Below are 72,089 nucleotides of genomic sequence, written 5' to 3'. Positions count from 1 at the left end.
TCCGGCGAATAGGGGTGGGAGGGGTTAGGGAAGTACTCTGTTGTTCTTAACAAGGTCTGCACTAACGGGAAACTAGTTACTCAGAGCCCAGCACTCTGGGATATTATCAGTGCCTAACTGACGTGAGGGAAGGAACACACTGAACCTCATTCTAGCCATCCTATTCCACCTGATTGGAAAGAAAAAGATGACAAACACTTGTTAACTTTGTAGTTTAAACACATGGGCTCACTAAAAAACTAGACCTAATCATGGGGCTATAAAATGCTTTCTCTGCTCTCATACCTCATACCACATTACTGAAGATCTATATGCAGAAGTGTGTTTAACCCAGTACATCATCTTGCTATATTAAAATGCAAAATAAAACAAAACACAAAAGACCCCACATTATTTAAAGGACAGGACAATTATCAAAAGCAGACATGGCAGGGATATTAATTACCATATTAAGAATATAAAACAACTAAGATTAATATGCTAAGGGCTCTAATGGCTAAAAAAGACAGTATGCAAAAACAGATAAACAATTCAAGTAGAGATATGAAACTCCTAAAAATAATCAAAAAGAAAGATAAGAAATTAAAAACAAATTGTAACAGAAATAAAGAATGCCTTTGATTGGCTTTTAGTAGACTGAACATGGCTGAGGGGAAAAAATCTATAAGATATAGGATATATCAATAGAATTTTCAAAACCAAAATGAAAAGGGAACAAAGATGAACAAACAGAGCAGAATATCCAAGGACTGGGGACAACTGAAAAGTATATAGTGGAAGTACTAGAAGGAGAAGAAAAAAAGAAAAGAAAAAATGAAATATTTCCAACAATAACTGAAAATTAATTATTAGATATTAATTAATATCCAAGAATATCCTTGGATATTTTGCTCTGTTTGTTCATCTTTGTTCCCTTTTCATTTTGGTTTTGAAAATTCTATTGATATATCCTATATCTTATAGATTTTTTCCCCTCAGCCATGTTCAGTCTACTAAAAGCCAATCAAAGGCATTCTTGATTTCTGTTACAATTTGTTTTTAATCTCTAATCTTTCTTTTTGGTTCTTTTTAGGAGTTTCATATCTCTGCTTGATTTAATGTCAGACATCAAACCACAGATCTAGGAAGTCCAGAAAGATCTAACAGTATGACACCCTCCAAAAGTACTTTTGGCATATCAGTTTCAAACTACAAAGAAATCAAAATCAGAAAAAACTTCTGAAAGAACACAGAGGAGAGAGCAAAACACCTTATTAATAGAGGCACAAAGATAAAAATTACATCCAACTTTCAGAAGCTATTCCATCAATAAGAGAGTAGAATAAAAATTTTAAGTTGTTCAAAGAAAAAATCCCACCAATCCCCCACCAGCCTCAATACCCTGGTGAAATATTGAATTGTCATTCAATAATTTAGGAGAAATAAAGACTTTCTCAGCAAAACAAAACAAAACAAAATTTAATTGAGAAAATTTTTCCAGTAGACTTGTATTGCAAAAATGTTAAAAAGAAGTTTTGTAGGGAGCCTGGCCTGTGGTGGAGCAGTGTATAAAGCTTCGACCTGGAATGCTGAGGTCACCAGTTCGAAACCCTGGGCTTTCTGAGTCAAGGTACATATGGAAGCTGATGCTTCCTGCTCCTCTCCACTTCTCTTTCTCTCTTTCTGTTCTCTAAAATAAATAAGTAAAATCTTTTAAAAAATCTTAAAAAAAAGTTTTGTAAAACTAAAAATATCATCCATCAAAACTTGAATTACAAAGAGCTTTAAAAAAGGAGTGAAGGTAAAATAAAAACATTTTTCTTATTTGTAATTGATCTAACAGACATCAGTTAGTTCAAAATAATAATAGCAACACTGTATTCAATTAAGTACACTTATGTATATATATAATATAGTTATATATAGTTATATGATATATAGGTAAAATCAATAGCAGTAATGATAGTAGGGAGAGAAGGAATGAGATTAATCTAACTATATCAATAATCACTTTGAATGTCAATGGTCTAAGTGCACAAATTAAAAGGCAGAGATCATCCCAGTGGAATAAAATAGAACCCATCTACAGAAATGCCTCAGAAATATTACAGGTTTGTTTGCAGATCACCAGAATAAAGCAAATATAGCAATAAAGCAAGTCACACAAAATTTTTGGTTTCCTAGTACATATAAAAGTTATGTTTACACTATACTGTAACTTATTAAGAATACAACAGCATTATGTCTATAAACAATGTAAATACCTTAATTAAAAATAAAATATTGCTATTAGCCAAACTATATATACATAACATATAGAAACAGATAACAGGACAGCACATGCAGAGAGAAAGGGAGAATGGGGGTAGGAGGAGGAGGGCAAAGAGGGTGAAATGGGAATGGAAAGAAACTGTGCATGGGGCAGGGGGCACGATGCGGGGGGATTAAGGATGTTATATTGAGTGGGACACTTGAAACCATGTCAACACACTAAATTAATTTTAAAAATATAATAAAAAAATTAAAATATATATTATTGTTAAAAAATTCTATCAGCTGAGCCCTCAAGAAGTCATAATATTTTTGCTAGTGAAGGGTTTCACCTTCAATTTGTAGAAAGCACAGTATCTGTGAAAGTGCAATAAAATAAAATGCAATTAAATTAGCTATTCCTGTATATATTGCTTAAAAGAAACTTAATATATATATGCATATATATAATGACAAATAAATGTAAAATCATAAACTTCATATAAAAATTTAACATAAAAAACAATATGAGGTGTCAATATATGAACACAAACAGGTGAACAAGAAGTGTAAAACATGCATAAGAATGATAGATACCTAGTTTAGAATGGTGGTTACTCTAGAAAGCAGATGATTGAATCAATGAAAGGGACTTTACTGGAACCTGAAAACTCATGGATTCTTTAAAAATAGCAAAAGCAAATATAGCAAAAACTGAAGATCTGACTGAGTGGTGGTACACATGTATTTACTATATTTTCTACTTTTCTGTATGCTAAGTATATATACTATATATATTTCATAATAAAAAGATAAAGTGGATTGCCTTAATAAAAATTAAATGGTGGAGAAAAATATACTTATACTGATCAAAAATAAACAGAGCTAGTTAAAATTATTTTCAGACAGAGAAGACTTTAAAACAAGGCAAGTTATCATGGATAGAGATAAAGAAAAGCATCACATATTATCAATGAGTCAATTCTCTAAGAAGATGTAGCAATCCTTAATGTGTATACACCTAACAACAGAAAATCAAACTATATGAAGCAAAAATATGTGGAATTATAAAGAAAATAGATGACTCCACTATTTTGGTTGGAGGCTTGAAACTTTCCACCCCCAACAGAAATGAATAGATTCAGCAGTGATAAAATTAGTAATGACATACTGGAACTCAGTGACATGATAATCAACTGGATAACATCAATAGACTATTTTACCTAGCCACAGTATAATACACATGTTTCTCAAACTCCCATAGAACCATCACCAAAATAGACCACATTCTGGGACACAGAAGTATAGGTCTTACAAAATTTAAAACAAAAATAATAAAAATTACACAATCTTCTTTAAGGCCACAATGGACTTGAATTGAAAATCAATAACCAGAAAATATTCAAGTATATGGAGATTAAACACTACACTTCTAAATAATATGTGGGACAAAGAAGTAATCTTAATTTTTTAAAATATTTTGAACAAAATAAAAATGAAACAAAACTTATCCAAATTTGTGGGACACAGGGAATAAAGGAAAATTTATAGCATTGAATAAATGCATATGTTAGAAAGGAAGAATTATCTAAAATTAACAGTCTACGTTTCTACCTTAGGAAAAAACAATAAAATAAATAAGTAAAATAATAAAAAAGGTACAAATGGAAGCTAACATAAATAAGAGAATATAAATATGAGAAATTAAAAGCTGGAAATCAATGGAGAAAATCAATAAAACTAAAGGTGCTACTTTGAAAAGATCAATAAAATCCATAAGCCTCTAGCTTGGCTAACTAAGTAAAGAAGAGAGAGGATACCAATAACTAATATCAGGAATGAAAGAATAGATATTACCACAGATTTCATGGAAATTAAGAAGCATAATAAAGGCACATTGTGAACAACTCTATGTCCACAAATGTGATAATCTAGATGAAATAGGTCAATCTTTTGAAAGATATAAACTGCCAAAACTCATGAAAGAAAAATAAATAATCTGAATAGGTCTTTATCTACTAAAGAAATTGAAACAATAAGTAATAACTTTCTAAAATAAAAAGCACCAGGCCCATAAAGGTTCACTGGTAAATTCTACCACACATTTAAGGAAGGAATTATACCAATTTTCTATAATCTCTTTTAGAGAATAAAAGCAGAGGGAATACATTCAAACTCATTCTATAATACCAGTATTACCCCAATACCAAAACCAGACAAATTAGTTACAAGAAAATAAAACCCTAAACCAGTATCTTTTATAAGCATAGATTTTAAAATTCTCAGTAAAATACTAGAAAATTTAATTCAACTATTTATAAAGACATTTATGCATTATGACAAATGGGATTTATTCCACATATGCAAGGCTAGTTTGTGCAGCATTCAAATATCAATGAACATAATCCATCACATATACAGTTTAAAAAGAAATAAAGCACATGATCTTATCAATAAATGCTGAAATCCAACAACTCTTCATGATAAAACTTGAAATAGAAGGAAACTCCTCAACTTGCTAAAGAATATCTACAAAAAAAACCTACAGCTAATATCATACTAAATGTGATGAGAAACGAAGGTCAGGTACAAGGCAAGGATGTCTCCTCTCACTACTTCTTTTTAAAATTATTCTGTAAGTTCTACCTATTGTAATAAAACAAGAAAATAAAATAAATGGTTTACAGATTTAAAAGGAAGAAATAAAACAGTCTTTGTTCACAGATGAATAATTTTCTATATAAAAAACATGGAAAAATTGACAAAAAACTCATAGAAGCAAAAAATGATTAAAACAAGGCTGAAAGAATATGTTAATATGCAAAAAACAATTGTTTTCTTATATATAAGTAATGAGGAAGAGGAATTTGAAATTTCAAAGAATTATTATGTTGACCTAGTGACATCTTTTTGGTTATTTGATGTTCCAAAATCAACATCAGCCCTGGCCAGTTGGCTCAGTGGTAGAGAGTCAGCTCAGCATGTGGAAGTCATGGGTTCAATTCCCGGACAGGGAACATAGGAAAGCACCCATCTGCTTCTACCCTCCCCCCTCTCCTTTCTCTCTATCTTTCTCTTCCCCTACCACAGCCAAGGCTCCATTGGAGCAAAGTTGGCCTGGGCACTGAGGATGGCTCCATGGCCTCCTCCTCAGGTGCTAGAATGGCTCCGGTTGCAATGGAGCAATGCCCGAGATAGGCAGAGCATCGCCCCCTAGTGGGCATGCAAGGTAGATCCCAGTAGGGCGCATGTGGGAGTCTGTCTCTCTGCCTCTCTCCTTCTCACTTCAGAAAAATACAAAATAAATAAATAAACATCTTTTGTCATATCAACAAGCTGAAAATGAAAAATCGAGTGATTATAAATATTGATGCACAGTGTTTTTAAGAAGTACAACATATACATTTGTAAAAAAAATTCTAAATCAGCAAAGAATAAGAAGAAATTACTTCAGCTGAATTTGTTTAATACAACCTACAGTTAAGTTTACACAATGTTTCCTGAAGACTGAGAATGCAAGGATATTCACTCTCACTATTTTGATTCAGTATACTGCTAGAAGTTCTATTCAATGCATTACATAAATAAAAAATATATAAAAGTACATATATTAAAAATCAAGAAATAAAACTGTCACTACCTTCAAATGACAACTAGATTGTCTACACAGAATTCCGAGAAAACCACACACAAAAAAATTCAAAACTCCTAAACCTAATGAGTGAGTTCAAAAACATCAAGATATTTATATGTAGTCTACTACTAAAACCAGCTGTATATTCAAATATTAATAATTATCATATAAAAATCAAAATTAAAAACATTACACCATTTAAAATTACTCTAGAGAAATTGAAGTCATTACTTATAAACTTACCAAATCAAACACAGGAATTCTGTGCTGGAGACTATTAAATGATGATTAAAGTAATCAAATAAAACCAAAATAAATAAAGAAACATCCTGTGTTCTCAGATTGGAAGATTCAAAATGGTAAATAAGTCAATTATTCCTAAATCAATCTATATGTTTAATGCAATTCTTACCTAAATTGAAGCAAAGTTTTCTTTATAATATAAACCAGTTTATTCTACAATGGAAAGGCACAGGTCCTAGAATATCTAAAGCAATTTTGCCAAAGAAGAATAAAGTTATAGAAACCACTTTATCCACTGTTAAATCATACAGTATACCTACAGAAATAAAGGCTATGTGGTATTGGAAGAAGGACAGACCCATCAATGAAACAAAATAAAGAATACAGAGATAAAACAACAAGGATGTGTTAACTGACTTTTCACAAAAGTAAAAGGGAAATTCAACTGAGGTAAGATAACCTTTGAACAGATAATACTGGATCAATTGTACTTCCATAGGCAAAATAATAAATTTAACTAAACCTCACACTTTATAAAATTAATTCAAAATAAACGCTGTACAGTATTTAAAGTAAAAAATGTGAAACTATCAAACTACTAGAAAAACACATAGGAGAAAATAAGACAAGGCAAAGAGTTCTTAGACTTAATACTAAAAGTGTATCAATAAAATGAAAAATTAATACATTAGACTTCATCAAATATAAAATGTTTTCTCTTAAATGTGCATGTAAAAAAAAATGAAAAGACAGGCTTCAGAGTTGGAGAAAAATATTAGCAAACCATCTATGGTACGGTGAGTAATCTCACCCACAAAGATCTCTGTGTCCTAATCCCAAAACCTGTGAAAATTACCTTATATGGCAAATGTGATTTTGAAAAATAATGGCGAAATTATCTTGCATTACGGGAGGGGAGATTATGGAGGGCAATATAATCAATGGTTCTTATAAGAGGGACACAGGAGGGCCAGACAGAGGGAAGAGAATGTTATAATGGGTGTAGAGATTATAGTACTGCAGTCATAATGTAAGAAATATAGATGTGTGTCCTCTAGAAGCCGGAAGAGGCAAGGAATAGATTTTTTCCCTGTAGACTTCAAAAAGAATCATCCCTGCTGACACTTTGGATTTAGCTTTGTTTGTCTCATTTTGAATTTCTGAACTTCCAAATTGTAAAATAATGAATTTATATTGTGTTAAATCATTGTCTGAGATAATTTAGTACAGCAGCAACAAGAAACTAATAAACCACACCACTAACAAAAAATATCTAGATTATATAAATAAACCTCAAAATTTGCTAGTAAAATTAAGCCAATTAGAAAATGGGCAAAAAACATGATAAGACATTTTACTGATGTGTATATACAAATGTAAAATAAGCATATGAAAATGTGGTCAATATCAAAGGCCATCAGAGAAATGTAAATGAATAACATGATGAAAAAACAAGAGAAAAAAATAACCTAATGAGATATCACTATACATTTATCAGAATGACTTACTTGTTTAAAAATTTACACCACCAAATGCTGGCAGGTATGCACAGAAAATGGATCACTCATATACTGCTGATGGGAATGTAAAGTCTCCACTCTAGAAAAAAATGTTTTCATTTTCTTATAAAAATGAACATGCAGTTACTAAATTCTACCTTGGGTACAGAGAATTAAAACTTGCATACACCCAAAACCTGTGCATAGGCATTTATGACAGCTTTATTTGTGATAGCCAAAAGCTGTTTTCAATGCCTACAAAATGGAATACTACTTAGCAACAAAAAGAAATGAACTATTGGTACATGCCACAATTTGGATGCATCTCCAAGGAATTAGTTTAGTGGGGAAAAAAAAATCTTAAAGTGTTATATACTATATGGCTCAGTAATATAATATTTTTGAAATGACTAACTTTTAGAAATGGAGGGCAGATTAGTGGTTGTCAGAGATTAGGAAAGGGTGGGAAAAGTAGACGTTGTTATAAAACCAAAATTCAAAGGATCCTTATGATGATGGAACTGTTCAGTATCTTGACTGCTTTGGTTGATACTCAAATCTAGATGTGACAAATTGCATAGAACTAAACACACACAGACACACAAGAACAAATTGACGGGAAAGATCCAAATAAGATCACTGGATTGTACCAATGACAATACCCTGGTTGATATACTATATTTTTCCAAAATATTAACACTGGAAGAACTGGTTAAGATACAAATACATAAAATATCTCTGTATTAGTTTTGACAACAACATGTGAATCTACTGTTATTTAAATAAAAGTTTTCATTTAAAATGCAACTGTAAAAGTGAACATCTTTGATTTATTTCTTTCTCTTTTGGGATCTATTGTAGAATCTGTAATGAGAGTTCTTACGATATGCTACCATGTGAGGCTCTGACTCCTGGCAACCCTATAATGGGTGAGCTGTCTCATTGTAGGATTTTTAAGGTAAGAAAGATACAGAAACATAAAGATTGAGAGAAATGCAGCAATGGTATACGATTGCCTTCTGCTGCTTAGAGTGTGAGTTCAATCCACCTGTGCTCAGGTCCACATGCCATAAATCACCAAACACCTATGAAATGTAATCAGATTTCTAATTCTAAGGTTTTTAGAAATATAATTTTTTGTGGTTGTAATTCTAACTTTTAACTTTTCTTTTCTTTTTTTTTTTTCTGTATTTTTCTGAAGCCGGAAACGGGGAGAGACAGTCAGACAGACTCCCGCATGCGCCCGACCAGGATCCACTGGGCACGCCCACCACGGGGCGATGCTCTGCCCTTCCGGGGCGTCGCTCTGTTGTGACCAGAGCCACTCCAGAGCCTGGGGCAGAGGCCGAGGAGCCATCCCCAGTGCCCGGGCCATCCTTGCTCCAGTGGAGCTTCGGCTGCGGGAGGGGAAGAGAGAGACAGAGAGGAAGGAGACGGGGAGGGGTGGAGAAGCAGATGGGCGCTTCTCCTGTGTGCCCTGGCCGGGAATCGAACTGGGACTTCCGCACGCCAGGCCGACACTCTACCACTGAGCCAACCGGCCAGGGCCTAACTTTTAACTTTTTTATGTTTATATTTTTTACCCTATTGTGAAAAAAAAGTTTGTTTCCAAGACTTGGTTGGTAATTATCAGTAACTTGTTTTAATAGAATGGAAAATAAATGTCATGGTAGAAAACGAATTAGTGTGAATTTTTTAGGGGACAATGCCTTAAATGGAGAATCTCATTTTTCTTTTAAAACATTTTTCCCCATATAGATCAGTTATCTTGAGGACAAATCATCCTTAACATTATTTTTTATACCCCATCATGCTTGGCACAATGCCTTCCTTGAACATAGTAAGTTGTTAAATATATCAATATAATATATTTACTGACTCTGTTGCTAACTAACCTATCATATGAACTGTACAGCCATAAAAATACACTGAGAAAATAAGAACACATATAAGCATTCTTTATAGAGCATTGTATAAGTAGCTGTATCAAATTATGTTATAAATACAAACTTTATTTAGTGTATAAATAATATAATCAAATAGAGTAAATATATTTTGGAAGTATTAACATAAGTTAGACTATAGAAAAATGTTAATAACTCACACCACCTATACACAGCTTGAAATTTAAATGTTAAATAAAATAAGCAATCATATCAAAATTACAATGAAAGATGATGTTTTTTAGAGAGCTCCACCCTTTCTTTTTCAATATAGACTATTATATTCAGATTTATTCCTAAGATTCTCATTAATATTTTTTAGTACATCTTCAAGAAACATTGCACTGTAGGCACACCTCACAGAAAAGCCTCTCTTGATCTATTAACCTATATATTTGGTGACTAAAATAGAAATAACCTAGATAATTCAGAGTATAACATTCTTGTCTTCTGACTTGAATTGTTGAATAAATAAAACACTATGCAAATTAATCTAAACAAATATATATATATATATATATATATATATATATATATATATATATATACACACAAGCTTCTATGATTAAAAATAAAAGAATGTATGTTGATTCACCAGGTATTCCCCTGTCCAAGAAAAGAAAGGAAGGACTGACAACATAGGCAGGCCACTCTAGACTGGTAGATGGCAGGTTTAATAAGTGAGGGAATTTACACGGGACGCTTGTTTTAGGAGACTACAAGCTGAGTAGATCTCTGTATTCACCCACCAGAATCTTACAAGTTTATAGAGCAGTCTTAATAGGGTTTGGGCACTTACACCATTCAGATGGTCTCAACAATACATTGGTCTCTCAAGACAATGTCCATGAAAATGGCTCCCACTGTTGGAATAGTGGACAAACTGTACATTCCAAGGACAGGTGAGTGAATAAGGAGCCTCCGTTTGCCCAGGTTCAGCTCACAAGTAAACCAGTGGTCACAGTCTCCCTCTGGACTCCTCTAATGATGTATTTGATGTGAAGTCCTAGAAACAGCAGATGAGTAACATATGCTGGAAAGTCATTCTAGTTTCTCTTTTAATTTTGTACTGGTGATGATTTACCTTGCTCCCAAATTCATAATTGTGAACATGTTCTTTTTTCATTACACACATGAGTGCACACACAAGCAGAAGATGTTTATTTTTATAGTTGGACATTATATATTGCTCATAGTGTAAAAACAAGTCACCTGACAAAGAAGCAGAAGAGATATAAAAATAAATATGACTAAATGGAAAAGAACCACTGATGCCAAACTGGAGGAACATACCTTTGTAGGCAGACATAGAGATCTCAGGATTTTCTGCATCTAAAAATAGACTTAATCACTTTCATACTGTTTGCTTCCAGAAAGCAAGATAGAGAAAAAAATACACACACACCCACACACCATAAAAGACTATAGACTTAGGAAATTTATTTTCAAATTCGTATAATGATTGTTAGTGAAATTAATTTCACAAAGTAAATTTAGAATCATGAAAATCATTTTCATGATTGGAATTAACTTATTTTTTTAAGTTTTAAAGGCTATTTTATATTGACCCTGAAAATATGTCATCTATATAACAAAACATGCAACGGAATATTATTATCTCTACTTGGTTTTATAATTGAAAGCCAAAAAAATTATAGTTTCAATGAATGCTTTCCTTTGGAAATAACAAATGCTTAGTAATTTTAGTAATATGTTATAAAGAAAAAGTAAAATATTGATCAAGTAGTATTACAAGGAAAGTCATAGTGAATTACTATTGTGAAAATATATCAACAATTATTGCACAATAATTCTTTGTGACACAGTAACTGAATGTGGCTTCTGGTGTCTGTATGGATCATATCTCAACTCACCACTTATTAGCTGTGTGACCCTGTACAAGTGCATGACCATTCTGTGTCTCAATTTCTTTCTTATAAGACAGGAATAATGTAACGCCTTTTCACTGATTGGGTTGTTATGAGGATTATTTAAAATAATCTGTATTTAAAATTTTAGAACAGTTTCTGACACATAGTAGACTCAATAAGTGATAGCTGTGATTGATCATTTTTTGACAACAGAATAGGGCAACATAAAGAAGAGAAAGGTAAAACTTTTCAGAGAATGAACAAAATAGTGGCAAGGCAGGCATATAAATAGCTCTGCCAAAATTAAAAAGTGCTGGGAAATTATTTCAAAGGAGTTAATTACAATGGGATTATCAAGGCAGATTTTAGAGAACATAATTTGAGCTGAAGCTTGAAATTTGAATAGGATTTTAATGGTTTAAGGAAATAGGAGAAAAGAGGATGAAAAAAATCTTTTCAAGACAAAACAGGCCTAAGAACATAGAAACATCTCAGTGAATGGTGTTCTTGAGGAAAAAATAAGTAACGTGGTGAATGAAATTTAAGAATTGTGAACAGATTAATTGGAAATTGAAATGGAAATGTGAGATTAAGATGACCTTATTTTGAAAAATCTACAGTGGAATTTTGTTGGTTGTGCTAAAAATGTATACCAAGTGATCACCAAAGATTTGTGGTCCCATTTCTACATGAAAGGGTTAATTTTGAAAGGCAGTTACCAAGACAGAGACTCACCATTTTTGCCTGATTTGCATCTAAATGGGGTCATATGACTAATTCTTACAATGCAATTTGAATGAAAGTGATATGTGTCACTTAGTGTGGTTATCAACAAAAATTCTTTTTCAGCCCTGGCTGGTTGGCTCAGTGGTAGAGAGTCAGCCTGGCATGCAGGAGTCCCAGGTTCGATTCCTGGCCAGGCCCCCCGGGGGAAGTGCCCATCTGCTTTTCCACCCCTCCCCTTCTCCTTCCTCTCTCTCTCTCTCTTCCCTTCCCGCAGCCAAGGCTCCATTGGAGCAAAGTTGGCCCAGGCGCTGAGGATGGCTCCGTGGCCTTTGCCTCAGGTGCTAGAATAGCTCTGGTTGCAACAGAGTGACGCCCCAGATGGCCAGAGCATTGCCCCCTGGTGGGCGTGCTGGGTGGATCCTGGTCGGGCGCATGCAGGAGTCTGTCTGACTGCCTCCCCGTTTCTGGCTTCGGAAAAATACACACAAAAAAATCTTTTTCCATCATGTATTTCCTAGTTCTTAGCCTGGAAAGAAGAGCTCTGAAGTCCTAGAAGGTGAGAGGCCAAAATATGAAGATGGAATGAGCCTGTGCTCCTGTTGGCCACTGTAACCTGTGTGTGTGTGTTTAATAACAGTGTTACCTTACCTAATAACAAAAGTAATTTCAACTTTATTTTTATGAAGACAATCATTTGGATGTAGGACTCATAGGACTGGGTAACTAGACCTAGGGAATGAATGAGAAGAAAGGGAGAATCACTGGAGATTTTGTGTCTCTGTGAACAGTAAATACAAGTCACAAGATAGCAAATTTGAGCTTAATTTATGATGCTAGTTAATTATAAGTGTGATCAAAAAGGGATAGTTAGCCTCAAGAGACAGTGTGATCTCCAACACTCAAATACACATAAAGGTGGCAAATGATCACTCACTAAGGATGTTATAAAAAGGTTCTTTGACAAATACATTCTTATAAAAATATAACTTCTTAAATATCTTACAATTAAAATATTTTATACTTAAGCAATGCTGATGGATGGTTATTCAAAATACTTTAATAATCATAAGAAAAATTTAAGGCAAATTTCAAGAACAGAATTTATAGTCTATAAATACATTTAGTGTATTATTTTCAAAATACTTATTTTTAGTTCAGAATTAAGCAGGAATTACAAGAATATTTAAAATAGCATTTATAGCTCTGAAATAATCTAATCAATAGAACTTTTTTATAATGATGGGCAATTATTAATCTTAAAAGTGGCTATGCTTATTTTCTGTTGATTTAAAAAAAATAATGACCAAAAGTATGTTGTGTGATTTCTTTCCAATGTACAGGTAGTATTTTAGAATATGACCTGGTACTTACCCCTTCTGTTTCTAACCCATCCTCATTCTTTACAGGGTCTTTGATTTAACCAACTGTGATATTTCATCTAAAGCATAGCAGTATTGTCTCCACAGTAAGTTCGTAGTGTCAGGAACTACACCAGTCTGTGTGTTATTGTTTCTGTGAGTGCATGTTCTGTGTCCACTGCTGATTTGCATAACATCTGCTGTCACTTTGTGCTTTCTCCGTAGTTTTTCCACATTCTTGACAGCTGCTTCAATAGCACTTTGCCATTGGATTGGCTGTGATGAGGAGAAGATGTGACATGTTCAGATTCTGATGACACAGCAAACTGCAAATTACCCATTGGCAAAATGAAGTCTACTGCTGGCAAATAGTCTCTGGAATTCCATAATAGGCAATCTGGGCATTACTATACTCCAGCACAGCAGATGCTGTTGTGTATAACAGTTACATTTTCCAGTAGTCAGAGTGGTAATCAGCCATAGCAAGGTATTCATGACTGCCCACTGTAAACAGACACATCCTTCCCATGCTCCCAGCAACTCTGGTGATTTCATGAACATAACAGTGTGATTTGGGTTATTGACTTAGATATTGTCATTATCTTAATATAAATTCTAAATATATAATCCTCTAAAACTTTATTAATTGGTTATCATGGAGGTTCTCTAATTTTGGTTGTACTTTTAATGACACAAATCATTTTTGAGCTAATAAAAGTCTTCATGTTAATGAAATCGCCTGTATTTTGTACTATGTAATTTCTCAACTGAGATGTAATGTAACTGCAGTTTACTTCAGAAGCTAGAGATCCCTTAGAGCAATCAGGATGTGAAACCTGTCCTTCTTACACCCTAGTATGAAGGCTTTAATGGCTTAATAGAAATAAATCAAAAGATTTTTAAAACCAGGCCCTGACCAGGTAGCTCAGTTGGTTAGAGTGCTGTCCTGACATGAGGAGGTTGTGAGTTCAATCCCGGGTCAGGCATCGAATGATGGCATGAATAGCTGGAACAACAAATCAATATCTCTCTCTGTCTTTGCCTCTCTCTCCCTTCTTCTCTCTCTAAAAAACATCAATCAATAAGATGTTTTAAACTCAAATAAATAGATACATTTTATTATGTCCTATTAAAAATCAATGGTAAACTTCTTGAAGGAAGTTGTCTACCATATCATATTAGATAAGTATATAATATAAAACATAGAATATTGATTTTATATAAAAAGTAAATTATACAAAAATGCTCTTTTCCATACGACTACATGTTCTGACAGCAAACAATGTTCCATTATTAAATCAGGTTAAAAGCTTTTAAATGTATGTATTGAACCCCAGACACATTTTCTTCTATGCTAAAGACATCCTTAAAGTTAATATAGATACAAAAAAAATCAATAAAATCTGAAAGAATGAGATTAACAACATCAACAGGATTTTTGTGTTTAGATAACATAAGAGGTTAAAATTTAAAAAACTAGGTTGATACACTAGCTTCAATGGTGATTTTTCTAGGGTGTTACATGAAATTCCCTGCTCTCAATATATGTCAATACTAGGGATGACATTTTTTTCTCAAAAGTAGCAAATTTAACAGATTCTCTTATTGTGAAAACTGACTATTTATACTAACTCATAAAGCAAAACTCTTTACTCTGTTTTAAGGTATATATAGATAGAGTGATTTACTTCTTTTTTAGTAGCCAATTATTTTACAAATCTAAATTTGAATCACAATGATGTGGATATTAATTAAAATCCACAAAATGAATTTGCAAAAGCAATCTGTTTTGTCATTGTTTATGATGTGTGCAAACAAAATTGTGCATATGTGTTATGTTGTAGAGTGCTTACCAGTAGGTTGACTGGACAATAATAAGTATATCATTGAGAAAGAAATTGGTTGAAAAGCAAAAATATAATTTCTAGAATTAAGTTTCAAAAGTTTAGTATAAGCTTCAAATAAAGTGAATAGAAAAAATAAATCGTATTTTTCTTTGGCAAACACATAACCTTTAGTTCAAAGATTCCAAAGATATTAGGGAAATGATTTTGTCTTCTTTGCAGTTTTATATTTTTCCCACTAACTAAATTTTTAGCTCTGTTTGGGGCAGTAAATTTAGTGAATAAATGACTCGATAAAGGTGATATATTAGTTAATGATAATTACTTCAGAAACACCAGGTGAGTCTTTGTTAATTTATTCATATTAGATAAAAAGTATTATAGCTAACTCTCTGGGTGTCTTAGAAGCACTCAGACTGAATCTTAGAGCTATAGAACAAGAGGAGGAACAGAGAAAAAGGAGAGTCCCTGGTGTTTGCAGCCAATGTGCATAGTTACAGAATTATGGTGGGTTAGGGAAAATTGTGTACTAAGAAAAACTTGAAGATAAGGGAAAGTTACATGATTCAGCTTCAAGGTCAAGTAATAAGATAAAAAGATTAATTACTGAGTTGACTTTAGTCATATACCTATGTTATTTATCCCATTTTGGTAAAACGCTAAATATACATAACTAGCTGTACCCAGCCACACATTACTGTGGCTCAGTCTGGTTAAATGGAAAAGAAAGAAAAGAGAAACCACACGTTTCTAATATGTTTAATTTCACAATGCTTGTGGGTATACAATATTTTTTGTTGTTCCATTGTCTGTACAGATATAGAGATTGTCTGGTTTGCCGAGTCTAGATCACGCAACATATAATTGTCCATGTGAGAAGCAATCTGTGTCTAGATCTAAACTGCACAATTCTAAAGATTGGCCCTGAGCTTTGTTGATGGTGATTGCAAACGCCAATCGAATTGGGAACTGCAATCTCTTAAATTGAAATGGCATATCCATTGGAATCATAGGAATGGGAGGAATGAGGACTTCTTCACCTTTGAAAGGTCCTGCCAAGATTGTTGTTTCTACGGTGTGGCTCATTAATTTTTTACAGCACACACCCCAAACACTTCATGTTTTACCATGAAATCCATCAGCGATTTCAGCATCTGTCTAAAAACACGTGCTGTGATGTCATGCCTATCCACTGGCAATTAACCAGGAAGTAAGAGCTGTTGTATATTGTCCCAAGCTGGATTGCATGTGAATATAATGAATAGGTCTGATGCCCATAGTGACGAACATACACAATTGCATCTTGAGCATACTCATGCATATGACGTGTACTGCCTGTATATGAAGAAGGCAAAATCTTTAGTCTTCCAACAATAGTTGTATTACTGTCATTTACAACCACATCTCGCAAATGAACATATTCTTCAGAGCAAAGCTTGGTCCGATTCAAACGGATGAATATCAAACGTTCTGTTTCGACTTTTGCATACATCTCTACAATGTATTGGTGAAACAGTTGATGGTATTTCAAAATGTGATTGTCTTCATTCTCTTGAATCATTAATTGGTATGAATAATAGTTCAGTGTGCTGCATTTCATATTTGTTTCTTTGCCACTGACTGGATTTATCATCTTAACGTTGAAGTGATATCCATCAGCACCATCCCAAAAAATGTTTGGATATCACAGGGCATCATAGCATCAATGAGTTTCTGCAAGTTTTGTCAATTGATTGTTTCTCTGATGAAGAACAATATCTCTAGGTTGGAATTGATCTCCAACTATAGCAATTGCCACTTTGTCTGTAGTTGGAGCACTGAATCTTCACACATGTTCTCCAGCAGCCATTTTGTCAGCACGAATAACAATCTTGTGTGTATCAGATGGCATCATGTCAATTACTGTTTTGAACAAACACATTAAATTGTTTTTTTTGTGAAGACGCTCTCGCAGTTGGAAAACAATGGACCTTTTTATGCTGGTAGAAATTCCACAGTGTGCATTCAATTCATCATTGCCATCACTGATGAAATACATTCGTAGGAATTTATGTTGACCATCTGGGAATGGAAGCAGGGAACTACCTTTATGATACATTTGTCTTTTCATTTTGAAAGTTGGCGTGAATTGAGCTGTTACGATTTCTGTGCCGAACAATGTCATTTAGAAGCATGAGTTCTATTTCCTGATATTAGATAGGAAATACTTTGATTCAGTGGTATATCCGGCAAGCAAAGTTTTTACTGACTCTGGCGGTTCTCCAAGTTGAGGAAGTTTAATTTTTCCAGTGGCGCAACACATTCCTTTCATTTCTTCATTAAATTTCAGAGCTTTGTAATAAGGACAAACTTCAGTCATAGTGCCAATGAGAACATGCCGGCTCAAACTATAATCATCAGCTGGGTTGTACCGGAATGCAAGGCGATTGTAATCATGTGATTGCTGAGCACAGAGTCGTGTTTGATGCTGATCTGCTGTTTCTCGTTGACATCTTTCAGCCACTCTCAGCCTGTCTCGTTCATTCTGTTGAGAACAAAGCAGATCTGAAGCTGCAGAATGCGATCGCCGTGCTCGCAACCGTGCACCTTCAAGTCTGGCTGCACGTAAATGGATCATAAATCAAAAATATTGAAATGGAATCGTAAAATATTTAGTATAGAGTGTGTTGATTTACGTCCAACAGATGGCGCTATTTTTCAAAGAATAGCATGTTTTTACCTGTCACAGATGTGACATCTATGTCTATATAATAGTAGGTATATAAAAAAGAGCATGTATTCAAATACAATGTTGTAGCAAAAGTTCAAAGCAATCAGTAAAGAATATTCAAAGATTTAAGATTTTGAACAAACATTTACATTTATATAGATTGAATAAGTAAGATAAATCAATATAAAATATTGATCTTAAAATAAATTTATCTTAAAAATATGTTACAAATATTATCATAGATGAGACTTTTCTCAGCTCAATGAAGGTTCAGGTGATTAATTGCTTTTAATATAATAAAAACAAAATAAAAGTGAACAACAATCAAGAGTCTTTTACTCTGTTTTAAAAACACAAATCAGTTGTTACATTTGGTATTCAAAAATGAACATGCTATGTGACTCCTTTCCTCTACACATCTCACATCTGCCCTTTTTTTCTTTCTTTCTTTTTTTTTTTAGCTGAGTGAAGGGGAGATAGTGAGGCAGACTCCCACATGCATCCTGACTGGGATCCACCTGGCAACCCATCAGAGGCTTATTCTCCAGTGCAGAGCTATATTTAGCACCTGAGGCTGATGAACTCCAACAGAGCTATCACCAGTGCCCAGGGCAACACTGGAACCAATCTAAGCACTGGCTGTAAGAGAGGAAAAGGGAGAGAAGGGAAAGGGGGGACAAAGTAATGGTCGCTTCTCCTGTGTGCCCTGACTGGGAATCGAACACAGGATGTCAATATGCTGGGATGACATTCTATCCACTTACCCAGCAGCCAGGGCCTACACATCAGCCTTTTTTAAAAAATGCTCTTTGAAAATGAAAGAAATGTTTCTAAATGTGCTAAAATATTTTAGAAAAAAAGTTGTGAAATGAGATAGTTATAATCATACTTCTTCAAATTATAGAACTCCAAATTCCAGCTGAGAGAAGTTGAAGTTGACTGCAATAGAAATTTGCAGGACAAAAGAATAAACTGAGGCCTTGGCAGGTTTGGCTCAATGGTAGAGCATCACCTGGCATGGATGTACCAGGTTCAATTCCTGGTGTGGGCACACAGGAGAAGTGACTATCTGCTTCTCTACCCTTCCCCCTCTCATTTATTTTTCTCTCTCTTTCTCCCTCTCCCTCCTGCAGTCATGGCTTGATTGGACTCAGTTGGCCCCAGACACTGAGGATGGCTCCATGGCCTCCATCTCAAGCATGAAGAAGCAACTGAGCAATGTCCCAAATGAGCACAACATCATCTCTTATTGGGCTTGCTGGGTGGATTCTGGTGGGGGTGCAAAAGTGGGTCTTTCTCTGCCACCCCTCCTCTCACTAAATTAAAAAATAATAATAAACAGTATAGTTATATATTTTAATTGTCAATTAAATTGCATTTAAAATTGTGAAATGTTTAAAACTATGAAGTTAGAAACATAAAGACATGGGCTTAGAATTATTTCTACAACATATTACCTGTGTGAGTTTCAAAAAGTAAATTCAACATTTTTTATTAATTTTAATGGGATAACATTAATAAATTTATTAATAACATTAATAAATGTTTCTTTGAACATTTGTTCAAAGAAAATATCTCCAGGTTATCTTGTCATTCAATTATGTTGCATACCCATCAACCAAAGTCAAATTGTACTCCGTCACCTTCTATCTGGTTTTCTTTGTGCCCCTACCCTCCCCCTTCCCCTCTCCTCCATCCCCTGCCCCCCGTAACCACCACACTCTTGTCCATGTCTCTTAGTCTCGTTTTTATGTCCCACCTATGTATGAAATCATGCAATTCTTAGTTTTTTTCTGATTTACTTATTTCACTCCATATAATGTTATCAAGATCCATCCATTTTGTTGCAAATGATCCAATGTTATCATTTCTTATGGCTGAGTAGTATTCCAGAGTATATATGTACCACATCTTCTTTATCCAGTCATCTATTGAAGGGTTTTTTGGTTGTCCATGTCTTGGCCACTGTGAATAATGCTGCAATGAACATGGGACTGCATGTGTCTTTACATATCAATGTTTCTGAGTTTTGGGGGTACATACTCAGTAGGGGGATTGCTGGGTCATAAGGTAGTTCTATTTTCAGTTTTTTGAGGAACCACCATACTTTCTTCCATAGTGGTTGTACTACTTTGCATTCCCACCAACAGTGGATGAGGGTTCCTTTTTCTCCACTGACTCTCTAACACTTGTTATTACCAATCTTGTTGATGATAGCTCATCTAACAGGTGTGAGGTGGTATATCATTGTAGTTTTGATTTGCATTTCTCTAATAGTTAATAAAGATGAGTATCTTTTTATATATCTGTTGGCCATTTGTATTTCTTCTTGGGAGAAGTGTCTGTTCATGCCCTCTTCCCATTTTTTTATTGGTTTGTTTGTTTGTTGTTGAGTTTTATGAGTTTTTTGTATATTTTCGATATTAGGCCCTTATCTGAGCTGTTGTTTGAAAATATCATCTCCCATTTAGTTGGCTGTCTGTTTATTTTATTGTCAGTTTCTCTTTCTCTGCATAAACTTCTAAGTCTGATGTGGTTTCATTTATTTATCTTTGCTTCACTTCTCTTGCCTTTGGAGTCAAATTCATAAAATGCTCTTTAAAACCAAGGTCCATGAGTTTAGTACCTATGTCTTCTTCTATGTACTTTGTTGTTTCAGGTCTTATATTTAGGTCTTTGATCCATTTTGAATTACTTTTAGTACAAGGGGGCAAACTGTAGTCGAGTTTCATTCTTTTGCATGTGGCCTTCCAGTATTCCCAGCACCATTTGTTGAAGAGGTTTTCTTTTCTCCATTGTGTGTTGTTGGCCCCTTTATTGAAAATTATTTGACCATATATATGTGGTTTTATTTCTAGACTTTCTATTCGGTTCCATTGATCTTAGTGTCTATTTTTCTGCCAATACCATGCTGTTTTGATTTTCATGGCTCTATAATATAATTTGAAGTCAGGTATTGTAATGTCCAGCTTCATTCTTTTTCCTTAGGGTTGCTTTGACTATTCAGGGTTTTTTATAGTTCCATGTAAATCTGATGATTTTTAATTCCGTTTCTTTAGAAAATGTCATTGGAATTTTGATGGGAATAGCATTAAATGTGTATATTGCTTTGGGTAATATGGTCATTTATATTATATTTATTCTTCCTATCGAAATATAAGGAATATTTTTTCATTTCATTATATCTTTTTCGATTTCCCTTAACAATGCTTTGTAGTTTTTATTATATAGGTCCTTTACATTCTTTGTTATGTTTATTCCTAGGTTTTTTTTTGTTGTTGTTGTTTTTTTTTTTTTTTGCAACCGTGAAAGAGATTATTTTTTTTAGTTCGTTTTCTAATGTTTCATTTTTGGCATATAGAAAGGCTATGGCTTTTGTCTACTAATTTTGTATTCTGTGACCTTACTGTATTGCTTTATGGTTTCTAGTAATCTTTTTGAGGAGTCTTTGGGGTTTTTGATGTATAGGATCATATCATCTGCAAAAAGTGAAACCTTTACTTTTTCTTTTCCTAAATAAATGCCTTTTATTTCTTTATCTTATCTGATTGCTCTGGCTAGAACTTCTAGAACCACATAAAATAGTAGAGAGAGTGGACAACCCTGTCCTGTTCCTGATTTAAGAGGGAAAGTCCTCAGTTTTATGCCATTTAATATGATGTTAGCTGGTGGTTTATCATAAATAGCTTTTATCATGTTGAGGTAGTTTTCTTCTATTCCCATTTGTTGAGTTATTTAAACATAAAATTGTGTTGTATTTTAATGAATGCCTTTTTTGCATCTATTGATAAGATCACATGGTTATGTTCTTTGTTTTATTGATATGGTGTATTATGTTAACTGTTTTACATATTTTGAACCATCCTTGAGATTCTGGGATGAATCCTATTGATCATGATGTATTTTTTTTAAATATATTGTTGTATTTGATTTGCTAGTATTTTGTTTAGTATTTTAGCATCTGTATTCATTAGAGATATTGGTCTGTAGTTTTCTTTTTTGTGCCGTCCTTTTCAGGTTTGGGTATGAGGGTTATGTTGGCCTCATAAAATGTGTTTTTTTAAGTATTGCTTCTTCTTCAATTTTTTGAAATACTTTGAGTAGAATAGGAACCAAGTCTTCTTTGAATGTTTGATAAAGTTCACTACTATAGCTGTCTGGGCCTGGACATTTATTTTTAGGGAGGTTTTTAATAGTTTTTTCTATTTCCTCCCTGCTTTTGGTCTGTTTAGGCTTTTTGTTTCTTCATTATTCAGTTTGGGAAGATGGTATTGTTCTAGGAATTTATCCATTTCTTCTAGATTGTTGAATTTGGTGACATATAGTTTTTTATAGTATTCCACAATAATTCTTTGTATATCTATGATATCTGTGGTGATTTCTCCTCTTTCATTTTGTATTTTGTTTATATGAGTCCTTTCTGTTTTTTCCTTGGTGAGTCTAGCCAATTGTTTGTCAATTTTATTGATCTTTTCAAAGAACCAGCTCCTTGTTTTATTATTTTTTTCTATTCTCTATTTCATTTATTTCTGCTCTGATTTTTATTATTTCCTTTCTTCAGCTGGTTTTGGGTTGTCTTTGTTCTTCTTTCTCTAGTTCCTTAAGATGTGAAGTTAAGTGGTTTACTTGGGCTCTCTCTTGTTTGTTCATATAGGCCTGAAGTGATATGAACTTCCCTCTTATTATTCCTTTTGCTGCATCCCAGAGATTCTGATATGTCGTATTGTTATTTTCATTAGTCTGTACGTATCTTTTGATCTCTGTCTTATTTCTTCTTTGACCCACTCATTTTTTAAAAGTATATTGTTTAGTTTCCACATTTTTGTGGGTTTTTTTAACCTTCCTTTTTTGCAGTTGAATTCTAGTTTCAAGACTTTATGATCAGAAAAGATGCTTGGTAAAGTTTCAGTTTTTCTGAATTTGCTGATGTTATTTTTGTGGCCCAACATATGGTCAATTCTTGAGAATGTTCCATGTACATCAGAGAAAAATGTGTACTCTGTCACTTTTGGATGAAATGTCCTGTAGATGTCTATCATATCCAGTTGCTCTAGTGTTTTGTTTAAGGCCAATAGTTCTTTATTGATTTTCTGTTTTGATGAATAATCTAGAGCAGTCAGCAGTGTATTGAGGTCTCTAAGTATGATTGTATTTTTGTCAGTTTTCGTTTTTAGGTCAGTCAGTAGCTGTCTTATATATTTTGGTGCTCCTTGGTTTGGTGCATATATATATTAAGAAGTGTTATGCCTTCTTGATTCAGTGTCCCCTTAATAATTATAAAATTATCATTTTTGTCTCTGATTACTTTTCCTGTCTTGTAGTCAGCATTGTTAGATATGAGTATTACTACACTTGCTTTTTTTGGATGTTATTTGCTTGGAATATTGTTTTCCAGCCTTTCACTTTGAATTTGTTTTTATCCTTGTTGCTTAGATGTGTTTCTTGTAGGCAGCATACTGTTGGATTTTCTTTTTTAATTCATTCTGCTACTCTGTGTCTTTTTATTGGTGAGTTCAATCCATTTACATTTAGTGAAATTATTGACACTTGAGGGTTTTCTATTGCTATTTTATATATTGCTTTCTGTTAGTTTTGTATCTTGTTTGATTCTTCTCTTTTGTTTTCTATCATTTGTTTTTGTTTGGTTGTAATCCATACTTCTTTCCTCCAGTACTTCCTTTTTCAAATCATGTGCTTCTGTAGTGGTTTTTTCAGGAGTGGTTACCATTAAGTACTGGAAAGGGTACCTACTATGTTTATTTTAGTACACTATCTTATGAGTGCTTCTGCACTCCATCATCTTTTGCTACTGTTAATCTTCGTCCTCTCCCCCCCCTTTTTTTTTTTGTTGTCACAGTTTAAATTTGGTTTTATTTTGTTCTTGGTGGAGCTTTTACTTATGGTTTTGTTTTGTTTTGTTTTTTGTATCTGGTTGGAAACCCCCCTTTAGTATTTCCTGAAGTGGGTTCTGATGATAAATTCCCTCATCTTTTCTGTATCTGTGAATGTTTTTATTTCTCCTTCATATTTGAAGGATAGCTTTGATGGGTATAGTATTCGTGGCTGAAAGTTCCTCTCTTTCAGAACTTTAAATATTGGGGTCCACTCACTTCTAGCTTGTAGAGTTTCTGCTGAGAAATCTGATGTAATCTAATAGGCCTTCCTTTATATGTTGTATTCTTATTTTCCCTGGCTGCCTTGAGAATTTTTTCTTTGTTGTTGGTTTGTGCCAATTTTATTATGATGTGCCTTGGAGTAGGTTTTTTGGGGCTAAGATAACTCGGTGTTCTGTTTGCTTTTTGAATGTGTGGCTTTAGTTCTTTCCACAGGCTTGGGAAGTTCTAGTCTATTATTTTTTTGAATATGTTCTCCATTTTATTTTCTCTGTCTTCTCCTTCTGATATACCTATTATTCTTATGTTGCTCTTTCTGATGGAGTCAGACAATTCCTATAGGGCTTTGCCATTTTTTTAAATTTTTGAGTCTCTCTCTTCTTCTCTCTGTTGTGCCTAAAATTGCCTGTCTTCTATGTCACTAATCCTCTCTTCTATCTGGCCTGTTCTATTAGCTAAGCTTGTTACCTTGTTTTTCAGTTCATGAATTGAGTTTTTCATCTCTGTTTGATTTGTTTTCATACTTTAAATTACCTTAGGAATATATTATTTGTGTTCGTTGAGTTTTTTTTGAGCTCCCTAAATTGCCTTTCTTTGTTTTTTTGTATATCTCTAAGTATTTTTAGGATTTGCATTTTAAATTGTTTGTCATTTAACTCCAAGGTTTTCCATCTATTAAAATTTTTTCTATAGATTTTCCACATCTATGTGTGCTACATCTCTGTCTTCCATATCCATGATATTCAATTTCCTTTTCTTTAATGGCATCTGAGGGTGGTTTTGTTAATAACACTAATGAGAATTAATAAAGAATAAAAAATTTAAAAATAGACAATTAAAAGAAATAATTAAAAATATTATTTCTTCTTTTTTTTTCCTTTGAGAAAATACTGTGAAAAACTGAGAATTATATTGTGCTAAATGGAACAAAAACTACGTATAATGGAGAGCTTGAGTTGGGGAGAAGTGACAAAGGAGAAATAAAATGAGGTAGGGACCCACAAAATGCAAAAAAGGAAAATAATTGGATCAAGAATAAAATAATTTGCTTGTATATCATGGTCGAATGAGAGATATAGTGAAAGAGATAAGAAGGAAACAAGAAAAAGAAAAAATACTATTGTATTAGGTGGAACAAAACCTACATAGAATGGAGAGCCAGGATTGGGGGCAATGCTAATGAGTTAAAAAGCAAAGTAAAAAGCATACAAAATGCCATAAAGAGAAAATTTGAATCCAAAATAAAATAATTTGTTCGTGAGTGAGGATTGAATGAGAGGAAAAGTAAAAGAGAAAAGAAGAAACTAAGAGAGAGGGAGAAAAAAGAAAAAGAATAAAAATGAAGAAAAGTAAAGAAAAAAAGGGGAGAGTTAAGGGTTTTGGATTGTAACCTTTATAGAGAAAAAGAAAAAAGAAAAGAAAAAAATGGAAAATGTAACACTTATGGGTAATGTAGTTCAAGATGAAGAGAAAAGAATAAGATGAACAGAGGATAAAAGGACCAAGGTGGAAGAAGAAAAAAAATATAAAGATAAGAAAATGAAAGAAACAAAAATAGTGGAAAAAGTTATAAAGACTGTGGATTATTTTTGATTTTGAGAGGTTATCTTCTTCCTTTTTTTTCTTCTCCCTCTTCCTGGTCGGTGGCACTGTACCCCAGGCTCTACCCTTGTGTCATGCTTAGGTAGAGATTTGCAGTTGATATGTCGCTATGGCGATGTCATATACTAGGCCTCAGTCTCGTTGGTAGTCGGGGCTTGTTAGCATTTGCAGGCTCCAACAATGGGAGAGTCCGTTTTCCCAGAGCCTCTCTCCTAGTCTCTCCTTCCTGAATTAGCAGCCTGGTGATCTAGCTATGAGGTTGCCCCTGCCACTGCCTGGAGAGTAAAAGGCTCAAAGAGCTGGCAAATCCCCACACTATCCCCACTCAGCGCAGGGCTCTGGGTAAAGTTTTGTCAGAGCCACCAACATAATCAGGCAGGGCTGGGGGTCAATTGCTCTCAAGGTGTCCTTCTATGAACCTCCAGGTGTGTCTAGTATGCCTCAGCACTCTGTGGGACCACTCTCCACAGGCTTTTTGCACTTTGTAACCTGTATTGGCTGGATAGAAGATGCCCTAGTTACTGCCTGCAAGAACAGGAGGTCTTAAAAGCTGCCAAGTCCCTCTTTTTAATGTGTATCCCTGAGTATGAAAGCTTTGCCAATCAGAGCCACCAGCTTAAGCAGGTAGGGGGGCATGTTGACTTCTGTTCAGGCTCCTTTCTAAGGTTCCCCAGGTATATCTAATTAAACCATGGGATTTCTCTCTGCAGGCTTCTTTCTTGTTAAAAAGCCTACAGCCTAGCCTGTCCAACTTCTGCAGTGTTCTCTGAGGTCTGTTCTGTAGGAATGTGTTTTTCACCCTGTATCGGCTGGCAGGAAGTTGCCCCTGCCACTACATGCAGAGCAAAAGGCACTAAAAAATATCACGTCTCTTGTCTTAGATTGCTAACCTGAGAAAGAAGACCTTGTCAGCCAGAGCTGCGTAAACCAGTTGGGCAGTGAGCAGACTTTGGGTTAAGCTAATTTTGGCGATTGGATCCGTGGATCTGCTCCAGAGACAGACTGCAAGCTGGCTGCATGCCTCTCCCCCTAGCACTTCCATATTTTTTCTTCCCTGGTAATGTTCTTTGTTAGCTTGAATGGCTGGCGGAGGTGCCTTGCCCACTTAGAGAGGTCCCAGGGTAGGGAAGTTTGCTTTTGCGTACTCCCCATGCACTGTTGTTCAGGGAGCAGGGATTATACCGAGATTTTGGTTGCAGCCCACGCAGAAGTTTCTGACCCTGCCCCTTTGTTCAGGAACAGGGGCACCCATGCCAGAGTGCTAGGAGAAACCACTCGCACAACTGTCCGCACTCGCCTACCAGTGTATCAGGGGTAATGGAGGCCGCCACTCACCCGCCTTTGCCGGGGTCCAGTGCCGACGTTAGCTGGCGTGGGCTGAGTAGCCGTGGGCACATACTTTCCTTGGCTTGAACATCTGTGCCCCAGCCCAGCTCTTCCCATGCCCCCAGCCCTCATTTTCTCTCAGTTCCAAGTGAAAGTAGCCCTTGCTCAGGTTAGTGAGGAAGGCGGAGTGTTTCGTTCCCCGTCTTATTTTCTTCAGGGTTGATTATATATTTAGCCACCTTTTTGCCCAATCATACCTTTTTGTTCAGTTTGTGGGACTTATAGACGCTCCTGGGATTGTTTTTCTGTTTCTAGTTGTAGATCTTGTTGAAATTTGGGGGAGAGGTATTGGGAGCGCTCCTCATGGCGCCAGTTCTCTGACATCACCTAACTTTTATTTTTAATTCAACTTTTAAACCATAATTTTTCCAATAATGATATAAGAATAATTATAGAATTTAAATTTTAGGATTATTGGGTAAATTAACTCATATAATGAATATAAAACATCCAGCACAGTAATTATATATAAATATATTTAAAAACCACAACCTAGTATTATTTATAATCTCCAAAGTGATGATCTATCCCTAGATTAGAGTAAAAAATGCAGCTTTATTATATATTGAATTTCTTGGTTGACATTGGTTCACAAAACCATACAGGTTTCAAGTCCACAACTTAATAAAACATCATCTGCACCCTGTATTATGTGCTCATCACCCAAAACAAAGTCTCTTTCCATTGCCATATCCTCTTTGCCCACCTCCACCTACCCCATCACCCTGTTTCCTACTGTCTATCACCACACTGTTGTCTGTGTCTATGTGGTATGTATACAAACGTTTTTTTGCATAGTCCTTTCACCTTCTTTCATCCAGCCCCTCAACACTTTCCCTATTGATAGTTTGATCTATGTATCCATGCTTCTGTTTCATATTCATTTGTTAGTTTATTTTGTTCATTAGATTCCACATATGAGTGAGATCATATGGTATTTCTTTTTCTCTGATTGGCTTATTTCACTTAGCATAATCATCTTCAAGTTTGTCCATGCATTGCAAAAGGTAAATTTTCCCTTTTTTAATATCTATAAGTAGTATTCCAATGTGTAAATGTACCACAGATTTTTTTATCCACTTATCTAATGATGGGCACCTGGACTGTTTCCAGATCATGGCTATTGTACATATGCTGAGTTTCCAGATAAATAAATATAGGTATTTTTTTATACTATGTTTATAGAACTGATGTTTATAACAAAATTTAATTCTTAGCATCAATATTAAAATTCAACTATATTTCTCAAACTGTAACAACTATTTAAATCTCTTGAAATCATTATTATACTGATTCTGTTATGTGATAGATTAGCTATTCCAGCCTCGCAAGTAAAACTTCCACGTCTTAAATGAGAGAAACAGTAGACAAGATAAAGTTCATAAAGAAAACTATTGAAACTTGTCATCAAAGGGCTCTCCTTGGATTGGCATGACTCTATTGATTTCTTTTTTTCTTACAAAGATTTTTAAAAACTTGTTATAAACTTAGATAACCTCAGTATTATCCAGTATTTCTGTACCATTGACATAAGTATAGACTGCTAGATATTGTGCTTCATAAATTGCTGTAATCAATCTTTACATACCATTTATTTATTTATTTATTTATTTATTTATTTATTTATTTATTTATTTTTATTCAGTGAGAAGAGGGGAGGAAGAGAAACAGAGTCCTGCATGTGTTTGGACCACAATCCACCCAGCAAGCTCACTAGTGGATAATGCTCTGCCCATCTGGGGCATTGCTCTGTTGCTCAGCAACAAAGCTCTTCTTAGTGTCTGAGAAAGAGGCCATGGAGCCATCCTCAGTGCCCAGGCCAACTCGCTCCAATTGAGTCATGGCTGCAGGAGGGGAAGAGAAAGAGAGAGAGAAAGAGAAGCAAGAAGGGGAGGGGTGGAGAAGCAGATGGGTGCTTCTTCTGTGTTCCCCAACTAGGAATTGAACCTGTGACATTCACACACTGGGCCAATGCTCTAACACTGAGCCAACCAACCCAGACCCGATCTTCACATTCCAATCACCATGTAACCCTGTGAAACAGGAATAAAAAGCTTTTGTATGGCTTGTTCTCAGTGAATCTTATTGGTAATGTGTCTATGTTTATTTATATATTTATATTTATTTGTTTAACAAATAGTTATTTAATGTCTTTTATGCTATGTATTTTATAAAGTGATGCAATTCAAAACCATTTATGAACAAGGAACAGCTTCTCCTCTAGAGTTGTGAGTCTAGTAAGGGTTATGGGCCAGAAGACAATGAAAATATAATTAATTCAATTGTAAATCAAATTACCATGGTATATAATCCAGATTGTATGTGAAGAGGGCAATGAGATATTAAATAGTTCCTAGAAAAATTAAATATTTAAGCCAAGACCTAAAGGATGGTATAATTTAGCTTCATTGAGGAAGAAGAGCATCTAGCACAAAGAAAAAAATATTTACAAAAACAGAATTTTAAAAAATGTGCACTATAACCAGAAATAAGTTTGCTATGGCTGGAGTGAAGAGAATATACAAATGGGGAAAATAATGAAGAAGATGAAATAGTGAACCAGCAAGAACATGGAATACAGCCTGAGCTGTGGTGGCGCAGTGGGATAAAGCGTCAACCTGGAACACTAAGGTTGCCGGTTCAAAACCTTGGGCTTGCCTGGTCAAGGCACATATGGGAGTTGATGCTTCCTGCTCCCCGCCCCCTTCTCTCTCTCTCTCTAAAAATTAATAAATAAAATATTTTTAAAAAAGAAGAGAATTTGCCCTTTAAAAAAAAAAGAACATGGAATACTCTGCAGAACATCATAGTTGTTTCATCTGTAACTGTTGTAATCAACTTTCCTCTGCCAATGTTTTGGGTTTTGTTTTTTTTTTGTCTTTTTTAGTACTAAAAAAGATTTACACATTTCCATGTCATAAACAAATTTTCAAATTCTAATATTTTTTTCAATTTTTATTAATGATTTGTGATCATCATCACAAGTTTAGTGCACTGGACTATAAACCATTAATTAATTATTTCTTTTATTTATTCATGCATCAGATATGTATATAGGGTTGAATTATGCTTTCCAGATTTATATATTGAAATCCTAACCCCCAATACCTCACATGTAATTGTATTTGGAAATGGGGCATTTAAAAAGGAAATTTAGTTAAAATGAGGCCTTTAGGTTAAAGCCTAATCCAGTCTGACTCATGTCTTTATAAAAAGAGAACATTAGGCTTGACCAGGCAGTGGCACAGTGAATAGAGCTTCAACCTAGGACACTGAGAACCCAGGTTCAAAACCTGAAGGTCTCTGACTTGATTGTGGACTCATCCAGCCTGAGCCCTGAGTCACTAGCTTGAGCATGGGATCATAGACGTTACCCTATGGTTTCTGGCTTGAGCCAGTGGTCACTGGCTCAGCTGTATCCCCCCCATCAAGGCACATATGAGAAAGCAATCAATGAATAACTAAAGGGTCACAACTATGAGTTGATTCTTCTAATCTCTCTCCCTTCCTGACTCTCCCTGTCTGTCTGTCTCTCTCTCTCACTAAAAGAGAGACAGAGAGAGAGAACATTACGACACACAGAAAGATACAGAAAGGTAGCACCCAAAGGAAAAATATCTGAGAACACAGTTAGAATGTGAACATCTGCAAGCCAGAGAGGCTTCAAAAGAAAACAAACCTGCCAAAACTTTGATCTTGGACATCTAACCTCCAGAATGTGAGGGAAAAAAATTCTGTTGCTTAAGCCACACAAGTTTATGGTATTTTGTGGCAGTCTTGGCAAACTAAAGCAGTGTGTGTGTGTGTGTGTGTGTGTGTGTGTGTGTGTGTGTGTGTGTGTGTTTATATATATATATATATTTTTTTTTATAATAAATTTTTATTAATGGTAATGGGATGACATTAATAAATCAGGGTACATATATTCAAAGAAAATATGTCTAGGTTATTTTGTCATTAAATTATGTTGCAAACCCCTCGCCCAAAGTCAGACTGTCCTCCGCCACCCTCTATCTAGTTCTCTGTGCCCCTCCCCCTCCCCCTAACTCTCTCCCTCCCTCCCTCCAATGTCCTCCCTCCCCCCACCCTTGGTAACCACCACACTCTTGTCCATGTCTCTTAGTCTCATTTTTATGTTCCACCAATGTATGGAACCATGTAGTTCTTGTTTTTTTCTGATTTACTTATTTCACTCCTTATAATGTTATCAAGATCCCACCATTTTGCTGTAAATGATCTGATGTCATCATTTCTTATGGCTGAGTAGTATTCCATAGTGTATATGTGCCACATCTTCTTTATCCAGTCTTCTATTGAAGGGCTTTTTGGTTGTTTCCATGTCTTGGCCACTGTGAACAGTGCTGCAATGAACATGGGGCTACATGTGTCTTCACGTATCAATGTTTCTGAGGTTTTGGGGTATATACCCAGTAGAGGGATTGCTGGGTCATAAGGTAGTTCTATTTGCAGTTTTTTGAGGAACCACCATACTTTCCTCCATAATGGTTGTACTACTTTACATTCCCACCAACAGCGAATGAGGGTTCCTTTTTCTCCACAGCCTCTCCAACATTTGCTATTACCCGTCTTGTTGATAATAGCTAATCTAACAGGAGTGAGGTGGTATCTCATTGTAGTTTTGATTTGCATTTCTCTAATAACTAATGAAGCTGAGCATCTTTTCATATATCTGTTGGCCATTTGTATCTCTTCCTGGGAGAAGTGTCTGTTCATGTCCTCTTCCCATTTTTTTATTGGATTGTTTGTTTGTTTGTTGTTGAGTTTTATGAGTTCTTTGTAAATTTTGGATATTAGGCCCTTATCTGAGCTGTTGTTTGAAAATATCATTTCCCATTTAGTTGGCTGTCTGTTTATTTTGATATCAGTTTCTCTTGCTGAGCAAAAACTTTTTATTCTGATGTAGTCCCATTCATTTATCTTTGCCTTCACTTCTCTTGCCATTGGAGTCAAGTTCATAAAATGTTCTTTAAAACCCAGGTCCATGAGTTTAGTACCTATGTCTTCTTCTATGTACTTTATTGTTTCAGGTCTTATATTTAGGTCTTTGATCCATTTTGAATTAATTTTAGTACACGGGGACAGGCTGTAGTCGAGTTTCATTCTTTTGCATGTGGCTTTCCAGTTTTCCCAATACCATTTGTTGAAGAGGCTTTCTTTTCTCCATTGTGTGTTGTTGGCCCCTTTATCAAAGATTATTTGACCATATATATGTGGTTTTATTTCTGGGCTTTCTATTCTGTTCCATTGGTCTGAGTGTCTATTTTTCTGCCAATACCATGCTGTTTTGATTATCGTGGCCCTATAATATAGTTTAAAGTCAGGTATTGTAATGCCCCCAGCTTCATTCTTTTTCCTTAGGATTGTTTTGGCTATTCGGGGTTTTTTATAGTTCCATATAAATCTGATGATTTTTTGTTCCATTTCTTTAAAAAATCTCATAGGGATTTTGATGGGAATTGCATTAAATTTGTATATTGCTTTGGGTAATATGGCCATTTTGATTATATTTATTCTTCCTATCCAAGAACAAGGAATATTTTTCCATCTCATTGTATCTTTTTCGATTTCTCTTAACAATGCTTTGTAATTTTCATTATATAGGTCCTTTATGTTCTTCGTTATGTTTATTCCTAGGTATTTTATTTTTTTTGTTGCAATCGTGAAGGGGATTATTTTTATGAGTTCATTTTCTAGTATTTCATTGTTGGCATATAGAAAGGCTATGGACTTTTTTATGTTAATTTTGTATCCTGCGACCTTACTGTATTGGTTTATTGTTTCTAATAATCTTTTTGTGGATCCTTCGGGTTTTCGATGTAGAGGATCATATCATCAGCAAAAAGTGATACCTTTACTTCTTCTTTTCCGATATGGATGCCTTTTATTTCTTTGTCTTGTCTGATTGCTCTGGCCAGAACTTCTAGCACCACGTTAAATAAGAGTGGAGAGAGTGGACAACCCTGTCTTGTTCCTGATTTAAGGTAGAAAATCCTCAGTTTTATGCCGTTTAATAGGATGTTGGCTGATGGTTTATCATATATGGCCTTTATCATGTTGAGATATTTTCCTTCTATACCCATTTTGTTGAGAGTCTTAAACATAAAATTGTGTTGTATTTTATCAAAATCCTTTTCTGCATCTATTGATAAGATCATGTGGTTTTTGTTCTTTGTTTTGTTGATATGGTGTATTACGTTAACCGTTTTGCGTATGTTGAACCATCCTTGAGATTCTGGGATGAATCCCACTTGATCATGATGTATTATTTTTTTAATATGTTGTTGTATTCGGTTTGCCAGTATTTTGTTTAGTATTTTAGCATCTGTATTCATTAGAGATATTGGTCTGTAGTTTTCTTTCTTTGTGCCATCCTTGCCAGGTTTTGGTATGAGGGTTATGTTGGCCTCATAAAATGTGTTTGGAAGTATTGCTTCTTCTTCAATTTTTTGGAAGACTTTGAGTAGAATAGGAACCAAGTCTTCTTTGAATGTTTGATAGAATTCACTAGTATAACCGTCTGGGCCTGGACTTTTATTTTTGGGGAGGTTTTTAATAGTTTTTTCTATTTCCTCCCTGCTGATTGGTCTGTTTAGGCTTTCTGCTTCTTCATGACTCAGTCTAGGAAGGTTGTATTGTTCTAGGAATTTATCCATTTCTTCTAGATTGTTGTATTTGGTGGCATATAATTTTTCATAGTATTCTACAATAATTCTTTGTATATCTATGATGTCTGTGGTGATCTCTTTCATTTTGGATTTTGTTTATTTGAGTCCTGTGCCTTTTTTCCTTGGTGAGTCTTGCCAAGGGTTTGTCAATTTTGTTGATCTTTTCAAAGAACCAGCTCCTTGTTTTATTGATTTTTTCTATAGTTTTTCTGTTCTCTATTTCATTTATTTCTGCTCTGATTTTTATTATCTCCTTTCTTCGGCTGGTTTTGGGTTGTCTTTGTTCTTCTTTTTCTAGTTCCTTAAGGTGTGAAGTTAAGTGGTTTACTTCGGCTCTCTCTTGTTTGTTCATATAGGCCTGAAGTGATATGAACTTTCCTCTTATTACTGCTTTTGCTGCATCCCAGAGATTCTGATATGTCGTATTTTCATTTTCATTTGTCTGTATGTATCTTTTGATCTCTGCGCTTATTTCTTCTTTGACCCATTCATTTTTTAGAAGTATGTTGTTTAGTTTCCACATTTTTGTGGGTTTTTCCCCCTCTTTTTTGCAGTTGAATTCTAGTTTCAAGGCTTTATGATCAGAAAATATGCTTGGTACAATTTCAATTTTTCTAAATTTGCTGATATTGTCTTTGTGGCCCAACATATGGTCAATTCTTGAGAATGTTCCATGTACACTAGAGAAAAATGTATACTCTGTCGCTTTGGGATGAAGTGTCCTGTAGATGTCTATCATATCCAGGTGTTCTAGTATTTTGTTTAAGGCCACTATGTCTTTGTTGATTCTCTGTTTGGATGACCGATCTAGAGCCGTCGGCGGTGTATTGAGGTCTCCAAGTATGATTGTATTTTTGTTGGTTTTTGTTTTAAGGTCAATAAGTAGCTGTCTTATATATTTTGGTGCTCCTTGATTTGGTGCATATATATTAAGGATTGTTATGTCTTCTTGATTCAACTTCCCCTTAATCATTATGAAATGACCATTTTTGTCTCTGAGTATTTTTTCTGTCTTGTAGTCAGCATTATTAGATATGAGTATTGCTACACCTGCTTTTTTTTGGGTGTTGTTTGCTTGGAGTATTGTTTTCCAGCCTTTCACTTTGAATTTGTTTTTATCCTTGTTGCTTAGATGTGTTTCTTGTAGGCAGCATATAGTTGGATTTTCTTTTTTAATCCATTCTGCTACTCTGTGTCTTTTTATTGGTAAGTTTAATCCATTTACATTTAGTGTAATTATTGACACTTGTGAGTTCCCTACTGCCATTTTATAAATTGCTTTCTGTTAGTTTTGTATCTAGTTTGATTCTTCTCTTTTGTTTTTCTATCATTTGTTTTTGTTTGTTTGTGTTCCATACTTCTTTCCTCTGTTGCTACCTTTTTTAAGTCAAGTGTTTTTGTGGTGGTTTTTTCAAGGGTGGTTACTATTAAGTAATGAAAAGGGTACCTACCATATTCATTGTAGTACCCTATCTTATAAGTATTTCTGCACTTCATCGTCCTTTGCTACTGTTAATCTCCATCCTCTCCCCCCTTTTTTTCCTTTGTTGTCACAGTTTAAGTTTGGTTTTATTGTGTTCTTGGTGGAGCTGTTACTTGTGGTGTTGTTTTCTTTTGTTCTTTGAATCTGGTTGGAAAACCCCCTTTAGTATTTCCTGGAGTGGGGGCTTTCTGTTGATAAATTCTCTCATTTTTTCTGTATTTGTGAATGTTTTTATATCTCCTTCATACTTGAAGGATAGCTTTGATGGGTATAGTATTCTTGGCTGAAAGTTCCTCTCTTTCAGGGCTTTAAATATTGGGGTCCACTCTCTTCTAGCTTGTAGAGTTTCTGCTGAGAAATCTGATGATAATCTAATAGGCCTTCCTTTATATGTTGTACTCTTCTTTTCCCTGGCTGCCTTGAGAATTTTTTCTTTGTCATTGGTTTGTGTCATCTTTATTATGATGTGCCTTGGAGGGTGTTTGTTGGGGTTAAGAAAACTCGGTGTTCTGTTTGCTTCTTGAATTTGAGGCTTTAGTTCTTTCCACAGGCTTGGGAAATTCTTGTCTATTATTTGTTTGAGTATATTCTCCATTCCATTTTCTTTTTCTTCTCCCTCTGATATACCTATTATTCTTATGTTATTCTTTCTGATGGAGTCAGACAATTCCTGTAGGGCTTTCTCGTTTTTTATTATTTTTGAGTCTCTTTCTTCTTCTCTCTGTTGTGCCTCAAGTTGTTTGTCTTCTATTTCACTAATCCTATCTTCAATCTGGGCTGTTCTGTTAGCTAAGCTTGTTACCTCGTTTTTCAGCTCGTGAATTGAGTTTTTCATTTCTGTTTGATTTGTTTTTATAGTTTCAATTTCCTTGGTAATATATTCTTTGTGTTCATTGAGTTGTTTTCTGATCTCCCTATATTGCCTTTCTGTGTTTTCTTGTATATCTCTGAGTATTTTAAAGATTTCTATTTTAAATTCTCTGTCATTTAGCTCCAAGGCTTCCAATATGTTAAATCTTTTCTCCATAGATTTTTCCACATCTATTTGTGTTACCTCTCTTTCTTTTGTATCCATAATATTTGCTTTCCTCTTTCTTATCAGCATCTGAGGGTGGTCTTGTTGATAGCACTAATTAAAATTAATAAAGAGTAAAAAGTAAAAAAAAAAAAAAAAAGGTAAAACACCCCACAAAAAAAAAAACAGTAATAATTTATTTCCCCCTTTTTTCTTTCTTCTCTTTCCCTCCTCTCCCCTCCTCAGGGAAATATCGTGCCTATAATGGAGGGCCTGATTTGGGGTGAAGAGTTCAAGGGGCAAAAAAAGGGAGTAGGGACCTACTAAATGCAAAAAAAAAAAAAAAAGGAAGAAAATCTTAGACAAGCATAAGATGATTTGCTTGTAAGTGATGGTCAACTAAGAGATATAATGAGAGGGATAAGAGGGAACCAGAAAAAAGGACCAAAAAAGAATAATAAAGAAGAAAAAAATAAAAATAATAAGTAAAAATCTGTTGTATTAAGTGGAGCGAAGACTAAATACAATGGAGACCTTGGGTTGGGAGGACCCAAAATGCCACAAAAATAAACAAACAAGAAAAAAAATAAAAACAAATGCAAAAAAGAATAAATAAAGCCAAAAAATGCCTTGAGTCCCAAATTAACTAATTTGTTCGTGATTGAGGATTAAATGGGAGGAAAGTAAAATGAGAAAAGAAAAAACGAATAGAAAGGAAAAAATAAGAAAAAGAGAAAAACGAAGGAAGAAATAAAATAGGAAGAGAAAAAAAACAAAATAAAGCAAGACAAAAAAAAACAAAAGGGGAGAGAGTGAGAGTTAAGTGTTTTTGAGTATAACCTTAAAGGAGGGTGAGGATGAAGAAGAGAAATAAAATGTAACACTCATGGGTAGTGTAGTTCAAGAAAAGGGAAGCATAAGATGGGCAGAGAATAGAAGGACCGAGGTGGAGGAAATAAAGGCAATAAGATAGAAGAAACAAACAACAACAACAAAAAAAAAAGAATTAGTGGAACAATTTGTAAAGTCTGTGGATTTTTCTTGATTTTGAGAGGTTAACTTCTTCCTTTTTCTTTTCTCTCCCTCTTCCTGGTCGGTGACTCTGTACCCCAGGCTCTGCCCCTGTGTCACACTTAGGTAGGGATTTGCAGTTGATGGGATTCTATGGCAATGTCATATAATTGGCTTTAGTCTTGCTGGTAGTCAAGGCTTGTTGGCGTTTGCAGGGTCCAATGATGAGAGAGTTTGCTTTCCTGGATTCTCTTTCCTAGTCCCCCCTTTCTGAATTAGCAGCCTGGTGATCCAGCTATAAGGCTGCAACTGCTTCTGCCTGGGGAGTAAGAGGCTCAAAGAGCTGGGAAATCCCCACTCTATCCCCACTCAGTGCAAAGCTTTGGGAAAGGCTCTGGCAGTCAGGGCCTCCAGTGTAATCAGGCAGGGGTGGGAGTCAATTGTTGTCAAGGTGACTGTTCAGCGCCTATCATTTAGTTGGACCTCTCAACCCAGGCTTTCCACACTTTGTAGCCTGTTTTTGCTGGGAAGAAGAGGCACTAGTCTCTGCTTGCGACTAGTGTAGTATAGATCTTATTATCTGCCAAGTCCTTCTTGTTAGCGTTTATCCCTGAATATGGAGGCTCTATCAATCAGAAGTTGCCCCCGCCCCTTTAGCGAGAGGCACTAAAAAATATCACGCCTCTTGTCTTGAATCGCTGAACTGAGAGAGATCTTATCAATTAGAACCGAGGGTGCGCAGATTTCATGGGTTAAGCTAATTTCAGTGATTGGGTCGCAGCTGTGCTCCCGAAGGTATTTTAGGCTGCCTGCGCGCGCCCCTCCCCCAATGCTTGATTGTTAGCTTGAATGGCTGGGTGAGGTGCCCCGCCCGCGGAGAGAATCTCCCAATCCTCTCCCGCTCGCCCTGCCGCTGGCGGCTGGATCGCACCAGGCGCAGGATAATGGGGCCCCCTGGGTGTGCGGGCCAGTAGGGCGCTCTGGATGCTTGGAATGCCCAGGGCACGTGCGCGAATGGGGTGCTCCGGGCACCGGTGGCTGGCGACTCTCACTCGTAGTGCGCGGGCCACTGGGAACGTAAGCGGTGCTCACTCTGCAACCGGACCGGGCGCGCGCCCCGCGGCTCGCGGCGGCTCGAGGCGGCTCGGCTCGCGGCGGCTCGCGGCTCCCGAGTGTGGGCTAAGTCACCACAGGCTCACTTCCTCGCGGCTTGAATGAACGTCCCTGCGGTAGCTTCCTCCACACCCTCGTCTCTCAGATTCAAGTGATAACAGTCCTTTTGCTATCAGTTTGTGTGGAATTCCGGAATGCTCCGAGGATAGATTTTTCTGTTTCTAGTTGATAAATTTGTTGTGATTTAGGGGAGAGCTGTCGGATGCGCAGCTCACGGCACCATTTCCATGACGTCACTCTGTGTTTATATTTTTAACTGTGTTCTATTCTCTGCACTGTTGTGTTGGTTAAGGATATAAAGAAAAAAAAACCCTATTCCCTAAATTCTCAGAATTTAGTAATTGATGAAGAGATTACATTAGGAAAACAAAAATTACAGAAAGAATGCTATGAGGCAGTGGTCTTCAACATGTTTACACTTGGGGACTGGTGAAAATAGAACTATTTCAGGGATTGTTAAAGCATAAATCACCTTGAGCATAAGCAAATTCAACTAAGATCATTGGTTCTGTAAACTTCATACATACATCAGGGTGGTTGACTCTTTCACAGACCAGCATGAAATTTCTGGTGGACTGGTTCTTAGACCTGTGACTGAAAGACACCGCTCCAAGGAAAATGTCAGAAAATTACTTCAACAAAATATACAGAAGGTCTTGGAAATGATGATGACTAGGAAAATCTTGAAACAAAATCTAAGTTTAACAAAACAAAATGGATGGTTCTTGGTAAAATGGCCTTGGCTTTCTGGCTGGTCAAAGAAGTATGAGGGAGCATGGCCAATTTTATAATTTGCAGTGGCATCTTGCTGTTCACACAGGTGTATACAGGGGGTCCTCAGGTTACGACATGGTTCCATTCCTATGACAGTGATGTAACCCGAATTTTGCTGTGAGTCAAAACACACTCTAGCCTAATTCACTTACCTATCCTAACACCGTTGTAAAATCAAATCAAGAATATAAAACCACAATTAAGCCGTAGAAAAAGGAAATGACATAAATATACTATACTGTACACTGTACTTTAGTAACAGAAAAAATGCCTAAAAAAGAAGTGTAAAACAATTCTTTAGCTTTTTAAAAAAATTTATTTTGTTTACATGGATTCAGGTGTCCCACCAAATATAACTCCCTCACCCCCATCACTGTGTCCCCCATTGTACCCCCTTTGTTTCTCCCCCAATTACCCTACCACCTTCCCTCTAGGATTTGCTGTCCTGCTATCTGTATCTCTATGTTATGCATATATAATTTCACTAATCCCTTTACCTTCTCTGCTCCCATCCCCTCATCGCCATTCCCTCTGACTACTGTCCCTCTGGTTCCTGTGACCCTGACTTTGCCTCTACTTGTTCCTCAGTTCAATTTGTTCATTAGATTCCACATATATGTGAGTTCATATGATATTTTTTTTCTCTGCTTGGCTTATTTCACTTGGCATAATAGTCTCCAGGTCCATCCATGCTGTTGCAAAAGGTAAGATTTCCTTCTTTTTCACGGCCCCATAGTATTTTATTGTGTATATGTACCACTGCTTTGTAATCCACTCATCCACTGATGGACACGGGCTGTTTCCAGATCTTCTCTATTGTGAACAATACTGCAATAAATATGGTGGTGCATTTCTTTTTTTGAATCAATGATTTGGTATTTTTAGGATATATTCCTAGAAGTGGGATAGCTGGGTCAAAAGGCAGTTCAATTTTTAATTGTTTGCAGAAACCTCATACAGTTCTCTACAGCGGCTGCACAAGTCTGCATTCCCACCAGCAGTGCAGGAGGGTTCCCTTTTTTCCACACCCTTGCCAGCACTTACTGTGTGTTGTTTTGTTAATGAGTGCCATTCTGACAAGTGTGAGGCGGTATTTCATTGTGATTTTAACTTGCATTTCTCTAATGATTAGTGATGTTGAGCATTTTTTATATGCCTATTGGTCATCTGTATGTCCTCTTTGGAGAAGTGTCTATTCAGTTCTTTTACCCATTTTTAATTGGATTGTTTACCTTTTTGGTGTTGGATTTTACAAGTTCTTTATAATTTTGGTTATTAACCCCTTATCAGACATATTGGCAAATATGTTCTTCCATAGTGTAGGTTGTCTTTTTATTTTGTTCATAGTGTCTTTGGCTGTGCAAAAGCTTTTAAGTTTGATATAGTCCCACTTGTTCATCTTGTCCTTTATTTCACTTGCCTGTGAAGATAAATCCGCAAAGATATTGCTATGAGAAATATTGGAAAGTTTACTGCCTACTTTTTCTTCCAAGATGCTTATGGTTTCACGACTTAACATTCAAGTCTTTTATCCATTTTGAGTTTATTTTTGTGAATGGTGTAAGTTGGTGGTCTAGTTTCATTTTTTTGCATGTACTTGTTCAATTTTCCAACACCATTTATTAAAGAGACTGTCTTTATTCCACTGTTGCTCTTAACTCCTTTGTAAAATATCAATTGACCATAAAGGTGAGGGTTTATTTCTGAGTTCTGTGGGTTCTGTTCCATTGATCTGTATGCCTGTTCTTATGCCAGTACCAAGCTATTTTGAGTACATGGCCTTATAGTATAACTTGATATCAGCAACTTGATACCTCCCACTTTATTCTTCATTTTCAAGATTACTGAGGCTATTTATGTTCTTTTTCGGTTCCATATAAATTTTTGGAATACTGTATTTATTCTATATCTTTGAAGTATGCCATTGGTATTTTAATAGGATTTGCATTGAATTTATAAATTGCTTTGGGTAATATAAACATTTTAATGATGTTTATTCTTCCTATCCATGAACACCGTATATGCTTCCACTTGTTTGTATCTTCCTTGATTTCTTTTACAAATGTTATATAATTCTCAGAGTATAAATTTTTTACTTCCTTGGTTAAATTTATACCTATATACTTTATTTTTTGTTGTTGTTGCGATAGTGAAGCAGATTGTTTCCTAACTTCTCTTTCAGACAGTTTATTGTTGTTGTATAAAAATGCCACAAACTTCTGAATATTAATTTTATGTCTTGCCACCTTGCCAATTCATTTATCAGGTCTTGTAGTTTTTTTGACTGAGATTTCAGGGTTTTCTATGTATAGTATTATGTCATCAGCAAATAATGATAGTTTTACTTCTTTTTTTTTTTTTTTTTTTTTGTATTTTTCTGAAGCTGGAAACGGGGAGGCAGTCAGACAGACTCCTGCATGCGCCCGACCGGGATCCACCCGGCACGCCCACCAGGGGGCGATGCTCTGCCCATCCAGGGCGTCGCTCTGTCCTGACCAGAGCCACTCTAGCACCTGGGGCAGAGGCCAAGGAGCCATCCCCAGCGCCCGGGCCATCTTTTGCTCCAATGGAGCCTCGGCTGCGGAATGGGAAGAGAGAGACAGAGAAGAAGGAGAGGGGGAGGGGTGGAGAAGCAGATGGATGCCTCTCCTGTGTGCCCTGGCCAGGAATCAAACCCGGGACTTGGGACTTCCACACACCAGGCCGACACTCTACCACTGAGCCAACCAGCCAGGGCCAGTTTTACTTCTTTTCCAGTTTGGATGCCTTTCATTTCTTCTCTTACTTGATTGTTGTACCTAGAACTTTCAGACTATCTTGAATAAGAGTGGTGAAAGGGAACACCCCTACCTTGTTCCTGATGTTAAGGGAATTGTTTATAATTTTTTCCCATTGACAATAATGTTGGCTGTGGGTTTGTTATAGATGGCCTTTATCATGTTGAGGTATGTTCCCTATATTTCCACTTTGCTAAGAGTTTTGATCCTAAATGAGTGCCTGATTTTATCAAATGCTTTTTCTGCATCGATATTATCATGTGATTTTTATCCTCCCTTTTGTTTAGGTGATGAATCACAGTAATTAATTTGCAAGTATTTTACCTGCCTTGCTTTCTCAGAATAAATCACACTTGTTCATGACATAATATTTTTTTCATGTGTTGCTGAATTTGGTTTGATAATACTTTGTTGAGAATTTTAGCATCTAAGTTCATCCAGGATATTGGCCTTTTGTTTTATTTCTTTGTAGTGTCTTTATCTGGTTTTGGAATGAGGATTATGATTGTCTCATAAAAGGAGCTTGGAAGTCTTCCTTCCTCTTGAATTTTTTGAAATAGCTTGAGAAGGATAGGTGTTAGTTCTTCTTTGAATATTTGGTAAAATTCACCTGTGAAGCCATCTGGCCCAGGACTTTTGTTTGCTGAATGTTTTTTGATAACTGTTTTAATTTCACTTGTTGTAATCAGTCTGATTAGGTTTTCTAATTCTTCCAGATTAACTTCTGGAAGATTATATGTTTCTAGAAATTTGTCCATTTCACCTAGGTTGTCCAACTTTTTGGCATAGATCTTCACAGTATTTTCTTACAATCCTTTGTATTTCTGCTATGTCAGTTGTTACTTCTCCATTTTTATTTCTAATTTTATTTATTTGAGTCCTGTCTCTTTTTTCCTTGGTGAGTCTGCTTAGAGGTTCATCCATCTTGTTTATCTTTTCAAAGAACCAGTTCTTGGTTTCATTGATCTTCTGTATTATTTTATTTAGCCTCTATATCATTTATTTACTCTCTGATCTTTATTATTTTCTTTCTTCTACTTCATCTAGGCTTTATTTGTTGTTTTTTTCTATTTCTTTTAGTTGTAGGATTCAGTTGTTCACTTGAGCTTTTTCTTGCTTCTTAAGGTGTGCCTGTAGTGTTTTGAACTTCTCTCTCAGGACTGCTTCCCATAAATTTTGAGTTGTTCTATGTTTATTTTCATTTGTTTCAAGAAAATTTTTTATTTTTTTCTTGATCTCATTATTAACCCATTTATTATTTAATCACATGCTATTAGCCTCTAAGTGTGTGAATATTTTTTCAGTTTTTCTATTGTAGTTGATTTCTAGTTTCATGCCATTGTGATCTGAGAAGATACTTGATATGATTTCAATCTTCTTATATTTATTGAGACTCATTTTGCATCCTAACATGTGGTCTATCCTAGAGAATATATCATAAGCATTTGAAAAGAATGTACATTCTGTTGCTTTGGGGTGAAAGGTTCTGAAGATATCTATTAAAACCAGTTGATCTAGTGTGTCCTTTAAGGCCACTGTTTCTCTGTTAATTTTTTTCTAGAGGATCTATCCATTGATGTTAGTGGGTTATTAAAACCCCCTACTATTAGAGTATTGCTGTTAATCTCGCCCTTTATGTCCATCAAAATCTGCTTAATATATTTAGTTGCTCCTATATTAGGCACATAGATGTTTACAATGGTTATATCCTCCTGCTGGATTGCTTCCTTTATCATTATGTAGTGACTTTCTTTATCCCTTTGTTTTAAAGTCTATTTTTTCAGATATAAATATTGCTAACCCAGCTTTCTTTTCCTTTCCATTCCGTGAAATACTTTTTTCACCCATTCACTCTCAGTCTATGTGTATTTTTTGTTCTGAGGTGAGTTTCTTGTAGACAGCATATGTATGGGTCCTGTTTTTTTATCCATTCAGCTATCCTATGTCTTTTGATTAGAGCATTTAATCCATATACATTTAAAGTTATTATTGAAATGTAGTTGTTTATTGCCATTGTCATTTTTTTTTACAGAGACAGAGAGAGAGTCAGAGAGAGGGATAGATAGGGACAGACAGGCAGGAACAGAGAAAGATGAGAAGCATCAATCATTAGTTCTTCATTGCAACACCTTAGTTGTTCATTGATTGCTTTCTCATATGTGCCTTGACTGTGGGGCTACAGCAGATCGAGTAACCCTTGCTCAAGCCAGTGACCTTGGGTCCAAGCTGGTGAGCTTTTCTCAAACCAGGTGAGCCCGTGCTCAAGCTGGTGACCTCGGGGTCTCGAACCTGGGTCCTGCACATCCCAGTCCAATGCTCTATCCACTGTGCCACTGCCTGGTCAGGTGCCATTGCCATTTTATTATTTAAAACTACAATCCTCTTTTTCTAGATTTTTTTTTCTTTTGCTTTATTTACAGCAGACCTTTTAACATTTCTTGAGGTACTGATTTGGTTGTAATGAATTCCTTGAGGTTTTTTTTTTTTTTTTTGTCTAGGAATCTTTTTATTTCTCCTTCAATTTTAAATAATTGTCTTGCTGGATAAAGAAGTCTTGGTTGTAAGCTTTTGGTTTGCATCACTTTGAACATTTCTTGCTAATACCTCCTGGCCTCAAGTGTTTCTGTTGAGAAGTCAGATGTCATTCTTATATGGGCTTCTTTGTAAGTAATTAACTGCTTTTTCTTGCAGGGTTTTTTTTTTTCAGAGACAGAGTCAGAGAGAGGGATAGACAGGACAGACAGACAGGAATGGAGAGATGAGAAGCATCAATTATTAGTTTTTCGTTGCGCATTGCGACTCCTTAGTTGTTCATTGATTGCTTTCTCATATGTGCCTTGACCGTGGGTCTGCAGCAGACAGAGTAACCCCTTGCTCAAGTCAGTGACCTTGGGTCCAAGCTCATGACCTTTTGCCCAAACTAGATGAGCCTGTGCTCAAGTTGGCGACCTCGGGGTCTCGAACCTGGGTCCTCAGCATCCCAGTCTGATACTCTATCCACTGTGCCACTGCCTGGTCAGGCTTTTCTTGCAGTTTTTAGTATTCTTTCTTTGTCTCTTAACTTTGGTATTTTCATTATGATGCATCTTGGTGTAGGCCTCCTTGTGTTCCTCTTTAATGGGACTCTCTGTGCTTCTTGAACTTATGTGACTTTTTCCTTCATCAATTTATAAAAGTTTTCAGCTATGATTTCTTCAAACAGATTCTCTATCCCTTGTCCTTTCTCTTCTCCTTCAGGAACCCCTATGATGCAGATGTTGTTTCTCTTCATGTTGTCACACAGCTCTCTTAAAGTTTCCTCAGACTTTTTGAGCATCTTTTCTTTTTGCTGCTCTGCTTTCATGCTTATGTTTATATTGCCATCTAAATTGCTGATTTGAACCTCAGCTTTATCCAGCCTGCTGTTAATTCCTTCTAGTTCAGTCTTCATTTATGATACTATATTTGGCATTTCTGACTGGTTCTTTTTTATGATTTCAATGTCCTTTTTGATGCTTGCTATCTCTTTATTTAGGTGCTCAGTATGTCCATCCAATATTGCTCCAAAATCCTTGAGCATCCTAAAAATCATTATTTTAAACTCTGCATCTGGTAGTTTGGTTACTTCCATCTCATTCAGTTCTTTTTCTGGTGATTTCTCTTGATTTATTTGGATTGCATTTCTTTGCTGCCCATTTTGTCTGTGTATAGACTCTTCCTTTGGGCATGCTGCTTGTGTAGCTAGCTAGTCTATATTTGGTGTTGTCTGCCTCCAGGTACCAATTGTTTGTTCTAGGTCTTCTTGGGTTGGCATTAGCTGTTGTTTATAATCCTCTGTGGGCTACTTGTGTGTGGATACTGCTTTTTTTTTAGTTATTTGTATAGGCGTTTTCTGTGCCAGGGTAGTGTGAGAGGGGCCAATCTGTTTATAAGGATCAGTTTCCTCCTGCTTAGAGCTGGCAGCAGCTCTGTAAAAGCTGCAAGCTTCATAAGATTTGCTTCTACTTTTCAGCTGCTCCACTTCCTCTTGCAGCTGTATGTTCTTTCCAGAGTCTTCTGTCGAAAGACTGTAGTATATGCCCAACTGACCTCACCTAGCCAACCCTTGTACAGGTTGCAAGCTTATTAAATTAGAGCATCTGAGGTTGGGAATACATTAGTGGAAGCCCTTACTTCAGAGGTCTCTTGGGCAGTAGCTCAGTACAAGAATTGTGACCCTTACTTCAGAGATTAACCCCCCAGCCCCTGCCGATTACTCAAATTTTATTTCTCCCCAACAAGGTAAACAGCAGTTTCAGATCAAGTGGAGCTGACAGTCCCTTCTGTAGAAGTTCCTACAGTTGATGAGACCATAGTCTCAAGGAGAAAGACTGAGAGAGTCTTCTTTGGGGCTGACTGTGACCCCAGAAAGTGACTAAGCCCCTTGATTAGATTCAACAATAGGCTCACAGTGACCCACACTTTGAATGTCAAAGCTCCATCCTCTCTCCCTTCCCCCTTTGGAGTCTAGCTCATCAGGGTAAAATATCCAGTCTCCAGGCCAGCTGACTGTGAAGCACTCTCCTATCCAATGCATATGAGTCACTCTGTTGGTACTGATCACAGACAGCAGAACTCACCTTATCTGGGTCAGGTGTGAGGAGCCCTTCCTTAGGATACCTCTCTAACAAGTGTTTTTAGGTCCTGAACTGATGTTTTCTGCATCAGGCCACTTGATGTTCTAGCCCTGGGCCTTCCTGGCTTGGACCTGGCAAAAACCAGTGGGAGACACTGTCTATGGCCCTCAGAAACCTACTTGGAACTACAAGCAATTCAGAGTTTGTGGCTGCCTCTGCTGGGCCCAGTTGCAGTTGGAAATACCAGCTGCACACGTAGGCTGGTTATTATCCACACTTGGCCTGGGGAAAGTTCTCTTAAAAGTCCAAGTTTTCCTGAGTCCTGCTATCTGCAGCCTCTGTCTGCTGGCTGTTTGTTTGGCTAAGCAGGTAATTCAGAGATTAGGAAGGTTAGTGGGTGGCTTGCCCCTTGGCCCCAGGTGGCATTCTATCCAGACTTTTTTTTATAGACCTCAGTAGGGTATGGCCACAGAAGTCCAGTGGGTGTGGTCTCTGAGATCAAGAGGGTGATTTGTCAGCCCTTGGGGGATTACTCAGCAGTATGAGGGTGGGGGAGGTGTAGTACTGGCCACAATACCAGAAACCTGAGTCACTGTTATGCCCCCTGCTTCCAGGTCTCTCAGAAGGACCCTTCACCCTGACTGGAACAAGAGAGACTCCCAAGGCAGGGTAGCTGCTTTTCCCCAGGCTTGTGCCACACAAAGGGGATGCTCCTCCCAAGAAAGATGGCTACTTTAGTATTGGAGAATGATTCAGCACAGGGGTTCTAGTCACCGTGTTTCTCCTTGTGCTTCCAACTTTACACTCTCCTCATGCAACTCCAGTTCTCTCAGCTCTCCCTTCACCAGAGTCCTGGGTAAGTGGCTGTGAATAAGATTTTCTGTGCGAGCCCTTCATATGGAACTTCCAACTCAGAAAGCTCAGTCTCTTGCAGACAAAAACCTGCTCTTTTCACCACTCAATGATGTCTGGTTTTCTCTTCTAGGCTCTGAGGCTCTAGGCTGGGGCTTCAGGACCCACACTTCTCAGGGTCACCCTCCCTGGTGTGAGAGACCCTCTGGACTCAGCTGCCCATCTCTCTTGGAAGCAGGACAGCCTTTTCTGCCTCTCTTCCCTTCCTACCAGTCTCATTGTGACTTTTTCTGCGATCCTTGGTTATAGATTCTTTTTTGTTTAGTCGAAAGTTGGTTCTTCAAGATGACTGTTCTTAAATTAAGTTATAATCCAATTTGAGTGGTGGCAGTTGGAATGTCTGCCTACTCCTTTGTCATCCCATTATTTCAATCTAAAGGAAATGAATCAAAAATCCTTAGCTTTATTCCTGTGGTTGGTTTGCATACTGAAGAGGACATTGCAAGGTGGGAGAGAGTGACCTACTGGTAGGAGGAAGCTGGAAGGGCAGGAGAACCAGCAGAAGGTGCTGGAGATACTGAGTCAGGTGAATCAGGATTACCTAAGGAACATGCAGGAGATACTGGAGATGATTCTACCCCTACCACAGGTGTTTCATCTCAAGAAGCAGCTGATATAGAGGGTACAGAATCTGTTGCAGGCCTCTCTACATCTTAAACAATTGTTCCAGGCTAGTCTGGAAGGTTGGTGATTTCCTCTCTTCCAAAATCTGCCTATAGTAGTGCAAGGCATCCATAACAAACTAATTCACCCAAGTAGTGGGTAAGTACAACACTAATGGCATAAGCCAAAATACTCACATCTCAGGTTTTTTTTTTTTAATAAAGCCTATTTTTTTTCTTTTCTTTTTATTTATTCATTTTTTTATTAGAGAGAGAGAGAGAGAGAGAGAGAAAGAGAACAGAGAGAGGAGCTGGAAGCTTCAACTCCCATATGTGCCATGACCAGGCAAGCCCAGGGTTTTGAACTGGCAACCTCAGCATTCCAGGTTAACGCTTTATCCACTGTGCCACCACAGGTCAGGCACATCTCAGTTTTTTAAAGTTTTTATGGGAGTGAGCATTGTAAACTCAAAACATTGTATGTTGAGACTGTTATAATCCAAGGACCCCCTGTATATAAAGGAATGGCAGGCAGGCACACCTTCAGTGATCTTGAAGAAGTGAATGCTAATTAGAATTACTCATGTATAAGATGCACCTTAATTTTGGGGCCCAAAATTTGAAAAAAATATGTGTTAAATGAAATTATTAAACTCAAATTTTATTCATCATAAAATTCACACAACTCCTCATCTGCATGAAAAAGCAGGAAATGCAAGTAAAAGACTACAACAACTGTATAAGATGCATCAATTTTTAGACCCCAAATTTTTTGAAAAGGGGTGCATCTTATACATGGGGAAATACAGTATATTTTCTCCTACCTACAGCTTCATTACCATGATACTACTTTTAATAATTTTCAGTATGCCTTTGTTTTCCTTAGTGAAAAAAAGGAAACCAATTAGCAAGTAATAAATCTTGTCTATCTCTGTTACCATTTTGTTTTGTTTGACTTCTCCTACACAGTGGTTATAACACTTTTTGATCCACATTCTTAATTCCAAAAGCATATTTTAAAATATGGCAAAATTTTCCACTTAGGCCTTTTTCCTGCCCATCAGTTCATGCTGAGATTCTTCCTCTCAGCTTTTATTTTAATCTGTTTTAAGTTAATGATTAATGCTACACCAGCTGTTACATGCTCTCAGTTTGCACAGTAGCACAAAAACACTTACCAACACTTAGTCATAACAGTCTGGACTATTTACTTACCTTTCATCCCTTCCCCAAAATGTTTGTTGTTTGAATCAGTTTCTTTAGGCTAAGTTTTAGCTTCTCGCATCTTCTCCTCTTCAGTCAATGTTCTTAAGCTTTAGTGTTTATGGAAATCACCTGGAAGTTATTGTTAAAAATGCAGATGCTCCTCAAATGTTTTAATTAAAAGTATTTGAAGGAACAGCTTATGAAATAAATCTTATCTTAGTTATTAACTGATCTGCAAGACATTTATTAATAGTACTCTGTAGTAGGTACACATAACCTTTAATGTGAACACTGTGGCACAATGATTTTTCTTCTTATGTTCTCAAGTCTACCCCTTGTGATCAGAGTAGCATGGTTCCATTTTTAGACTGATGCCATGAAGAACATTTAATGGAAATCTCTTGGATGTCTGCTTTTGTAAACCATGATGCACAAACACTAACCTGAAGTTTATACACCCTGTATATTATCATTTATACTTTGCAGTGGGCTCTATTTTTTATGGCAAACATTGAAATAGTAAATCAATTTCCTATATCAAAGTAGTTAGGGATCCTGTATTAGACAATGTTCTCCCTAGACACAAGCCAATAGGAGATATATAAAGGGGTGGGGCAAAAGTAGGTTTACAGTTATGAGTACATGAAACAGAGTTTATTCTTGTGTTATTATCTACTAATTATTGTATTATTTTCCATATGAACAAATGTAAACCTACTTTTGCCTCACCCTGTATATGAAAAGAGATTTATTATAAGTAATGGGCTCACATGATTACAGAGGCTGGCAATTCCAAATTTCCAGAGTCAATGTGCCAGTTTGAGTCAGAAGGCTGGAAGGCTATACTATAATCAGGAAAAGTTAATGTCCCAGTTTCAAGGCAGTCAGACAAGAAATTTTTTTCTTATTTGGGGGAGAGTCAGCCAGTTGCATTTATTTCTTCAACTGATTGGATGAGGCCCAGGGGGAAAATATTCTTTACTCAGTCTACAAATTTAAATTTTAATTCCATCCCAAAATACCATCACAGATACACCTAGAATAATGTTTAACCAAACATCTGAACACTAATTACCCAGTCAAGTTGACACATGAAATTAACCATCACAGTTCCTATGAATATAACCTCAAATCCATGAAAAGTTATGCTAACATTAATTTCTGTATGTGCTATGAAGTGTGACCTCATTTAACTGTTTTCCTTTATAGATAATTTGGGCATTCTATCACCCCTTTTTCCATATATGTAACTTATTGTCTCAGCACTTTTATTCTCAAGCTACTTTATGAGGGAATTCTAATAAGTTTGCACACAACTAGTATTACACACATCTTAATTTCCAACTTTAACAAATGTTATAGAGCTAGATTCTATGTAGGTTCTATAACTTCTTTTTCAGTCTAAGGAGGAGTTCTCAGAGCCGTCCTAGACAGACCTATTGATACTTTCAGATCAAATGACAATGTCAATTTTCCTACTTAATAAACCAACACTTTGACAGTCAGGCTGAGAACAAATTCCTGGCTGATGTGCAGAGTCTTGATTTCAGCCAATATGCCACTGGATATGGTTATAGAATACAGATGATCCTGGATAAGATTTTATAATATTCAAAATTAACTGCATCCTTCTGCTACTGTAGATCTAAACAAGAGAAGCTGGAGGTCTGTTCTCAAATACCCACTAATTTTGCCTGAATTATAGCTTTTTCTAAATTTTTCTGGATTCCATTGAGGTTGTTCATTTGCTAAATATTACTAATCCATAAATATTGTCATTGATTAAACTAGACTCACCCACATGACTTTTTGGACTTTCTTTGATTTTAAAAAACACAGAGAAATAATTGTGAAGGAATATGCTTAGTGAAAGTTTAAGTAAATGAATCTTTTTCATACTATTATAAACCAATTAAAATCTGAGACATTCTTAATGTAAAAAAAAAATTCCTATGCTTTTCCAACAATTTAGATATCAATCTTTACTATGTTGTCCACTCTTCCCATTTCATTGACTTATACAGAACATTTCAATTATCTCTGGCCCCTGTCACATAAATCATCATAGGCCTTGTCTTTTTATACATATTTCAATATCTGGCCTCATTAATCCATAGGTCACCTATTCCAGTTTCAGAAATCCTAGCCTTAATTGTTTTTCAGACAATCACAAGGGGAGAAAAAGCATTATGAATATTTTCACTGATATAAATCATTCTACTTACTTTACAAGGTGCATAGGTTTGCAGACAGCTTTGATTTTTAAAAAGAATTGCTTTCATTTTGCCTTTTGATGATTTTCAACAATGTAACATGTTTACATGTCCAACTGTGAGATACCTTACCTGTTTCCCTTTCACTTTCATTGGCTACTTCCTTTCATCTTTTTTATTTGGGGAGAAGAAGGTTTTTTCTGTCTTCTTTCTTCTCTTTCTCTCCTTCAGTTCTGTCATCTCTGTCTTTATAATTTTCTTCTCTCTTTTCTTCCATCTTCTCCTTTCCTTCTGTCCTACATATATTCTTTCTGTTTCTTTTCATTAAGATTATTTAAAAAGAGAAAATATTTTTTCTCCAAATTAATTATTAATATCAATCTGAACAAAAATATTCATTACCTAAATAAATAAGCTGCCATTTCAGTTAATGTTATACAAATTCATACTATTATCTTTATGTTTTTCGCAGATTATAAATCATATTGGTTCTCCCCTTGGATGTGATTTAACTGTAAAAATCTCAAATATTCTATCAGGTATTGTGGTTGGAGGTGAGAATAGCTTCTTGCCAGAGTGTATTCTCCTTATGAATTCCAGGATAAACCTGTTGCATGAAGACACTACCATTCCTTGAGTGACCTGCTGGATCACATTTTCATCAAATGTGTCACTGTGAGTAGGTTTTTCCTACTGTTATCAACTTAGATTCCAGCCCTCTCATCACCATTTAACATTCTGCTGGTATGATTTAAACGGGTTTTCACAGTATTCCAATATCAAAGAGTATATTCTGCCAATATAAAACATGTTTCAGTAGCTACAACCACAAAACATCTAAATTTATCCAATTTCATTTTTGGATGCTTTTTTTCCCTTCATCCCACATGCTGAAATAAGTTATTTTTCTTGTCTACTGATACAGACAGGCCCCAAAGTATCCAATCTGAAAAAAAAATTCATATTTTCAACTTTTCCCCAGTACTCTTGCAACTGTATTTTCAAATGTTCAAGGTAATATTTCACTAGAATGTGTATATTGACTATGATAGAAAAGTTTTGTTGTTTTTTTTTGCCTGACCTATAGTGTGCAGTTGAAAAGGTAGTGACCTGGAATGCTGAGGTCACCAGTTCAAGGTCCCAGGCTTGCCTGGTCAAGATATATATGAGAAACAGCTATGAGTTGATGCTTCCTGCTTTCTCACTCTCTCTCTCTCTTTCTTTTTTTTTTTTTTTTTTTTTTGTATTTTTCTGAAGCTGGAAACAGGGAGAGACAGTCAGACAGACTCCCGCATGCGCCCGACCGGGATCCACCCGGCATGCCCACCAGGGCGACGCTCTGCCCACCAGGGGGCGATGCTCTGCCCCTCCGGGGTGTCGCTCTGCCGCGACCAGAGCCACTCTAGCGCCTGGGGCAGAGGCCAAGGAGCCATACCCAGCGCCCGGGCCATCTTTGCTCCAATGGAGCCTTGGCTGCAGGAGGGGAAGAGAGAGACAGAGAGGAAGGAGGGGGAAGGGGTGGAGAAGCAAATGGGTGCCTCTCCTATGTGCCCTGGCCGGGAATCGAACCCTGTCCCCCACAAGCCAGGCCGATGCTCTACCGCTGAGCCAACTGACCAGGGCCTCTCTCTCTCTCTTTCTGCTCTCTCTCTCTCTCTCTCCTTTCTCTAAAATCAATAAATAAAATCTTTAAAAAAAGAAAAGAATAAATTTTTAAAAATTTTAGGGCTCAAGTATACTAACCATTTTTAAGTTACCCAGGATGAAGAGTTGTGATACAGAAAGGATAAGAGATTCATCCCAAATCATATTTCTAAGGAGTGCCCAAACTCCTTTTAGGCATAGATTCTAGACTCTATTAGTCAACATTGGTGTACACTTAAGGCAACTCCAGCTATTGTTTTAAGGCAGTGTTTTTCAGCTGCTTTTCTGCCAAAAATTTTGTGCTAGTCTGTAAAAGAATTAACCACTCTGATGTTGTATGAAGATTACAGACCTAATGATTACATATTCTGTAATCGTCATACATCAGGGTGGTTAACTCTTTTGAGGACAAGCAGGAAATTTCTGGAAGACCTGAAATATAGGCAGACTAGAGGTTGAAAACACTGTGGGATATTGACCATTCAGTAGATAATGTTCATGCTGGTAAAGTACTTTCTAGCACAAAAACAAAGCATTTTTTTTATAATTACAAATACTTGACATTAAAATCTTTAACTGCAACACATTGTAAGAAATTGTACATTTTACAGCCAATTGTTAGACACACATCATTTCTTGAAGTGTCCTAATATTAATTTGAACCATATGAAATCACTGAGCAATTTATTGATCTCAAAATGATAATATTATTTTATCCAATACTTTGATGATATAGTAAACAGACACTGAGATTAAAAATAATGTCCAGATCTGTGCCTTTTATTTTCTAAATATTAAAGTAGATATAGGGTGCGAGTGGAGGGAGAAAAATACAAATTTTGACCAATTAAAAAAAGAAAAAATAACCCAAAGAGAAACAGTTCCTCTGTAAATGTTTCAATGAGCCATTGCAACCAATGGAGAATATGTAAAAGTTAAACTTAAACAAGGCAAGTACTTGACATTGTCTCCTTGACCATTTCAGATTGGTTCATTTCAGCCTGCCTGTCCTGGTTTATTTACCCCTTCCTCAAATACCTGTAGCTTAACTGACTCCCAGTTCTTGTTAATGCTGCATGTGGGAGCTGGCTCCATTATCTATAGTTGCCAGAACCATAAAATATCTAATAAACTTAGCAACCAGCATGCCAAGTACATGCAATGCAGCCAGCTGGTGAAGTCTTATTGTGTATTAAAGTGAAACTTTGCATTCGTTTTGAAACAAGGCTTTGGAATACTTTCATATGTAATAACTCAATTTTAAAGGCATTAATCCAAACCTCATCTTAACCGTGGCTTTTCTGTCTGCTGCCAAAGTGGGAACACAAGTCAATACAAAAGCAACTCTTATGCTACAAACTATAAAGAACATGTTTGTTCTGAGGTATGACCATTTGAAGTTCACGAATTTTGAGAAATTATCTATACATTTAGGAATTATGTATTAAAGAGAAGATGTAGCCTGACTTGTGGTGGCACAGTAGATAAAAGCATAGACCTGGAATGTTGAGGTCACAGATTTTAAACCCTGGGCTTGCTGGGTTGATGGTCAGTAGTCATTGCCGTTGTGAACATTCACATGCAGGTTCCCATTAGATTCGGGCAGACAGTAAAGAAACAGTGGAGCCAAAAAATTGTGGTTCATCCTTGACTCAAGACTCGCACCAGTCGACGAGCAAACACACAGGGAAAAACACTTCCCTTTCACTCAGAGCTCACAAAGCTGCTGACACATTCTCTGGTTCCACAACCAAGAGAATCTTTTCTGGTTTATCCTAGAATCAAAGGCTACCACCAGTCTCAGCGGAGTACACAAAAGCCCCACGCCCCTCACCTCTGGTTCCCCGTCTGCCAACATGGTTTTTCTCTGCAAAACTGGCTTCTCTCTCTTTCCCTGCCATCTTGACTTTCTTCTCCTTCTCCTTCTCCTTCTCTTTCTCCTCCTTCTCTCCTTTCAAAACTTTTTTGGTTTGCCAATCTCTTCTTCAAACATTAGCATAACAATAGCCCTTCTCATGCAGGAAGGTAATTTGTAATTTCACAGACATATACCAGGCCCATTACAGTACCATTTTTAACACTAAAAGTAAGCAAACTCAAAAAATATAAATTTTACAAACTCATTTGCCAACACCCAGTCAAGGCACATATGGGAGTTGATGCTTCCTGCTCCTTCCCACTTTTCTCTCTCTCTTTCTCTCTCTATTCTCTCTGAAATAAAATCTTAAAACAAATTTTTAAAAAAATTAAAGAGAGGATATAAAAAATGTTTGAGATTCAGAACCAAATGCAAAGTATGTTTGTGCATTTATCCCAGTATTGCCAATGCTCTATTGTTTTTTGGTGGGGGGTAAGTACATAAATGTTCAAAGTTATTATTTGTGAATGTATTGTTTACATCATTTCCCAGTTATGCATTATTTTTTATTTAAGTTGGCATCCTGATTTATTCCAAACATTTTCTGAGATGATGATAATTAACTCAGTGCTTAGGTAGGTGACCGAAATAAGAATTAAATAATTTCTTAATAGGGCTGTGACAATCTGAATTCACAAATGGAGACACAAGTAGACATTTAAAAAGCTGTAACCATGAATTAAATATAGGATATTCAGAATCTGCCTACATTTGTGAGCGAGAAAGTAAAGAATACATTCATAGACAACAAAGGTATATTTGAGACAAAATAGTGCAACTTTGTCATTTTTTGGAAATAATAATTAATAAGAAACTTTTCTAAAATTCCAAAGTTAGTTTGTAATAACTAGTCAAGGTTGAATTGCATGTACTCTGATTTCCAGTCTAGTGTTTTTCTACAATGCCATAAAGACATAAAATAAAGGCAAAATTTTCTTCTGATTCACTGAAGCACAGGAGAAACAAGCGCTATTCTCCTCCACAGAAAAAGGTTAAGGCTGAAGAGAACTGATTTTTGCAAATGCCAAATTATAACTTTCTTTTTGGTGTCCTGGCATTTCCCCCTTTGAAGGTACCCAAGAGAGAATGCAACTACAAAAATTGCAGTTAGCAAGTGACAGTGTATAAATGATAAGCCTGATGCTAGGACATATAGTCTGAAGATATAAGGGCAATATAGTTTTCTGTAGAGTGTTTGATAGTTTAAGGAGAGAAATAGCAGAGAAAGTTTGATCATTCTCTGCAGCAATTGGAAGCTGCATGGACACACAAACACTGTCTCGCTCATTGGTATAAAAAATAGATGTGATTTTTTTAAAAGGAAGTGAACCTTGAGATATCAATGTTTATGTTGTGACTGTGTGAAGTTGGTTTAATAACTGAACTTCTCAACCATCACAAGCACTATGTTGACCATATAAAATTGATTTGCCCTAAAATTTAGAAAAAAGTAAAAACAGATCACCACAGAGCTAGGAACCATGTTTACATTTGCTTTGGAAAGAGAGAGATTTATGGTAAGAATTATTTCATGTGCCTAACTCTCAAGGAAAAAAAAATGATGAGGTAAAACATGATTATTTTTTAAAAGAAGGAAGAGATAACACTGAAAATTAGAAAACTGAACAAATGTACTGCATGGAAGTGACACAGAGAATTGTGTTGAACTGAAGCCATCCAAATTAAAGCCCCCCAAAATAAGAAAAGATTGACTGAAAATAATTTTAAGCAGTTATTATTTAACATTATTATTTATGTGTGGACACATGATGACTACAGAGATTTACAATTTGACAGATAGTATGAATCTGATTTCCATATAATATTTAAGTATTTTTAAGGTCTAGTGAGTGTATGATCTAGTAAGAACAAAATTCTGATTCAGATTGACCAGAACCCTAAAGGACCTGCCTGACTACCTTTCTATATAATGATGCCAGAGAACAGAAGGTGTCATTGGATATACATACGTACATCCTGTAGCAATGGATATTTTTCTCCAAAAGATCTAAAAGAATTTGGGTGCTAATTCTTTTCCAATAGTCAAATTAGTGACTTTTTTCAAATGTGTATTTTAAAATAGGCAGCAAAACTGATAGTACAGAAGTGGTAAAATTATCTTCTAGGAAAATTATCTTATATATATTAACTTTGGTTTGCTTGTTTTCTCAAACTTTAGAAAATAAAAGAAAATTTTACATAAAGAAATACTTTAAAAATAAATTTTAGCATTTATTATTATATATTTACCAATAAAAACTTTGTTTTATGCCCCCAATAAAAATATTATTAGAAAAAGAAATTTGCCTTTAAGGTGATATTTAAATCAATAGATGAGGAAGACCTGCTCTATTTAGAGATTCCAAAAAATGATCTTTTCACCAATTCTTTTTATATCTTACTTTTGCACCTTATAGAACAGACCTCACTGGTCCTAGAAAGTACACACATATTAACTGCACACTAGTTCATGATCTTCAAATAAAGTAGTATAGCATCCCAAGACATAGTTATTTCCTCACAAAAAATTACAAAAATTTGTATGTTTGCACATGGATATCTGTGCACAAATGAATCTTCACATCTCCATCCTTACCCCCACCCCTGTCAGATGTGATGTGTACTTTTTCTTTTTTACCAGCATTTCTCAAGGAATGTACTAGAAACTTGTACCAGCCTTCTAGCTCTGAAATCACAATTCTGAGACTAATGGTACATTTCCCCTGACTGTGTAACAATTTTACAATGTGGCCAGGATGCTTGCTGAAATTCTTACTGTCATATATGAAGCATAGAAAAAGCACAAAGATTTTGACCATTAAGTAAAGAATGAAGACTGTGGTATTTATAGCAAAACAGTTAGATATCTGTAACATTAACAGAGTAAGTTATAGAATCTCTTTTATTGGATATGGCTCTTCAAATTTCTGTTTTTGTATAATTTTTTTCTAGTGTTACAATGTTATCCTGAATTTGTTAGTGTCATGACTTGGAGCATTTTCCAACAGAAACCTTGTAATAGTGAGATAGATCTGTTTTTATAATTATCCTAGTTTTTTTTTTAATCTCCTTACCATTATACCACAATTATTGATTTGCTTTTTACCTTTTTTTTGTCAATACAGTGACAGTATTGCTATGCAATTTTTTAAAGATTTATGATTCTAGATACATAGTTTTGAAAAGAAAGCTATTGATTATAGGTGACAGCATTTCTAGCAATTTTATTTATATAATATTTGATCCCTGTAAAGAAAAAAGCATCCTTTTTAACATCATTTCAATGTGAGAGGTTCTGGTGTTTTAGGATAAGAATTTTCATCTAGTACATTCTGGATAACTTTTATATCCATAGAAACTTGTAAATTCCAAATTAATTCCTTGATCTTGGCCACACAGTATTTTATAGTTACATTCAATCTTGATATTCTAGATATTATTATCTAGATTTTACCTCTAAGTAACTAAATCATAAGGCTTCCACTGTTAGATACTTTTTAATATAGAGAGTGGATTATAGAAGAGCTCTTATAGCTGAAATTGCTCATATACTTGGACTAGCATTAAAAAAAAGTGTGCTGAATACCTAACCTGGATACATGAGGGGAAGAACTGAGAGGAGTTAGCAGAGGAGACTTTCAGGGATGAAAAAAGGCTGCCACAATGCAAAACTGATGATTTCTTGGTCTTTAAATGCTAAAGTTCATTCTGATAATCTCAAAGGTTTATGGTATGACATGTGTTCCCAAATGAAATCACAGTATCACCCCCTTTACAAAATAGTTATTATTCTAATATTCACAAAAATATAATATGAAAAATAGTTTTAGACAGTTTCCTTACTTAGGATAGAAATCATCTGTTGCCTAGAGGATTTTTCAAAGTATTTTTCTTATTTTAACATAAAAAGAGGCCCTGGCCGGTTGGCTCTGCGGCAGAGCGTCGGCCTAGCGTGCGGAGGACCCGGGTTCGATTCCCAGCCAGGGCACACAGGAGAAGCACCCATTTGCTTCTCCACCCCTCCGCCACGCTTTCCTCTCTGTCTCTCTCTTCCCCTCCCGCAGCCAAGGCTCCATAGGAGCAAAGATGGCCCGGGCGCTGGGGATGGCTCTGTGGCCTCTGCCCCAGGCGCTAGAGTGGCTCTGGTCGCAACATGGCAACGCCCCGGAGGGACAGAGCATCGCCCCCTGGTGGGCAGAGCATCGCCCATGGTGGGCATGCCGGGTGGATCCCGGTCGGGCGCATGCGGGAGTCTATCTGACTGTCTCTCCCTGTTTCCAGCTTCAGAAAAATGAAAAAAAAAAAATAATAACATAAAAAGATACTTTCCTTTCTAATGCAACTAAAGTTGCCTGTGGACAAAACTATGAATACAGCAACTTCTTTCTTGGCTTCTTCCTTTTAATTTCTGCCCTTTTTGCATGTGACACTTCAGGTCTCTTTATAAAAAGAAGCTAATACCTGTGATATTACCTTGTACTCTGAGTTCATTCTTATCACAGTCTCTTGTCTCTGTCTAAATAAGCATTCTTTGCTTTAGAGTACAACTCAATGCTTAACGACTCAGATTTAGAACAACTTTGTGGAGACTCACAGAGCTCTCTCCTGCCATTAATGGAATGTCAAACAAGGGAAGTCACTTTCCTTTTTTTACTCAATGTAATATTTTTAGTTAGAATTTTAAGGCAGAATTTTAAGTTAGATGCTATGCCAAGATGACTACTAAAATAGGAAGTTTGAAGTATGAGTTGCAGTTTTAGTCCATCCAATAAATATGTATGTTTGGCTAAGTGCAAATCAATGCATCTCTAATTTTTTCTAGATCTGTCTTTATTCAAATATATATATTAAGTACCCAATTTTAGCTATGAGATCTCTTGTTTAATCCATTCTCTACATATTAAAATATATCTAACAGTGCAAGCATTGTGATTTTGTTACTTAGAGATAGGTACTGTGGGTGAAACTATGATATTCACTATAGCATCTTAAATTAGTTAACTTCCCAAGAAACTGGGATGTACCTTGGTAGACCAATGAGATAAATATTTGGGAAAACATATAATTTTAAGATATTAATTTTAAAAATAATTTTTGGGAGAAGGAGTTTTCCTAGATCTTCTTGAGAAATGCTTACCATATAGGGTTTTAACTCACCTATTGACAGACTAAACACAAGTTTAGCAAATTAGTAAAGTGACATCAAAAAGTATTTAAATATATTTGATAATTTAAAAGAAGTATTATAATTGTTTTTATGAAAAGCATCAAAATTTTATTGATACATTTGACCCTTGAGCATCATGGGTTTGAACTGTGCAGATCTAATTACATGTGAATTTATTTTTTCAATAAATACGCAATCAATCTGTCATGTGCAAATTCAACCAAATTTAAGGGGTTTGTTGTTTGTTTGTTTGTTTATTTGTTTGTTTTTTGCAACAGATACAGAGAGAGAAAGAGAGAGAGCCAGATAGGGACAGACAGACAGGAAAGGAGAGAGATGAGAAGCATCAATTCTTTGTTGTAGCACCTTAGTTGTTCATAGATTGCTTTCTCATATGTGCCTTGACTGGGGGCTACAGAGTGACCCCTAGCTCAAGCTAGTAACCTTGGGCTCAAGCTGGTGACCTTGCTCAAACCAGATGAGCCCATGCTCAAGCTGGCAACCTTGGGGTTTCAAACCTGGGTCCTCAGCATCCCAGTTCAACGCTCTATCCACTGTGCCACCTGTGGCCAGGCTAACCACATTTAAGTTTAAAACAGTGTTTTTATCCACAGTTGAGAATCTGCAGATATGGAAGGCCAACTTAAGTTTTACCCAAACTATCAACTGTGTGATCGTTGGTGCTCCTAACCCCACATTGTTCGAGAGTTAACCGCACCCATTTTATTGTTCACTATTATTTCATTTCAAATTACATACATGTATCTGTTTTATTGGGTTGCTATAACAAACTAGGTGGCTTAAAACTACAGACGTTTATTCTCTCAGAGTTTTAGAGGCTATAAATCTGATGTGTTGGCAGGACCACACTCCGTTTGTGCATAGAGACGAGATCTGTGCCAGGCCTCTCTCCTAGATCCAGATGACTTCTCACAACACCCTGCTTCCCTTGCCCTAGATTCATCACTCCAGTTCCCCCTTCATCCTTACCTAGCCTTTACTCTTGGCATGTGTATGTGTGTCCAAATTTCCCTCTTTTTTGAGGATTTAGGGTTCTCCCTACTTTGGTATGATCTCATTTTAACTTGATTATATCTGTAAAGACTCTATTTCTAAGTAAGGTGACAGTCACAGATTTCAGGTGGAATCAATGATGAAAGTGGTCAGTAAAATAAAGAATAAATAGAAAGGTAGCAGAAATATTTTGGGTCAATTAATGATGTTTCTTATAATTTTTTTTCTTCTTTTTTGAAGCTGGAAACGGGGAGAGACAGTCAGACAGACTCCTGCATGCCCCCGACTGGGATCCTCCCGGCATGCCCACCAGGGGCGACGCTCTGCCCACCAGGGGGCGATGCTCTGCCCCTCCGGGCCGTCGCTCTGCTGCGACCAGAGCCACTCTAGCGCCTGGGGCAGAGGCCACAGAGCCATCCCCAGCGCCCGGGCCATCTTTGCTCCAATGGAGCCTTGGCTGCGGGAGGGGAAGAGAGAGACAGAGAGGAAGGAGGGGGGGTGGAGAAGCAAATGGGCGCTTCTCCTATGTGCCCTGGCCGGGAATCGAACCGGGTCCCCCGCACACTCTTATAATTATTATAACCATAGGTTTGCTTTAGATTGTAAGATGAGAATATTCTTTTTAATAAAATCATTCATATAACTTACTTATATTTAATCTTCTACTCTGCCTCTGGCATTAAAGCTCCATAATAGTATTTTACTTGTTATAATGATTGAATAAGTATTAGTTGAATTAATTAATTACTAAAACTACCAAGATGTTGTTCTAAATATCACTTCTATTCCTGTTTTATTCTTTTTATTATTCTGTTTCTTTAATGTTGCTTTGTTTTGTATTTTGTAACATGGGACATATTTGATTTACTTTATCTTCCGTAGTATTTTGAAAAGTAACTTTAAGCTTTTCCAAAAAAAATTAATCAAACTAAATTTTCCAAATGGTCAAAGTACAGAATAAAATAATAAAATTTTACTTTATACTATAGAAGAGGAAGAATTAATACTCCCTGATTTTTCTGAATTCTTTGGCTTTATTAATTTATTCTTAGAAAATAAATATAAATTGTTGTTATGATTATATTAGTATAACCTAAGAGATATTATTGTGTTTAAATTATACTCCAGAGTTCTGCATCTCATTTTACAGCTAGAGTTGCAACAATTATTAGGATTTAGGCCTGTGAAGTTAAGTAGTATGAGCACTCACCAAAACTCTTATTCTTCAGAGTTCTGCTATCTTGAATCCTCAATTTTTATTGATCACTTGGTAGGCTAGAGTGCATCCTATAATATTTTATTCAGAAAAAGTGATATGAGGAATCTGTATTCTGTATTTTACCATATTTAAAACACTTTTCTGTAAATTTTAAAGTTATGAATGACAACTTGGCTAGGTATAGAATTTTATGTTCACAGTCCTTTCTTGAACCTTTGTAAAAATGATTTTATACAAAATCCACTGTTATATATGATTATATATAATATATTAAAATTTATATATGATACATAAAAAATATTATTAGAATATGTGTAATTTGATGCCCTTAAATTTTTTTACCTTTATCAGAAATGTAATAGTTTTAGAAAATTTTTTACTAGGAAAATATTTTACTCGGAAAATATTTCACTCTGAGGTTTAAATTATTTTTTAATTTAATAATTCTTATATAATTTCTTATAACGTAACTTCATTCTATTCTCTTTATTTATATTTATGACATCCCTTCAGATATGTGATTTTGATTTTTTTTATATCTCAAACAACTTCTCTCCTTAAAAAGTTTGTTTTAATATCACTTCTAAAAGAAAACTTTCCTGATTGTCCTCAACAACAACAACAAAAATCAACATCACTATAAAAATAAAACACTATTTTTTCTATTTATATGTAGAGAACTAAGTCACTATAACCAATGATTTCATCACTATAACCAATAATTTTGCATTCACATGGATAGGATCTTTGCCTAGTGACATTTCATCTCACTTATTCTATTTCTCCTTTTCTTATACTGATTCTTAAGGTCATTTTTTTTCTTACCATGTTAAGTTTCTAAAGCAGATATTGCTTTTTTTCCTTTTTCAATAAAATTGATTTTTAAAGTGCATATTTCCTGTGGATCTTCTTAGTAAAAATACTTTCTCTTAAATTGTATTTGGCATTTACATGGTACTCATGTGTACTATGTGTGTGTATATTTTGAGTATTTATACTAGAATGAGATGAAACTTATCTATCTCCTAACTGATAGAGTATGTAAAATATCATTAGTGAATAGAAAAAAGAATGTTCTTAAAATAGGAAAAAAGGAAAGAAGAGAAAGGAAAGTTGAGATTTAATTCATTATATTGATTTCTAGAGCCATGTCATTCTCATTATACCCTGTAGTCTGTTGTAGAGTCATTAAGAAATAAAACTACATTTGTCTGCACAAGAAGAAATTTAAGATTTGATAGAACTCAGTATGAATATTTTCACAATATAGATTTTAGTACCTCTCTTTGTTATCATAAGCTGCTTCTGTTCCTTGCAAGTGAAAAGCATAGTAAGTAAACTTGTGATGTGGCAATGTTATTTTCCCCCTCATCTTTCTACCTATAATACTGAAAGTCGGCATTCGGAGAAACTGCATAGTATGCTTCCTGCTCTCACCACTGTTTGCAGCTTGAAATTTCCAAAACCCAGAGTACAGTACATACTGTTCATCTTCCTGTTGTAATTCAAGTGACTATATTAGACCAGCAGCAAAGAAATACATGGTCTACGCAACCCTTATTACACATCATTATCTAGGCCAAGCAAAACTACATTTTCTTGCAGATAGCAACACAATTTAATAAGGAGGAAAAAAATTCAAATGGAGAATGGTATCTTAAAGAAAAATCTTCTCACTAGGTACTAGCCTTCAAGTAACTATTAAGTTTATCATTAAGCTATTTTGACATCAATATATCCTTAGCTACTAGAGGTAAAAAGTAACAGAGAATTTACCTTAACAACATCATCAACAAAGACATTTTTTTCAGATTAATAAATATAAAAGTCTGAAATAGTAGTCATCTCTGAGATATCCAAACTCTTTTACAATATAATCTTAACTTCAAGAAGATGGCTTTATATAAAAACGCTATCATGATTTCAGGAAACTCTGACAAAGAATCTGAATTTAGATTTTAAAACGAAAGTTTCTGAAGAATATTTGATTAGAAATGTACTTTTTCTTAACTGCATGCTTTTTATACTTTTAATCTTTATGAAGGACTTTTTTTGAGTCACTGAAGGAAATATATTCTGATGTTAAAATACTGAATTAAACAAATAAAATTGAGATATACTGTATATTTTAATTCACATAGTGTTCAGAGCTGAAACTGCTGAGCAATAAGAAAAAGGTTGAATATGCTTCTCTTCTCTTTGCTGGAACTCTGCCTCTGTCACAGAATTTACTCAAAAAGAAAGAAAAGGGGATTAATTTATCAAATTATTACTGAATACTATGCACTATAGTAGAAAATGTATGCATGCCTATGTGTGTTGGAAACCAAAATAGTATTGTAAAATTGGTGGTGTTATTATTTTCATTTTACAAATACTGAAACAAAAGAAGACAAAGTTGAACAACTGAAACTTGACCAAAGTTCATTTAGCTCTGAAGTTATAGAACTGAGATACAGACTCTCATTTTTCTAAATCCAATGCTGTTACCTAAAACAAATAAAATACAAAAACAATTAAAACACACACACACACACACACACACACTCTTCTAATTCTTTTCAATTTATACTCTTTAGTATATGTAGGCTTTAAATAGTTTTATATGCTCTTAAACTACATCTATCACAATTATGTCTTCTCATTTTTGCCAGCAAAAAAATTAACTTAAATAAATAACAGTAACAGAAAATAGGGGGGGATCATAAACAAGAAAATCTTCAAAGAGAATACTTTTGTCAATCAATCATGGAAATAAGGTAATATGTGAAAAGATAAAAAGCTAAGAGATCAAGAATTGTTTTGCTATACATTAGATTTTACCAACCTCTTTTTTTACATAGATGAAAAACAAATGTATTTAATTAAGTCATATAGGAATTAAATTAGGAAATATACAGCAGCTGAATAAGTATTTGCAAGTTGCACACTGTTTATCTAAGGTCACCATTTTGGTTTACCTTTAATTTTACTATAATTAATTAAACTCAAAGATGGAAGGTTTGTATATTTATAAGGACTGATTTCCTGCACATGCAAACAAAAAGTACCTTGTTTAAAATAGAGTATATACATAATCACACTGCTATAATTAACAAAGATAATAATTTAGCCCTGGCCAGTTGGCTCAGTGGTAGAGCGTCGGCCTGGCGTACAGAAGTCCAGGGTTCGATTCCCAGCCAGGGCACACAGGAGAAGCACCCATCTGCTTCTCTACCCCTCCCCCTCTCCTTCCTCTCTGTCTCTCTCTTCCCCTCCCGCAGCAAGGCTCCATTGGAGCAAAGATGGCCCGGGCGCTGGGGATGGCTCCTTGGTCTCTGCCCCAGGCACTAGAGTGGCTCTGGTCGCAACAGAGCGAGGCCCCGGAGGGGCAGAGCATCGCCCCCTGGTGGGCAGAGCATCACTCCCTGGTGGGCGTGCGGGGTGGATCCCGGTTGAGCGCATGCAGGAGTCTGTCTGACTGTCTCTCCCAGCTTCCAGCTTCAGAAAAATACAAAAAAAAAAAAAAAAGATAATAATTTAAAAATAAAAAAATGTTAAAAGAACAATAAGAAAAAATAGAAAAAAAGAAGAAAAAATAAAAAAAATAAAACAAAAATAAAGAATAAACAAAAAAAAATCGGCCCTGTTCTGTGGGCTCAGTGGATAGAGCATTGGCCCAGGATATAGATGTCCCATGTTTGATTCCTGGTCAGGGCACACAAAAGAAGCAACCATCTGCTTTTTTCTCCTTCCCTCTCCCTCTCTTCTCTCTTTTCTCCTCCCACAGCAAGGGCTCTATTGGCTCGAGCCTCAGGCATTGGGTGCTGAGGATAACTCAATTGGTTTGAGCATGTCAGCCCCAGGTGCTAAAAATAGCTCTGTTGATTTGAGCATCATTCCGAGATGGGGGTTGCGAGATGAAGCCCAGCTGGTGCGCACATGGGAGTTTGTCTCACTGTCTCTCATCCTCTCACAAAATAAATAAATAAGTAAATAATTGATATTTGAACAACATATGAATTATTATATTTTCCTAAACAAGAAAATGGTTTCTTCAGTTACTATATGGTTTGATATAAAGTACTTATAAAACAAATTTAAAACAATTATAATTGTTATATCTTTCTGATATATTGATTTTTATTATATAAAATATCTCTTTTTATCTATAGTAAAATTTATCCTAGTGTCCGTTTCTCTAATAATTATATAGGCACTCCAGTTTTTTTGTGTTTTTTGTTAGCACGATATATCATTTTTTTCTGATAACTCATTGGATTTTGATTTTAAGTCCAGTCTACAATCTCTGCCTTCTAAAGCTATTTATATTTGGTTAATTTTTGTATGCTTGCATTTCATTTTACTAATTGTTTTACTATATATTTTCTGTATGTCTCCAGTTTTTTATTTTTGTTTTCAATTTCTTCATTGCTAAATAAATATTTTCTGTTATTTTAATTTTATGTTTTTTAGGGTTTTTTTTTTACTAGTTGCTCTAGAGATTATGATATGTATTCTAATTTATTCCAGTATACTTCATTGTAATACTAACTTGATTATGATAAAATATAATGTTTGCTTTAATCAAACTTCATTTCCTCTTTTTCACCATTATCATCCTATATTAGGGTTATATTTGTTATAACACAACAATATAGGGTTATTATAATTTCTTTCTACATTCTGATGCCTTTCTTAAAAATTATAAGAAGAAATTATAAAATGCATTTGATAATCATTTTTACAGCCCATAATCTCCATTCATTCATGATATTCATTTCTTCCAAAAGATTCTAGTGCTTCTTAGGTGTCATTCCTGTTAGCTTTAAGGACATCTTCTAGTGTTTACTGTAACATAAGCTTATTAGCAACAAATATCCTGTCTTTGTTTTCTTGGAATGTATGTATTTTACCGTATATTAATAAAATAGATTCACTGGATATGGAAATCTTAGTTTACTTTTACTTTTTATTTTGTTTTCTCTTTTTGTACTTTAATGTCATTCAACTGCTTTCTAAAGTTTTATTTGATTCTGATGGTAAAGCAGCTGTCGATTGCATTGAAGCTTTCCTGTATAAAATGAGTTAATTTTATCTCCTTGCATTTAGGATTTTCATTTTGTATTTAGATTAAACAGATAAGCTATAATGTGGTGTGGTATAATTACTATTTTATAGTTGTCTATATAAATAGATTTGTTGATTTAATAGTTCTTATTAAATTTGGATGTCTTTTTCCAAGATTTTCTATTGATTCTTTTTTTCTGTCATCTGGAACATTCTATTGAGTCTGTTTTCTGTCTTTTCCATTTCTGTATCTGTACTCTTCATTTCCAGAATTGTTATTTGATTATTTTTCATAAATTCTAGAGACTTGTTGAATTTTTTGTTTGTTGATCCATTATTGTCACACTATTGATTTTTTCTTTAATTTTTACTGTGATTTCCTTTATTTCTTTAAAAGTATTTAAAATAACACATTTAAAGTATTTTTCTGCTAATTGCAACATTTTTGAATACTAAAGGACAGTTTCTATTAACTATTTTTTTTTAATTCTCTGTAAATAGTCACAGTTTTCAGTTTGTTTGCATCACTTATAAATTTTTAGTACCAGTGTTTTACAATTAATACCTATCAATAGAAAAGAATGATATCTATATTTACCTATTAACATCTCTGGATTTTGATATTTTGCCCCAATGATAGTGTTTTTGTGTATTTCTTTATTTTTGTTTTTAAATCTTGCCTGCAATAATCTATAACATCTGTCTCCATTGTAATATATGGTCACTCATGTCTCTGCTCAGATTTAAAAAAAATTTTTTTAACTTGGCTTTCTAAGAGATACCTCATATCTGTGTAACATAGTGGTCATTGAATGATTGCAAGGAAGTTATTCTTAAACACTTTGAGCATGTAGAGCAGTGGTCCCCAACCCCCAGGCCACAGACCAGTACTGGTCTGTGGGCCATTTGGTACCAGTCTGCAGAGAAAGAATAAATAACTTACATTATTTCTGTTTTATTTATATTTAAGTCTGAACAATGTTTTATTTTTAAAAAATGACCAGATTCTCTCTGTTACATCTGTCTAAGACTCACTCTTGATGCTTGTCTCAGTCACATGATACATTTATCCGTCCCACCCTAAAGGCCGGTCCGTGAAAATATTTTCTGACATTAAACCGGTCCGTGCCCCAAAAAAGGTTGGGAACCACTGATGTAGAGTGTCTGTCTTCAGTAGATGAATATGTGTATAGGTAGGGGGACACATTCAATAGTCAGATCATTTTCAAGTTGCCTAAGTTTTACTTATTTCTATAGTCTCTTTCAACTCTTCTGCATATTTTTATGCGCTCACAGCTTTGTCTAGGAGTATTTAAGTATTTGAGACTCTTTAGTGTCAACTGGACACATAAATAGCTTCAGCCAGAAACATGCTTGGCCCACTTACATCTCAGGCTAGTACAGCCAAGGTTCTCACTTGTTTGCTTGTCTTCTTGAAGTTACTTTCACTAATAATATTGGTGGATATGATTATTACCCAATCTTGCACATAGGAAGGTTGTCAAGCCTTGTAGCTTTGTGGCTCTGACATAAACACCACACTGAGCTGAGGTAATGGCATAGACACCCACTATTTTTCTCTAAAGTTTATCAAGCATAAACATTTCTCCATTTCTATGACTTTGACTAATTTTCAGAGCAATGAAATAATAGCTTTTGTCAATTTGTGATAATATATAGTTGCTTTTTGGAGAAAAAACCCACCAATCTTAGTCATATCAAGAAGTTTTGACTTGCCTATATTTTGCAACAAAATAAAATAAAAATAAACACAAAAGCTGATCCAATATCTCTTCTTGGAAGAAACTAAATAGTCACAAAGAAGCATAGAATTATTTTTATAGTATAATACATTTTTGTTATTTTTCCAACATTTCAAACATGGAAATAAGTTTTAAATTCTACAAGCCCATCTTATAAATATAGTTTGAATGTAACCTTTGCTAAAAATTCATTACAATTGGAAAGGGACAGATACCACCTCACATCTGTTAGATTAGCTATTATTTACAAGAGAGGTAATAACAAATGTTGGAGAGGCTGTGGAGAAAAAGGAACCCTCATTCACTGTTGGTAGGAATGTAAAGTAGTACAACCATTATGGAAGTATGGTGATTCCTCAAAAAACTGAAAATAGGACTACCTTATGACCCAGCAATCCCTCTACTGGGTATATACCCCAAACACTCCGAAACATTGATACGTAAAGACACATGTAGCCCCATGTTCATTGCAGCATTGTTCACAGTGGCCAAGACATGGAAACAACCAAAAAGCCCTTCAATAGAAGACTGGATAATGAAGATGTGGCACATATACACTATGGACTACTACTCAACCATAAGAAATGATGACTTTGGATCATTTACAACAAAATGGTTGGATCTTGATAACATTATACGGAGTGAAATAAGTAAATCAGAAAAAAACAAGAACTGCATTATTCCATACGTAGGTGGGACATAAAACAAGACTAAGAGACAATGACAAGAGTGTGGTGGTTACGGGGGGGGGGGGAGAGGTGAAGGGGAGGGGGAGGGGCACAAAGAAAACTAGATAGAAGGTGATGGAGGACAATCTGACTTTGGGTGATGGATATGCAACATAATTGATCGACAAGAGAACCTGGACATGTTTTCTTTGAACATATGTACTCTGATTTATTGATGTCATCCTAGTAAAACTAATAAAAAATAAATAATTAAAAAATAAAACATCGTTCAGACTTAAATATTAAAAAAAATGTTAAATGTCTTCAATTGATACATATAAAATGTCCAATAAATATTGACTTTTACTTAAAAAAAAAGAAAGGGACAGATTGATATGTAAAAAATATATTGTGGGAACTGTGGAAAAGTTGAAGATTTACACTAAAGATTAAAATATTGAATCTAGGTAATAACTTATGTGGAAGGAAATGTTGAAGATTGTCTATACTCACAAAAGAGAAATTTATGCATTAGAACATAACAGTGTTATAAAGATCACTAAACAATTATAAGAAATAGGAACTAAAGGGCAAAAAAAAGATGAAATACAGAAATTATACTCAATAAACCACTAATAATAGTGAGAATACATGTTTTGAAAAGCAATGACAACATCTTTCTAAAAAATATATTATTAAAAGCATTTACAGCTGTCTTTGATTCTGATTGTGCCATAATAAAAGACTTCTAGAAAGAGTTGACAATAACTAGGAAAGAATATAAAGAAAGCATTTAGGAATCAATGTTAAATCTAATGCAATCTAAAAAGAATAAATGTCATTTCCTCTAAAGACTTTAAGACAGAAACAATATTGCAACAAATAAATATAGAAAGTGTTCAGAAGAAAAATTGAATTAATGAGAAAGGAAAGGATAGTTTTGTATTTAGTGTATTTTTAAGAATCTGGCTAAGATTAAAATTAATGTATCACTGTTTTAGTTTCTCAACAAAAATAAATGTAGATATGCATAATAATTTAAGAAAAAGTTACAAGAAAGTATTGAAGTCTTACCTAGAAAGAAAAATGACCCATACTAAGGTGAAAAGAAAGCTTTCTTTAGTTTTATCTGAATAATCATGCAGAGAAATATGGCTTTGGGTATTTCTTCTACAATTAATGTTTTATAATATACAGAGAGATGGTTAGCAAACAAAACTATTATTTTACCATTTGAATCAACATAATATACATTTGTATAGTATACTTTATATTTTTAAAAGCATGTTACTATTCACTGAACACAGCCTTACAAAAGATTATTGAGGAGTTTAAAAGCAAAAATACTTAGGCTTATAATTATATCAGGACTGGTTTATAATGTAAATATAAATCAACTAAAGGTAAATCAACTAAAGAATAAGTTTTAAATGTAACATGGATATTATAAATACCTTTAAAATTCTTATACTAGTAAACAAATAACAAAAGTAGATAGTGGGTTTTCTAAACTCTCAATATAGTCATTAGCACTATTACCTCTTGAAAATGGCAGCAACCTATTATGAAATTCTATCTCTCCAGTCCAAACTAAAAGACTATTCACAGGATATGGAATTCCAAAAGAGCTGCTAAGTGATAATGGACCCCAATTTATGTCACTGAAGCTCCAACCTTTCTTACTCAAATGGAGTGAAATACATTCATTTTGCACTATACAAGCTAGCTGCTAATGGCCTCATCCAGCACTTTGGACAGTTGTTCATGTAAGCACTTTTGCTTGAAAGTGAGGAAGCTGTACAGTGCAACAGCAGCTGCCTAATGCTCAATAGTCCTTCTGTATGTGGAGGGTGTTCACTTGTCATTAACTGAACTTCCTACTCCGTTACTTCTGGTCAAAGACCAGCACTGTCTTTTTTGATCTCAGAGAATCAGAAAGAAGAACAAGAACTTCCAGATCAAAGTGATTTTGAGGAAAAAGCAAAAGAAACTTGGCCATGAGAACACATTTTCAAGCTGTCCCTCTAATATTTATTTTTGGT

This window comes from Saccopteryx leptura, chromosome 5 (assembly GCF_036850995.1).
Source record: "Saccopteryx leptura isolate mSacLep1 chromosome 5, mSacLep1_pri_phased_curated, whole genome shotgun sequence".
NCBI classification, from domain to species: Eukaryota; Metazoa; Chordata; class Mammalia; order Chiroptera; family Emballonuridae; genus Saccopteryx; species Saccopteryx leptura.
This window is presented reverse-complemented; position numbering follows the sequence as displayed.